This window comes from Scleropages formosus, chromosome 8 (genome assembly GCF_900964775.1).
Source record: "Scleropages formosus chromosome 8, fSclFor1.1, whole genome shotgun sequence".
In the NCBI taxonomy this organism is placed as follows: domain Eukaryota; kingdom Metazoa; phylum Chordata; class Actinopteri; order Osteoglossiformes; family Osteoglossidae; genus Scleropages; species Scleropages formosus.
Genome location: NC_041813.1, coordinates 30,723,096 through 30,782,482, shown reverse-complemented (window position 1 = coordinate 30,782,482; position 59,387 = coordinate 30,723,096). Strand labels below are relative to the sequence as shown.

At 53.4% G+C, this 59,387-nt stretch overlaps 1 protein-coding gene across 4 annotated transcripts; it reads right to left on the bottom strand.

Annotated features, from left to right (window-relative positions):
- Positions 1-5,168: 5,168 nt before the first annotated feature.
- On the bottom strand, positions 5,169-57,903 carry LOC108941600 (rho GTPase-activating protein 23-like). 4 transcript variants are annotated; one of them, XM_029253978.1, is made up of 24 exons: positions 57,415-57,903; positions 32,620-32,802; positions 29,588-29,612; positions 28,952-29,044; positions 27,862-27,940; positions 27,617-27,671; positions 23,789-25,247; positions 18,526-18,681; positions 17,787-17,898; positions 17,607-17,646; positions 17,273-17,410; positions 15,790-16,107; positions 15,136-15,197; positions 13,689-13,807; positions 13,475-13,593; positions 12,961-13,113; positions 12,207-12,285; positions 11,097-11,170; positions 10,855-10,944; positions 10,237-10,362; positions 9,473-9,514; positions 9,250-9,343; positions 7,715-7,746; positions 5,169-7,075 (listed from the first exon to the last, which is right to left on the bottom strand). In XM_029253978.1, the coding sequence occupies exons 1-24, from the start codon at positions 57,421-57,423 to the stop codon at positions 5,822-5,824; spliced, it is 4,911 nt and encodes a 1,636-aa protein (XP_029109811.1). In that variant the 5' UTR covers positions 57,424-57,903; the 3' UTR covers positions 5,169-5,821. The 4 variants fall into 4 exon arrangements, with proteins under 4 accessions (XP_029109811.1, XP_029109810.1, XP_029109812.1 ...); XM_029253977.1 differs by lacking the exon at positions 57,415-57,903 and adding an exon at positions 48,233-48,741; XM_029253979.1 differs by lacking the exon at positions 57,415-57,903 and adding an exon at positions 38,127-38,645.
- Positions 57,904-59,387: the final 1,484 nt, after the last annotated feature.

Below are 59,387 nucleotides of genomic sequence, written 5' to 3'. Positions count from 1 at the left end.
AGTGGTTGTTTCTTTTCAGCCGTCTACAAGTCTGTGAACAACAACAAAACAAAGGTCAGAGGCCATTACAGGTGCAGTAGCGATGAACTAATAACGATGCGAGTCGACCCGCAACGCCAATCCTTTTTCCTGAGCATGTCAGGCACTGTTGCAGAGACATGCAATCCAGCTCGCCTCATCACAGAAAATTCCAGAGTGCTTATTACTGTCACCTCTAACAAGTTAGCATAAGTGATCATAAATGCTTAAGAGGGGGACAGAAACGAGCCCAGGCCTGAGACTCGAAGGATGGCGGGAGAAGCGCGAGAGATCACCAAAACTCCCTGAGCCTTTGTATTACTGACACTCTCAAAAATCCTCTGAAACCTGTGTTCGAAAAAACATCCGTTCATTTTTACTTAGAGTGTGACACTTGTGTGTAAATACCTTGTCAAAGGTGTATTTCATCAGATTATGTTTCTCCCTTTACCTATGAGAAATGAGAGAGCACAGATTTTAACTGTCCCAAGATGTCAGATGGGCGTCTTGACTAACCTCGTTTTCGCACGGAGCCCAAGCAAAAGTGGGAACAAAAAACCAAAGTTCCACATTGTTCACACACGGGTAACACTTTTCTTACCTGTAACGTATAACAATGAGGAAAAATTACCAGATTCTAACCCTTGCAGTTCAGAGCAGGCTAATTATTTTGACCTGTAATAAAAGGCAATGTTTCTTGTTGAGTGGGGAATCGGAGCTGTGCGTTAACAAGAGTTACGAACAGTAACACGCTTGGTAACATTTGTCAAATTTGTGTGTTTAAAAGAAGTGCCTTTAAGTTACAGCACAACGTGAAGACATTATCTTGTGCTGCCGGTCATTACTCAGTTACTCAACTTCCTTAAAAGAAAAAGTGTCATTTTAAGGGGGAATTCCAGGGAATATATGAAAAATTACAAATGTTTGTGGAATTAAAACACTGATGTACAGACAAAAGGAGAACAAGTGAAGTGTGTCTGGTATACATGGCACTCATACCAACATGCAACTATGAAACAAAAATAAAGTCCTTCGCATACTTGGCCTACACCTCACACTGGAAAAAAAAATATCCTCCTTTTGTGAGTATGTTTTTTTGTGTGTGTGTAGATATGGGAACATTAAAAATACTGAGGGGAGTTACCACGTCTGAGTTTTATCAACATTTACCCCTGGAGTACAATACTTTTGTGGGGGTTTACGATACAATAATTTGAGACAAAGGTAAGATGTAAAATATTGCACATATAAAATGGAGGAATAACTAATAAATTTTAAAATTAATTTCTATGTTGTCAACCAGATGGCATTTTACATCTGTACACACAGTGACTTCCCTGCTCAGTGACAGGCTGCTGGGGATCATTTATACCATTATTTTTAAATCCAGACTTCATTATGTATCGTATTTTCCTTTTAATGTTACATATATTTTAACATAAAGTCAAATTTTATTTGAACATGGCTGTAACTCATTATTTTCAGTGCCTGGGTTGAATTTGCTGTGCAGAAACACACGAGGGAAGCTTTGTTTGGTGAGGTAAAACGCTTGTATTCATTTTTATTTTACCGAGGACAAGGTTATTGAAAAGTCGTTTTCTAAAATATGATTGAAATATATGTGAAAAAACGCGACAAAAATGACAAACCTGCAGCGAGGCCTGGACTCGCTCTCGATCATCGGGCTTTCCTGGGCGGCCCACGCCGAGACACACGCACCGGCCGCGGGCCAACCGCTGCACTCAACCCTGCGTGTATACAGTACAAATGAAACGTAAATATATGACAAATGCTGATAAAACTTTCTGAAAAGGGGTTATATCGAGAATTGTGACGCTTTTATTTAAAAAAAAAAAACGACTAAAGCTGCTGTAAGATCTATATCAACGGGAGGGAATTATTAGAAATGGCGGGTTTCATCCACGGGTGGGTTTGGAGAAAATGCATTTTATTTCTCTAAGTAGCAGCTGACAAAGCACATGTTCATTTGATAACTGATTTAATTTGTAAGAAACCGTCACCTTCGTGGTAGCTATTAGCAACACTTTCTCCTAGTTCTGGGTGCCCATTCTTCCCCCTACTCCACTACATATTTCAGATGTTTTATTGCCAAGCAAACTGGGGGAATAACCTTCACTTCGTATCGAACGATCTGAGAGAAACAGACACGATACGATTTCTTTTTATATAAACATACAACTGTTATTTCGAAAGCAGGTTGTATCATGTCTGCTCTTTTAATCAGTTTCAAGCGTCACAAAAAAATTCCAGACTGCGCAGGGGATTGTGGGATATAGAGTCGTAATTTCACAATGTAACTGGGGGCGTTGGCGCTTGCTTTATTCTACATGCAGCGTCCAATAAAAAAGCGAGGATACGCGGAGGATGCTGGGATATGTAGTCCTCGCTGGACTGGGGGCGTCACGTTAATACAATGGTAATTCATGCCAGGATGAAGTTAAACAAAAGTTATTTGTGCCGAGTTGCTTAAAGCCTGTTGTAATCATTACACAAGCCACAGAAGATTCTGAAATTGACATAAAACATTAAATTTCCTTGTCCTGCGTCTGCTGAAATACTACAAGAGGTGATTGTCCATATGGAACATATCTCTGGTAATTATTGTGGTATTTATGTAAGAATGTAAATGACAAGCCTGTTTTGTTGGTGTATTTTTTTTTTTTATTATAATGATCTGACACAATGGATAGCTGTGCGAATGACATTTCGGAGAGAAGAATACAATCACAGGAACATGCTTTACATGGGAGCAATTACAAAACTTGCGTGTTTTTCCATTGCTCCTTTCATCAAAGTCTCCACGGTGTAAAACCAGGCCAGTTAATCTTCCCCATCTGCGCTCCAAACATTTGAGATGTCTGCAAATCATCTGTAATACTTTGCTAGAAGAACAGAAATGGGTAATGCATGTGACATATAAAATTACCTGGCTAATTATCAATCATCGCGAATGATGTGTTTTAAGTGGAAAACACTGCAGCCACCTGGTTAATCAGTTTCTTTTGGTAAAAGAATTAAAGGGACCGGTCTTGTGCATTCAGTTAGGACATTTTAATATTAGTTTATGGTCAACAATGTCCTTCAGCCAATATGTTACATGTTGCAGAGACAATATGTACAAAATTTCAGTTTAACCACAAAGTTTTGCATACACATATGGAACACACAAGTACACACTTTTTTTTTCTGGGATCCTTGGGTTTTGATGCAGGAGCTGCTGGATGTATGAAGCACATTTGGGGAAACCGCTACACTTGGAATGAGCATACAACACATCTCTTCAGAAAAGATCACGTGTGTGTGTTTCACCTTTGGTTTCTCTGCTACATATCAGTACAATTAAGTTATTCATACGGCAAAGTACTGGTGGAAGGATACTAGTAGTAAGAGCTGTTACAAAGCATGAGCTTCTCCTTGTAATAGGCAATAGATGTGTAATAGTTGAGGTTGCATAACAGGGTAGAAAACAAACTGTAGCAATAAACTGCATAGATGTGTTCTGGATCCAAATGTGCTTCTGAAAAACTCACAGTGAGACAAATGTAATTGCAATACTGCCTCTTCTACTCGCCGGGGCCTGAATTTTTTTCGAAAATCCGGCAATCGTGCGCAGCAACCGAGAAGCTGCACTCAGACCGGCGGCACGAAGAGAGAAAAACACTGATGGAAGAATAGGAGAAAAAGGTCACACAGCTGTTGTCACCTCTGCGACCGAAAAGTCTCTTTGAATGGTTCTCCTGGAAAATTGTGTTCCAAGATGAGTAAAACTGGTCTGTGTGTGCGTGTGTGTGTGTGTGTATGACCACGTATCAGTTATGAAGAGTGTGAACAATCCAGAGGCTTAACATGTGAAATCAATACAAAAATCTCTGCACATTTGCATAGGCCCGGTGTTTGTCTCCTTCCCATATCCATAACGTGTGGAGATCGAAGCACGCGCGCGCAGACGCATACAATGCGCGGTGAAGTAGAAGGTGTAACTAGTTGAGTTCACCGCGTTTACCTGAAATTCGCATCCATCCCACTTCCAGGCCACGAGGGCAAAGAAAAAAAAAAAACAAAACAAAAAAGATGCAGAATAAAACGGGGTTCGTGTTGTGCACTGGGACGTTTAATGTGTACTTTCCCATGAAATCTGAGAATGGGACCATCTCTCCTGCAGGGACAGGACACCGCAGTGATGAGATTTGCTCATAAACCGTCAAAAGCCAAAGAGAGGAAACATTGACTTTAGCACCAGAAATGTCTTATAAATGCATATTGTATTTGGCTTTGGATAAAACGAGGGAAATGCTGATATTTTTCAAGAGAAAAAAAATCTTGAGCAATTGTGAAATCTTGACCGTTCCGGAGAGGCGTTTGAGTCCATGCGGGTAACGCACCGTTTCACAAGCGTGACGTTTACTCTGAACGTGGAGCTGATGCAGTGTTTTTGTACCCTGTGCCAAGTGCGCACAGCCGAGCCGCTCAAACACCCCCTCATGTAACACACCAGCTGTGTGTCCATCAGTGTTTGCTCTGAATTATTACCTTCAATCCCAGGACAGCGAGGCGTTGAGCGAACCTGAAGATGTTTCTCAGTGTCAAGAGTTTTTTTTTTTCTTTTTTTTTTTTTTTTGGTCTGATGGTTCTACACCAATTAAATCACATTTGTTTCCTTACCTGGAATTATCAAGGAAACCAGAATTTAACTCAAAAAAAAAAAAACAAGTCTACTCATTGGGTTTAGTCTTTTTTTAGTATTACACAGGAACACCCCGATAATTCAAATCACAAAGAAAGTACTTAATGTTTTCATACAAAATATATATAATATACTGCATATAAAACAAAAAAGGAAATTGAAACAAAAAACATACAAAGGGAAATATTTCAAGTAACAGCTGAAAGGAAATGATTGTGCACCTGGTTGCACTATTGTAAACAATGAAAAAATAAACAAATATTATACTGTAATATATATTATATATATATACACAAGGTTAACTTAGCAAGGCTTTGTACAAATGTTACAAAATGGTTTCACACGCAATGACACACACACACTTTTGCGTAGGGCGCAGGTGTGGATGGACGGGTGGGGAGAGGGGTGGGGGGCACTTAGAGAGGGGGTCTGAGACCCCTCAGGGCACCGGGGACTATGTAATGGGGGGGTTAGACAATAGTTCTAGAATACAGAACGTTCCGGGGTAAAAAACAAAGTTAAAAGTCCATCATACCGCTTTCTGCAGTCGAGTCAATCAAATTTGGAAAGAGAAGGGAATAAAAGGCCATAACTGAAAAACATAAGACTTGGGGGGTCCCTCACACCATGGAAGGATCATAAGAACATAAATACGCCAGTTCCCTCCTTCTGCTCACGCTGTCCATTTCGTGTGTCTGTGTGTGTGTATTGGCAGCCCGTGTTGGCTTCCTTTATGTGGCAATGTACCCTCTCCCCCAGCTGCGTAGATCATCATGGCGACGCAGCGTCAGCTACCGCCAGGAAACCTGGGAACCTGGCATGCCGCTCACCTGGCCGCCCTCGGGGGTGTTTGGTCCAAATGCCGGAGGCTCGCCCACGCACTCTCGGCTCACCTACCGTCAGCACTGCCGCAGCCGGTCTCGGTTTGGTCGGTCCTTACAGTCTTTGGCAACGCTGCCACGCGGGGCTCATCCCAGTGTGGACTGGATGGGAGCAGGTCGGGCCTCCCCCTCACCGGAAGGCGCCGTGTTGCACGAAGTGAGCTCCTTGCTGCCAGCCGCCGCCACCGCCGAGCCTCGTGGCGAGGACACGGGATCACTACAGGTACTGGTGCAACGTAGACGTGGAGGTGTGCCGAGCAGCTGATGCTGCGGGTTCGTGCCGCCCCTGCTCGGCAGGCACCTGGTCCCCGCCGCACACGGCGAGACCGACCACCACGGTGTGCCGGCGCCAGGCCCTTCGGCGGCGCTGCGTCTCCGGGGACGGCGGCTTGCGAAGGCCCACGCCGCGCAGGTCGTCGGCTGAGCCCAGGAGGCGCGCCCGCACCTGGTCAGCAAGCGAGCCCTGCAAAGAGAAGGACGCCGCCTCTGGGGCAGCGAGGGCGGGCGGAGGGGCGTGGCCAAGCCCCCGGTTCTCCTTTCTGCTGCCGACGAGCGCTTCGGACCCGGCGGCCCCCATCGCTTCCGTCGCCGGCCCCTCCGGCGTCCTCTCCTCCTCTGGCAGCGGCTCCGAGCTCGCGGGCCGCGCCTTGTTCTTGTCCGCCTTGAGCTTCTTGCGCGCCAGAGTGTCACACTGGATGAGCTTGTGGGAGTTGAAGGACGGCCCCCTGTGCACTCTTTGAGCGGCGGAGGAGGACGAGTAGGACGACGAAGAAGGCGTGGTGGAGTGCGCCCCGCCATCGCTCTGATCCTCGGGGTCTGGGTTCTGGGGGGGCTCTTTGGGGGCGGGCGCAGCTTCGCTTCGGGCCGGGCCGGCGGCTGGGACGGGGCCCTTGCAGTGCGTGTACAGGAAGCTGTGTCGTGCCTGGGCCGCCTTCTTGGGCCTCTCCTGAGTGAGAGAGCGCGAGGCGAAGCCGCTCTCGTTGTCCGTCTCGCTCACCAGCTCGCTGCGCTCGTCGTCGGCCTCGTCGGCGCGGCCCTCGGAGGCGTGGCCCCGGCCCAAGGTGGACAGCGTCGAGTAACCCGACACGATGGAGCGCGCGTCCTCGGGACCCCGCCACAGAGCCGCTTTCTCCGCCAGGCCGCCGTCCTCTTGCACCAGGGCACCTCTGGGTCTCGACTCCTCCTCCTCCTCCTCCTCCTCCTCCACTTTGTGCCTCTCCTCCTCCGCCGGCTCTTTTCCAACCTCTTCCTCCTCCTCCTCTTCGTCCTCCTCGTCCTCCTCCCCCTCCGCCTTGGGGGCCGTGTCCCCTCCCCCGCGATGGCTCGCCTTGACGGGCTCGTGCTCCGAGTCCTCGTCCGTGCTGCTGCTCCGCAGGCGGGCCTTGGGACGCTTTTTGCGTTTGCGGGTGACGGCGGACACGATGGACATCAAGTCCTTGGCGTTCAGGTCCCGTTTGGAGCCCCAGGAGCCCTGGGACAGAGACGCAGGGACAGCAGTTGACGCACAGCCTCCTCAATGGACACCAAAGTCCTTGTCCAGCCCAGCTAAAGGGGTCCCGGGGGTCTGGTTTTGACCGGCACACCCATATCGTACTCAGCAGAACATAGCAGGAATGACATATATATTTAGGAGCAGCAGGTACTGTAGTGGTTAGTGCTGCTGTGTTTGGACCCAAAGGTCCGAGGTCAAATCCCACCTCCAGCTGCAGTACCCTTGAGCAAGGTACTTATCCTGAAGTCCTCTAGTAAAATTACCCGGCTGTATAAATGGGTAAATAACTGTAAGTAGTTTAACTTTCAAAGTCGCTTTGGAGAATAGCGTCAAATAAGTGAATAAATGTAAATAAATACAGCAGTGTTAAAAAAATTAAAAATAAAAAAAATCAGACGTACATACATACACCAGTGTGAAAAAGTCACATGTAAATTAAGTCCCACAAGCGCATTAAAGACAAAGTGCAGAAAGGACACTGACTGCGCTCACATTCCTTACACAGCATGTCATTAACCGTGGGAAAACGGTGTAATTTTGGGGTATGACGCCGAGACGCAGACCAAGCGACCGCACTTGTCGCGGCTGCGGAGATGCGATGCGGGAGGCAGCACGTACCTTGGATTTAGTCGAGTCACTGTTGGTGGAATCTGCACAAGTAAGAGCGAGAAAGAGAGGCGAGGTAAGAGAGGTAAAAGGAACACGCGTGTGGCAGTGAAGGACGGGCGGCGCTCACAGTCGTCCTTCTCCACTGCTTAAGACGCGTAATGATACACCCTGAGCTCTAATGGCACGAGTGCGGGTAGGAAAAGCGGGTCATGACGCGCATCGGTAGGATTGCCGGTTCGAGTCCCAGGATGAGGGCTCTGCCCTTTCATCAATTCATAAGCGCGCTTGCTAGGGAGGAAAATAAGACATTTTCAGAATAATTGCGGTATCCATGCCAGCATTTTGCCTCTATTCTCTGGAGAGTAGACTGTTTCCGTGAGCTCAGAGGAAATGAAAAGGTCTGGCATGTTTTCAGCCATCAATTGTCACTGAAGGGCTGCACGGTGGCGCAGCGGGTAGCGCTGGCACCTCACAGCTTCTGGGCTGGCGGTTCAGATGTGCGATCGAATCCAGCTCAGTCTGTGTGTGGTGTAGATGTACTCCCATCGACCACATGTGTTTCCTCCAGGTGCTCTGGTTTCCTCCCATAGTCCAAAGACCTGTGTTACAGGTGAATTGGTGACTCCAAAATACCCTCTGTGTGTGTGTGTGTGTGTGTGTGTGTGTGTGTGTGTCTGGGAGTCAATGAGAGTGTGATTGCTGTGATGGATTCGCGTCTTGCATCCTGCCTCTTGCCCTACGCTTCCAGGACACACTGTGGATGACCGTGACCCCGCACTGCGCAAGCGGTCATTGATAAAGGGCCGATGGACGGATTGTCGTTTCAGGTGAAGCTGCAGGAAGACCATGTCACCCAAGAGTCACAGTCACTTGAAAATGACGAGGTCATGAGTCCAGGTCAGGGGTCATTATAGTAAAAGTAACACACAGACGGACAGAAAGTGTAAGGACGAGTCCTTTACGCACACGTACAGCAGCAGGGAAGAGATTTTAATTGTCATTTTGTGATGAGGATCCTTTCGAGGGTCACGTCTGCATGGTGGAAATCAACACACACACACACACACACACACACACACACACACACACACACACACACACACACACACACACACACACACACACACATACGCAGTTAAATACACGCAGAATGGCGCAAAATCACAGGGGGACAAAACAGGTGGCACACACCTGGGGACACACACACACATATTATACGAGGAGAAATCCTGTCCTACCGCAGTGGCTGCTCCACAGGTTCAGCTAGAGGAGGGATGCAGAGAAGTCCAGAGAGAGAAGTAGGAAGTAAGTATGGAAAAGAGAGAGGGAGAGAGATAGAAAAACACAAGAGAACGGCAGTGGAAACATCCGGAAAGAGGTTGCAGCAGTTCTCCATTATTGTGATTTGAGTGTGTCATGTGTGACCAGTGCTGTGACTGACACTGAATTTTTCTCTGTGTGTGTGTGTGTGTGTGTGTGTGTGTGTGTGTGTGTGTGTGTGAGAGAGAGAGAGAGATTGAAACAGGGATGGGGGACATTCTCACCCGAGGCCTCCCCTAGCACTCCCGTCCTCCCGATGTTGGGCAGCAGGTGGTCGATGTTGGGGATTGGCTGGAAATCCTCTTTGTCCACGGGTGTCTGTTGGAGGACACGGGGCAGGGGACACGTATGAGGACAACGCGAGGGTTTCGCCAAGACCAATCGGCCGTGAAGAACGTCTCCCTTCAGCACCGCTGATGAAGGACAGGAAGTCCGCGCTCAACGTACCTTTTCGTCCTTGTCCAGCTCCTCGCTGAAGAACCACGCATACTGGGAAAAAGAGCCAAAGTGGACATCGTTACCACATGAAGCACATCGCGTCATCCCATTACTAAAAAAGGACACTGTGGTCCTCCAGTCCTGGGGCCCTATCCTAACCCTCGTTGAAAACACAAACCAGACCCCCACTTTATTGGAGATCAAAAACGCATCCCGTTTTTTTCGAAGCACACAAGGTCATTGTATCTCCTGGAACCCTGGGACGATGTACCGCATGTTCAAGTTTCAAGTTTATTGTCATAGATACAGTACCATGTACATGTATCATGAAATTCTTCCAGACCATGGACAAGAAGTGTTCCCTTGAGACTGAACACCTTGTCCACAGCGCTGCAATTTTTCCCTTATTATGTCAGACTCGGGGGGGCACGGTGGCACAGCGGATTTGTCCGGGGCCTGCTGCGTGGTGGGTCTGGGGTTCGAGTCCCACTTGGGGTGCCTTGCGGCAGATTGGCGTCCCGTCCTGGGTGTGTGTCCCCGGCCCCCCCAGCCTTACTCCCTGTGTTGCCGGGTTAGGCTCCGGTTCACCACGGGACAAGCAGTTGTAAGCTGTGTGTGTGTGTGTGTGTGTGTGTGTGAGAGAGAGAGATCCCAGACTTGTAGCATGTGTATATTGTTTTCCCTAATAAAAATAAAACCAGCAGGGGGCAGCACAGGCCACAGGAAGACCGAGAGACACAACCGTTCAGAGCGTGATTGAGGGCGGGACTCACGTGTTGGATGAGGGTCTCCACAATCTTGTAGCGGTCGGGCATGTGGGTGACCATGTCGGTCATGTTGTCCTCCGAGGTGCGCACCAACGTGGGCCCGAACACCAGGGCCAGGTTTCGAGGCTCCATCTGCAGGGGAACGGGCGGTGGCGGGCTTTGGTCAGCGAACATCCGCTCCCGTCCCGGTCAGTTCAACAGAATGAGAACCATCTCCGGCTCAAAGAGCTGAGGTGTAATAAAAATCGTGCCATTTTTAAGCACGATGGCAAAACGCACACGTGTAAAGGAAGAGGAGCGCATAGGGGCACAGCGAGTAATGCTGGTATCTCTTAGCTAATATGGTTTCAGCATGGGTTCAAATCTCAGCCTGTAGGGAGTTTGCCTTTTCTTCCCGTGTTCCTCCAGGTGCTCCAGTTCCTTCCCACAGTCCAAAGACCTGTGTTTTGGGCGAACTGGTAGCTTTAAACAGCATGTGTGGGACTCAATGAGTGTGTGTCCTGGCCACTTCACGGACGGGTGTCCCGTCCAGGGTGCACCCCGGCTCAGGTACTACGATTCCAGGATGGGCTCTGGATCGCCGTGGCCCTGCACTGGACGTGTTTTTCAGAGGCCAGACCATACCTTGTTCTTCTCCGAGTGGTCAGCCACGGTCTTCAAGTGGCCCATCAGGAACTTCAAGGTGTGATAGTAATAGTCCGGCAAGTCGTGGACCTGAAGGCGACAGACGGAATGGAGAACCAGCAAAGCCCACAGTTATGACTGACAGACTGACAGACTCGCCCCTCCCACCAGTGTCCCCACACACACACACACACACACACACACACACACACACACACACACACACACACACACACACACACCAGTTTCCGCATGGTTTTCAGGCGGTCTCCGGGGTTCTCCATGCGGTTGGCGTCGATGAAGTCGTTGTACTTGTCTGCAGAGAGAGGAGGGGTTGGACACGTTCATGAAGCAATCAGTGCTTTCTGAAGAAACATTTTGGATATATAAATGTAAATAATGTAAAAGTAAATAGTGAGCTGTTATAATAAACCCCACTGCTGGGCTCCATAACTATATTTCACATTTGAGTAAGACATGGTTGAACATTAAATCAGTCATCTGCTATTTATTGATTTGTGCGATCAATAACTACCTGGGGGGGCAGCCATTGGTACTTGGAGCCCCTGATGTTCATTTTTCTCTGCTTCTTTGCAGCTTGGAGTTTTTTTTGTTTTCCTCTCCTCAGTCACCAAGTCTCTTATGCAGATCGATATTCACTATACGTGGCGTCTTAGAAAAGGTAAATCTGTACTGTACCACTCCTGGGAACTATGTCCTGCGGTAAAAATAAACTGAACTACTACCGAAACAAAGGAGTCCCACCCTCGCCCTGTAGCCTCTCACCACAAGCCGGTCTGCTGCTGACGGACACCGTTCAGTTCTGGTACTGAACATCCTGAGCATTTCCGCCGAGAACCTGCTCAACTTAGAGCGCTTGTTCTCTTCCACAAACAAACAGCTGAAATTGCGGTAAAATGCAGTAAAACATTTACGGCCCCATATCTGTGCTCAACCATTAGAGCTAGTTATGCCCCTAGGCATCCTACTGAATTTCTGCAGACTAAAAAATAGCAGCAAAGATGAGCCTCACAATTTTTCACTATTAATTTGTATTTATTTGATACCTGCCACCTTGTCAGATAAGCAACTTTACGGTGATTTATCACTTTATACAACAGGGTATTCGCACATTTATTATTGGTGATAATAATAAGCAGGAGTAGATTTCAAACCAACAACCTTCAGTTTTTAAGGTGACGGCGCTAGCCACTACGCCACCTGCTGGACCGTATTGTCACAGTTCACATGAATTTCATATTCTGCCATTTACGGTCAAACTGGTGCGTGTGTATCCCCAAACTCGTCTCTAGAGGGAAGTCGGCAGGAATTCGTGATCAGAGTCCACATACCATCGGTGAAGAGGGGCTCCGGCAGCTTCCGGAAGAAGGACTTGAGCAGGCTGCTGACCACGTTGAGGTCCTGCCACTTCTGCGGAGACATTTTTGTGGGGGAGGTGGGGGGGGGGTTGCATTATGCTTTGTGAGTTCCTAAAATATCATAATTCACAGCAATTTTGAGCTGAATATTAACTCTAGTCAGAACTCTAACAGGCAATCGCCCAGGGCTCCGAAATCTGGGGGCATCAATTTTGCAGCTAAATAAAAAAACGAACTGTACTCTCGGAAAAAATAAGAGTAAAAGACTGCTTACGAATCGAGAAACGGTTTCACGGAAAACCGAAGACCCGCCTCCTTACGCATTATTGCAATGTGTTACGAGGCATCACGACCCGGTCATTTTCCGCCGTTAAAGTATAACTTTGTGCAATGTTCACATACATGTTTACTACATTTCTTCATTATTTTTCGTACATAAAAATCGCAATTATGAAAATTTCACTTCCCCTTTCTCATCATCCACACAAGTCTATATCGGCAATAATTATATATCTGCAGTAATTGTTCCTCATATATACAGTATGTGTGCATTCATATGTACCTTTAGCAATTTAGAGATAGAAGAGTAAGAGGAGCCTGGGGGCATCGAAAGTACACACTAGCGGAAGGGGGGGTGGTGTGCGCGTGCGTCTGCAAGACACACGATCCGCACGAACGGCCCGGCGCCCCGGACAGCGAGGTGCCCCGAAACCCAGTTGCTCCTCACCTCCTCGGCCGGGTTGATGTCCATGCCCTTGTTGAGCTGCTCCTGCAGGGTGGACACCAGGGCGTTGTTGCCCGGCACCCTGTAGATGCCCGTGTACTCCAAGCCCATCTGCTCCACCAGGCCGCAGCACATCTCCACCACCAGAGGCACGAACTGGCAGGAGGAGGAGGGGGGGCTTCTGGTTAAACACACTGTCTCTTTGACACGGTTCAACAGCCAGTCCTGTCCAGTTGAACACAGTGCGCTTTAAGGACACAAAAGCAGGTCCAACCCATTGACTGCACACAGCAGGGTCATTTTTACTGCATCGGTTCAGGGTAAGTGCCTTCGAGTGCACTACAGCAAGGAGGGGATTTGAACCGGGTCCTTCGAGTTGAGGGTGGTGTCCATAATCGCTGCGCCACCCGCAGGGCTGCCACACTTAGGCTACCTGCTCCCTGCTGCCACTACGGCAGGTAAAAAGCGAAAGGATGAGACCAGAAGGACACAGAGAGACGCGTGATGCCCCCCACACCTTGCTTTTGGCGGCCGGCTGGCAGTCCTCCAGCCGCACCCCGAACGCTTTTGGCCCCGACTTCTTGGACTTCTTGATGATGTTGATGCCCCATGGCGATTTGGGGGGGCTGCTCTCATCTGCAGGGGGCAGGAGAAGGCAAAGGTCAGAGGAGGTAGGGATGTGTGTGTGTATGTGTGTGTGTTGGGATGATCGCGGTAGGTCGGTAACTCGCCCTTCCCGTCGGGCTTCGGGGAGCGGGGGGCCCCTGTCACATTGTCCATTTTGGCCATAAGGAAGGGCGGTATGATGCGAGGCACCCGGGGGGACGAGTCTGGCTTGCTGCCCGTTGGGCTGAAGGGTCCAAAACAGCGAGGAGGAAACATGAACACACATACTTTGAGCGTGCGGTTACCGACTACAAACACATTAAACAAACAGAACACACACGTTCAAGTAAAGAAAACAACACGCTGATACATAAAACACATTCAAATGTGTTTAATGACTAAAGTGAGCACAGCAGGGGTTGCAGCGGCGTGAGCTGCCATCAAGGCCTCCAAAATCCCGGGTTTGAATCCCACCTCCTGCTGCAGTACCCTTAGGGGAGGAGCTTACCCTGAGGACTGAAATTAATTAATGGGTAAAATTAATGAATGGGTAAATCAGTGTGTCAGTGGCTTAACAGTGTAACCGCGCTTCGAGAAAAGCGTCAGTTAAAGTAAGAAATAAATCGATCTGAAGACCTCGGTGGTGGAAACCTTCACCTTGTTTACAGGAATCTCCAAGACATCTTTGACATAAATCCTTGCTCTTGATCATCCGCTACACCCCGACCAGACTGCTACGCTCTTCCACATCTGCCCGCTTGGTGGTCCAGTGCACAAAAGGTAAAGCACAAAGGTCTCGGTTCTGGCACCGTTGTAGTGGAACGACCTCCCCCTCCCACTCAGAACTGCCGAATCCCTGTCCACATTTAAAAAGGGTTTTAAAACTGACCTCTTCCAGACTGACTTTGCCCATCATCTTTTAAGTTCATGTAAGGTGTAAATGTTCATGCACCACCATAACTTTAAGATGATGCCGGATAAACCTTTATGTGGCTACTGCTGTAATATATGTAAACGTTTATATGCATCTCAAAAAAAAAAAGTATTACTGGGAAGGTGATCAGGAATCGTGGATATTCTGATAGTTTTATGCAGCTGCTCATGTGATGAACGCTGGTTCACATGGTGGAAAGAAACAAACTAACTGCACTTAAAAATCACACGTCTGCTTCTAAATCTCTCTTCCCGCTGCTGTAATGAACACACTGTATTTCCTATGAGATGCTCGTCGTTTTGGAGAAAAGCGTCTGATAAATGAATAAATAAGAATTTAAATTCACCGAGGTGATGCTTTTCTTTTTTATGACGACTTGCATGGCTGTCTACAGTGATTTACCCATTTATAGAGCTGGGTAGTTTTTACCGGAGTAACGCAGGGTAAGCCCCGTGCTGTCCTACAGCAGGAGCCGGGATTCGAACCCGCGAGAGCCAAGTCCAAGAGAAGTCAATGTGACCGCTGTGCTCTCAGCAGCAAAAGGAGAAGCGGGGACAGGTGCGGCAGGAAGGTTCATCGGTTTGATGAGACGCCTACAGGTGGAAACATCCACGTTGCGGAGAGAGGCGCGTTTTCACCTGTGTTTCCTGTAGTCGTTGAGCTTCTTACTGATGAGCGCCTGGCCGGAGAAGCCCAGCTCCTGAGGACGAGAGCACTTTTCGTTAGAGGAGACAAACGTACGTGGGCAGATCGCTGAGCACCTGCAAAAATGTGCTTCTCGCCGCAACTTTTAATGCAGCAGCTACTTTCTGAGCTGCCCGCGTTAATACACCGCTTCCCCGAAATGAAACCGGGCACTTTTTTCAGGAAATAAACTACCAGAGAAGTATTTTTCGGGACCAGTCAAAGCGAAACAGAATTATGTAGTTATTTTCCAGAACTGACCGCCGAATGTGCACTTTTAGAGGGCGATAACCCATACAATACAGCAAGGCTCATTTTCCTTGGCATCTTCTTGTCTGGCATCCAACGTATGTTAAAAAAAGTTCTTAAAAAGTATGATGCAGCTCCATACTACAGTTAAGAGCAGTAGCCAAGCGAAGGTGTGGACTCGCTAGAACGGATCAACATTAAAGCTCATCGAGTAACGCTCGTGGGAAAACCAAGTGATGTCAAACGCGAAATTTTAATTTTGATACAAAGCTGAAGGTCCACCGATCCACCCATGTGTTTCCTCGTGCTGGGGATGATGTGCTCGTCCGTTACGGGACGCGACCCCACCCCTCGCTGACCTCGCTGTCGGTCTTGCTGTTCTCGCGGATGACCCTGATCCAGGCCAGCATGTCCTCGCGGTCCTCGGCCTGCAGCAGGTACTCGCAGAAGTCCTGCGTGGTGAGGCGCAGCGCGTGCTTGCGCTTCGTCTCACTGTAGGCGATGTCCACCAGGCAGCCGCGGATGCTGATGGGCTGCTCGTCCTCGCCGGGGCCCGCCCCGCCCCCCAGCGCCGCCCCGTGCAGCACCGCCTCCCGCTTGTCCTTGTACAGGAAGAGCGAGTGGGATCGCAGCACGGAGAACACGCGCTTCCACGGCCGCATGCCGCTGCCCAGCTTCTGCAACGAGAACGCAGAAAGTCGCAAGAGTCCCACAATCCACTTGACACGGACGCTCACTCTGTCTTTAGCTCTGGTAAAGTAATACACCCTAAGGTACAATACCATATCCCTTACAGCATTTGGATTCTCTCTCTTTTAATAATTACTTTATATATTCACATACTTGACACTTTTCCCCAAAGCAACTTACAGTGCGATGCTCCTTACAGTTATTTATACAGCAGGATCAGTTTTACCACGGTAATTCAGGCTAAGGCTCAGCAGCTCTGACCCCTGTAGCCCTGCTCTTACTTTCACTCATTCAAACCTCACTGCACACTTCCTCCCCACAATTAAGAAACGTTTGTTCCGAACCGTGAGCGGCTCAGTTCTGTTTGAGGAAGGCGCGACGGTAACCAAAGGAACCACGCAAAATGCAACTAAGAAGAAGAATGGCAAATAGCTTATTGGGGAAAAAAAATAAATATATATATATATATTTTGTTTTGTTTCTAGTGCATGTACAGTATACAGTAACTTGTAATACTGGGTACCAACAGGGTTTGATCAATCTCTAATCCTCCATTTCTCCCACACACAAGGAGTCCAAAATCGAAAGTCTGCAGGTTTTGGCCTCAGTTCGGTGGAATGAGCTCCCTCTGTCCCTCAGAGCTGCTGAGTCCCTCCCAGCATTCAAGAAGAGTCTCAAAACACATCTCATTGGACCCACTTCTCCCGTGTTTTCTTGACAGCTCCATACATTCGTCCAACACCATCCGTTACGGTGTATTCACTGTTTGTACTTTGCTTCCGCAGCCAGCGATGTATACCAGCAAAACGGTGGAACGGGACCGACCGGCTGCGCTTCGACAATCACGTGTCTGCACGTAAAGCTTTTAATCTGTTCCGAAATGCACTTTTGTTTACTCTGAGTTGTGCATCACTTTGAAGAAAAATCGCCGCTACATGAATAACTGTAAACCTACAGTTTTAAGAGGTGCCAAAAAGACCAATGAAATGTGAGAGGAAAACAGGTGGAGATGCGGGAAAGAAAAAACGAGATGCGGAGAGAAGCAGAAGAAAAATGAAAAAGACAGAAAGCGAAGAAGGACGGGCCGGAATACCGCTTCCATTGTATTTATCCAGTATGAACGCAGAGCCTGAGTGACCCCAGATGACCCACCTTGCCCTTCTCCGTGAGGATCTGCTTGTAGTGCAGCCACCCTTCCTTGCGCACATCGCTGAAGGTGATGCTGCCCAGCTCGGAGGTAGAGTGGCGTTTGGAGCGGACCTCCTCTGCTGGACCCAGGCTCTCCAAGGACTAACGTGCACGAGGGGTCAAAGGTTACACGTTTATGTCGAGTGCAGCGTACTGCTAGAACCCACGAACCAGTTCAACATAACAGCGAAAACTTTGCAGGCTGAATTACTGATGCTCCCATTAGAGGCAAAGCGTCCAGAACATTTCTCGGTGTAGACGAATGAGAAATCTTAGCACGAATGGCACTGTTACTCACCCCGTCTGTGAAAAAGCTCTTCACCCTTTTCGGCAGTCTCCTGCGGTGAGGAGGGAGGGGCAGAGTTACCGATGCAAAGCGCAGGAGTCGATGGACAGGAAAAAAGGCTCAACTAAAGCACGCCACTTCTCCTTCCCATTTCAGGAACCAAAACTTTGCTCCCCCCGCCCAAGCACTCACGAGAACACACGGCCCTCGTCCCTGAAGGCGTTGAGGCCCTCGTCGCAGGACTTGGAGCGCTCTGTCGTGATGGCCAGCAAGTAGGAGGAGCGCCGGCCTGACTTGATGCTGCCTGCTCAGGGACAAGGAGAGAAAGAGGAACAGGGATAAGGACAAAGTAAGGCAGGACAGGCAAGGCTGGATGCCAGAAGCCTAGCTATGGAGACTGGTGAGGTGGCTGGCTTTGGGGGTGCGGGTATTTTTGTGTTCTTCAGCAGGCAGTGTGACTTTGGTTCCTTTTGCCGCCTCTCTGTAAGGAGACTCCGCCGGCTTCGGTGCGGGCCGAAAATGTTATGCATTGTTTAGTCCAGGCAGTCGGGGGGACAAACAGGACCTCCCAAGAAATTATGCAATTAGGCATGTGACCTTTTATCACAAAGCAAGGATGAAAACAAGAAATGAAGCGTGTGTTCTAGTTTGGACATGGAGGTGAGTGCAGGAGAGTGGGGGCACGTCAGCAGGGTAACGAAGACATGCAAGAGCATGTGAGGGGTGGGGCTATAGATGGTGTTAGGAGTGGGATTAAGGATCTTGGTTATGAGCGGTGTTAGAGCTGGGATTAAGGATCTTGGTTTTGAGTGGTGTTAGAGGTGGGATTAAGGATCTTGGTTTTGAGTGGTGTTACAGGTGGGATTAAGGATCTTGGTTTTCAGTGGTGTTAGGGGCAGGATTAGGGGTGGGGCAACTGGGAGTCACTCACTGCAGTCATGTGAGAAGAGCCTGGTAAGGGGGAAGGTGAAGGTGGGGGAGGTGGGGCTGGTGGTGACGGCAGGGGCGGAGTTCATGGCACTGGACACCACGGAAGAGGCGGGCACGTGGCGGGCACGCAGGTCGGCGCTGGGACTCGTTGGTTCATCTGTGGGATTTTGGGGGGGGCGGGGTCACGGGTGGAAGGGGTTATGGGAGGGGGAGGAGATGCGGGTGGGACAAGAGGAAGAAGTCAGGGAGGTGGGGGGAAAGCAGAGTCAGGAGGCACCAGTTGGCTACCGTCACGAACACACAAAGACATGGGCGCGCGCGCACACACGCACACGCACAACAATGGCTCAGAGTATTGGTCCTTCGTAATTCTTCTTCAAGGCACTTGCAATGCATGTCATTTCAACGTGTTTCTCGAATCTCTGACTTAGCTGTACGTAACCCTGACCTTAAACTGAACATATTGTACAGCAACTCTCATTTTTTCCAAATGTTTCAGTAAAAAATTACTTTGCATTGTGTTTCTACCACACAGTATATCATACACAAATAGTATATAATATATACATGTCCGCATATACTGTATATTCAATGAAGAAGTAGATATGACACAAGCAATAAAGTTCAGAAGTTAAAACAATGAATTTTTCATCTGAAGCAATTACACTAAAACCCAAACTAAAACACAACGAATGACTGATATGCACACGTCAAAAAAGGGGATGTAATCCATCGATGCGCAAATCTGCCGTACGTTTGGCTGAATGTCGTACCGGAATAGCTGAGCGAACGCAGAAAAGAAACCTATCCGGTTATAAAACGTACCGGCAACTGTCTCGGTGAGCAATACATGCGGTTTGTACATCCTCTGGGTATTTGATTTGGGGTATTTAGCGTATTTCCGTTTGAATGTACAGTGTGACATCTGGCTTCTGGAAGTGTCCTCCATACTGTCACCATCACACACCCCGAATTCTCCAGGGTTCGTAGCGGCTTAAGGTGCCGAGCTTAAACGCTTCTCGGACGCACGCTTGCACACCCACAAACAGGCCCTTCGCACACCCCGGTCACACCCTACCCGGCTCGGTACTTACCGCGCATTGGTGGAGGCACTGAGAGTGACGGATACCAGAGTCCCGGCAGAAGGAGTCACGGTGTCGTCAGCGGGACGACGGGAAAGACCATCCGATGGGCTCGGCCGTGCCAAAAATTCGGACCAAACCGCCCCACAACCTGCCAACCTGTGTCCCTCCTCCTCCTGCCGTCGGCAGCGTGTCTAAATGGTCTAGAGATGGAGGGAGCCGGAGGCGACGGGACACACGCGCTACAGTCACCCTTCTCCTTGTCCCTCCCACACAAAAAAGTTCCTTATCGAAGGATGAAAGGGCTCTTATTCCGAAAGAGCGCCGGCTTTCAGTTCTTTATAAATGTACGTGTGTGTGCGCGTTTGTGTGTGTGTATGCGCGTGACGCCCCTGACACCTTCCTCTTCGTCCACTCCGGAGGGCCCGCAAACACAAAAGAACCACTGATATGAAAACAGGAAAAACGGTTGACGGATCATCTTTCAAACTATGAGTTGCCCTGACTCCTGCCACTTTATTGCGCGCAGCCCGACTCGCACACGACTCCGCGGCGAGTTACAGCAGCTGCAGGACCACGTGAGCGCCACCGGGCACCGAAGGGACGCCGGACGCTCGGCCCACGAGGCGCCGAGCCGACCTCATCCGGCAGGGACCGGATGTCTGGGTGCAGCCGTAACGGCGGAAGCGATTCCGAAAGCGGCCGCACGACGCTCACCGACTCGCCCCGCGGCTCTCGGGTCCCATTTCTGACACCGCTCGCAATAGCGGAGATGAGTAGCTGGGGGGCAGCAGTGCGCCTCTGTCAAAGGGCTCTCGCTTAGCCGCCCGTCCCCTCGCTTGCCCCCCCCAAAGTTGGCCCCCCTTCCTTGTCCCGGTCTTTTCTCATCATTATGACCCCCCCCCCCCCGCAGGGCAGCTGCCGATCCCCCCCGTTGAAACAGGGTCGTCATTCAGACGGTGGAGAAGATGACAGCCCAAAACGACTGGAATTCGGCTATTTAGAGGGAGCCCCCGAAATAGCCGCAGAGCCGCGGGTTCTCACAAAGGCCTCCATTAGCCATTCCCAAGCGCTCTGCATGCCTCATGCCATTTTCACAGGCACTTGGGGTGTGGGGTGGGGAGAGGGGGTATTCAACTGCGCATTTCGGGTTGGTGCCGGCGGGGATTCAAACTCCATCTTTTCACTGCATTGCGCTGGCTCTAACCGCTATGCCACCTGCTGGCCCATTACTGCATCGCAGGAAATTTGTTCACGCCACTGCCAGGACCAGGCTGCAGAGCGTGGGTTTGAAGCACGTCACCTTTTCGCTAAGCGCTACCCTGTGCGGTACCTCTACTGTCAAAGTGCACCCGTCTGCAGTGCTCCAGAAAAAGGATTTTAAACAGTACTGAACTTATCCATTTACACAGCTGCGTAATCCAGGGTAAGTGCCCCGATCGAGGATGTTACAAGAGGTGGGATTCGAACCAAGGTCCAGCGCGACAGCAAGCAGGAGCACAGTTAAATAACTAGGAAGTTGCGCTTTTATGTTCGCAGGACAGGAACAGGAGGTCGGATAACGGTTAAGGACCAACGGGTGGCCAGGACACATCCCAGTCGAGATCTCGCTGCTGTACCCTTGAGATTGACACCTACCTACCTTTACTCCAGTAAAAGAGAGTAAAAATGTGCAGTTTGTCGGGGCGAACGCCTCTGTTGACGGAGCGAATGTAGCTTGGAGAGAAATGAGCATCTGAAAGCGGACAAGTGGACTTTCTGTCTGCAGCCAAAGCCCCGCGGCAGGGAGGGAGAAGAGCGCGACGGTGCGGCTTTCGGGAGGGACCGAGGTGTGCTGCGCCGAGCGGGCGGGGGTCCCGAGAGCAGCGTCCTCGTCCCACGTCCACGTCGAATGGGACGCCCCCCCCCCCCAGCTCCTTCTCCAGCACCTGCCAGTGCTAAGCGAGGCTCAGAAGCTCATCCATCTCAGCGTTTGGCTGCAGTCCCGGCGCCTCTCACGGGATTCTTTACAAATGTTTCTCACTTCCTGTCCACACTCCTTTTCAGACCTAAAATATGCAGGCATTATGTGATGGAGTTCACCCCCCCCACTTCCTTCCCCTTCTCTCGTACTGTGGCCGCCACTGGCACGTCCGGCACCCCCGCGCCTGAATCAATCACCCCTAAGACGATCCCTGTCGATCAATTAATCAATGCCTATAAAATATATTTCATATTTTTTTTTTTTTAATTTTAGAGAGATACATGCAGATCACGAAGGGAGAATAACATTTAAATTGATCAATAAAATGCTATTTTCCAGTGCAGTTATGTATAATGAAACGTACGCAAACGTGTTTACGCACACAACACTATTTCATGCGTTAACAGCTGAAAACGGGCTGGACGCTGAACTTATTTTCAAGGCTCGAGTTTATTAAGGGCACGGGTCGATAGACTCCGTTCGCCGCATTTCCCAGGAAATATTACCTACGAAGCGGAAAATGACAAGTGACGCGGCGCAGCGATGCCTCACGCGATGTCGTGTAAACTCGAGCATATACAGTATTAATTACTCGTTCAGCCGAGGCCTTTGTCCAAGCCAACGTTCAGCGTTAGGTTAGCGTACTAATAATTATTTACTTATTTATAACGCAACAGACAAGCAAGTTGTAGGTGAGTCCAAGTGCAGAGTTTATTCACGGTGGGAAAACGCATTGCCGTCTTCAAGCCGGACAGATGTTCGGGCATGACGAGGCAAGGTGCGGAAGCCACGGTGCGGGAGCGGGGGAGGGTTCGGGGTATTCAGGGTACGCTGCACAAGTGACGCCTGGCACGAATTTTGGCAACTCTCGCGGCGCAAGCAAACAAAGAAGTCCGAGCCGTGCGCGTGCCTCCTCCGCCGGCGTCATTTAAAAGCGGTCCTCGTTGGAAACTGCACACTGGGACCACGGGATGCAGCGGAGGCCTCCGAGTTACAGTCGGCGGATCTTTTGATCGCAAAGCGGCGGCTCTAACCGCCACGCCACCTGCCGTGCCCAATAATCACAGCAGCATCTGGGCGATAGGGCATCCACCCGCGGCCGTGGTTTTCCAACATCCTGTGTATGGCGTCACTAAGAGGTGGTGTCACCAGTAACACACGGGTTGCCCGGGAAACCAGCCACGCACTTGAGCCAAGTGAACCGTAAACCATGTCAGCAAACAGGTTACTATAATAGTGCAGGATATGGCTCATAGTCTGCTGCCAGAGGTTGGGGTTTCCAGTGAAGGCAGAGTATGTCAGAGCTCGCGAGCCGTATCCCCACCCAATAAGTGAGCTCATCATCGATTTTGCACATTTTGTTGTCCAAAATAACTCTATGAGGCAATTCTGAGACAAGAGACAAGAGAAGAGCAACGGGAAAGGCGTCAGGGTTAGGGTTAAACGTGTCTCAGCGCGCAACTCCCAAAGCTCACCCGACCGCGGCGGATCGCTGCGTGTTTTCTTTCTGAGGATGCTGGTTTCAAAATGCTGCTCAAGCTGCCTGATCGCAGATCCAAAGCCGTGTCCCGGTAGATGCGCGGTGAAACTGCTGCAGGTCGGGAACGCAGAATTAATGTGGTGAAACGCCCACGGAGGCGTTCGCCGAATCGTTGTGGGCAAAAGCCTCCGCGGGACGACTAATTAATTCCCTTTCTTCGGAGCGTTCGCCGCGAAAAACTGAGGCGAACCGCCTTCAGCAAGATCGCAACCCTAACGTCAGACTCCGAGCGCTTCCGCGGTGCTGCGTTCGAAGCCCGGGAGCTACTGACCGCTTCATTTGTGTTATCGCACAAGTGTAACCGGCGTGAATATGCAAACCACTTCTCGCTTCAACGAAGAGCTGCGCTTCGCTATAGGACTCACAGCTGGTGAGCTGATGAGCAACCTGTAGCACGCATCAAACTCACTGTGTGCTCTGTAGTATCTATACCACATGGTGGCTGGTCTACATGACCCTCAGCAGGGCTATTGAGTTGCAGTCCTCATTCATCGCTTTGACTGAATTCTTTAAACTCCTCCTCAGAGCACCCGGGGGATCGAAGCGGGGCTGAGAGCAGGTGTCTGATGCACCCCGGAGACCAAGATACACGGTGCAGAGCTGGGCGGAAATGTGAACTGGACACCAGTTGGCATTATTGCCAGTAGGGGGACACCAGGTCAAAGGAGGCAATGCTCACCAATGAATGGGATGGACGCGAGGGAATCGTCCTCCAGAGCCAGGGGCGCGAGGCCTCCGTTGGTCCGACGGGGGGCGTCGCCAAGGCGAGGGGCGGAGGCGGCGGCGTTCGAGCCTTCGGCAGGGAAGCCCAGGGCTTCGGCCGCCTCCGCGGACAGGCCGTAGTGGGGGTGGCGCAGCGCGTGGGGTGCGCGCCGACCGGTGGGGGGCTTCTGCCGCAGCACCACCTCCTGGGAGCGGGGTGCTGGCTCCTCTCCCGGCCTCTCGTGGTTGGTGGGCCGGCGTGCCCCGTCCTGGGGGTCGGGCGTGGCCAAGGGGGCCGGGGGAGCAGTGGCCTCCTGGGGGCTGGTCTTGGGAGTGGGGGTCCAGGTAAAGCGGGGACCAGAGTAGGAGGAGTCCCTGAAGGAATGGGCTTGCATGAGGCGGCCCGCCTTGCGATAAAAGGAAGGGCTGTAACTACGGTAACCAACAGGCTGGTCGTCCATGGTCTGTAGGGGCAGTCGTCTCGGTTGAGCCGCCGGCTGCTGCTGCTGTTTCTGCAACTGGCCGCGGCCACCAGCAGGGGGTGCCGTCGTGGCCCCGTGATGGGCCCCTGACCTCTGGTAGCCTTCTGTCCTGGGCGGGACCTGCCGGGGATGTTGCAGCCAGGTGGGCCGTTCAAAACGAGGCGAGACCAGCGCCACCGCCCGGTCCAGCGTCTCCAGTGAGCGCCCGTTGCGGTCGTACTTTGAGGCGAGCAGGTTCTCGGAGCGGGCGCGTCCGGTGGACCGACCGCCCGGAGCGCCCCACCCCCCACCCCAGTAGGGGTCCGCGTGCTGGCCCGGGCCCGACTGCAGGAGTAGGGTGTCCTGCGAAGCGCTGTGGGGCCAACCCATCCAGTGGCGGCTCGGTGTTTGCCCCACCTCTACCCCCAGGCGGTCCTGCGAGATGCTGCGGTACCTGGGGGGCATGGAGCTGCCGCCCCGTTCGGGCACCTGACTGTAGTACCAGTCTGCGAGGGCCTGCTGGCAGCGCTCGCTCCTGCTGTCGCCGGGCTGGGGTGGGCTGCCCCACGGCTGACTGCCCTTGCGGGGCGAAGGCTGGGGAGCCGGCGGGGGGCTGTGGTTAACGTAGTGGGTGTGCAGAGGGCTGGCGTGCGAGGAGGACGACGAGGAGGCCGACGCAGACGAGTGGCCCCGTGCCTGCCCCACCGCCTGCTGGGTTAGGGTCATGTCGTACTGGACCTCCTCCGCCCGGTGGACGGGGCTACAGAGGGCCGGGCTGCCCCTGCCCGACCGGCCGTCCAGCGGGGAGGCGTGGCGAGACGCCACCGTCCAGGAGCTCCGACTCTCCGTCTGGATGGGGCCCGTGGGGGGCGGGACCCTGCCGCGGGGGTAGCAGATGGGCGGCGGGTCGGGAAGATCCTGGGCTCCTCCTGTGAAAGGCTCATTGCCCTTCAGGTAGGCATCCTGGGAGTAAGCCTGCGCCACACGGAGACACAGGGAAGGTGGGCTTAAAACCAAGTACCGCACTCTTTCGTTTTACCATCATTCTCACTACCCTAACCCTAACAGGTCAGCAAAGTGTACTGAGTCTTTAGGCTCTCGTACTGTACTCATCATTCACAGCTTAGCGGTTCGAGCTGCAGGGTACTTACCTTGAACTGCTCCAGTAAAACTTCCCAGCTGTATAAATGGGTAAATCGGTGTAAGGAGTGTAACGTTGTACGTGGCTTTGGAGGAAAGCGTCACATAAATGAATAAAAGTGAAATGAAAAATATTTACCGGAACACCAACCCATCTGCTGTCAATAACTTTTACAATGTAGGGCCCAGTGTCCTGGAGGTACGGGGTACGAGGCAGGGTACACCCTGGGCAGGACGTCACGCCACCGTAGGGCAATCACACACACGCTCAGTCACACACCTCGGGCAATTCAGAGTCACCAGCTCGCCTCCAACACGTCTTCAGACTGTGAGAGGAAACCAGAGCGCTGGGAGGACATCCGCACTTCGCACCGACTGCACTGGAACTGGACTGGAAGTCACAGCCCAAGAACTGTGAGACACCAGCGCTACCCGCTGTGTTACCGTGCTGCCCTTCACTGAAACAATTTGAACCAATCATTTTTTTTATGGATTAAAGGCAAAGTCCTTAACCATTAGGCTTCCTGCGGAACTCAGATCCAACTCTGCATCTCCAACGGCGGCGAGGCGCCAAGGTCCATCACCCAAGCAGAGACGCACTGGCGCCCACACACTCCACGACCCCCAGAGATACCCACGGTTGCGTGCGCGACGCCTCGGGAAGTGCCGCAACCACGGAAACCAAGCAAGTCAACACATGGATGCTGGTGCCCTCCGCATTCAGCCTTTACCTTGAGGTGGATCGGCGGGCTCGCTCACCGAGGGGGGCGGAGGGGTACACGCACACAGGGCAGAGTCTCTCTCACCCTCCGTCTCACTCCGGTTGAGACGCGAAGCTTTTCTTTCTGTCTTTCTTTCTCCTGCTCAACTTCCCTTCTCTGCACCGCACCTCGTTCCCTCTCCGTCTTCTCGCTCTACCTCCCTGCCTTCCTCAGGCTAGCCCTGCCCTCCAAGCCCGATGTGGGAGGGGCTACCTGCACAGTGACATCATCCAGGGGAGGGCCCCTACAAGATGCCATTAAAAGGGGGAGTGTCCCAGGTACGTAGCAACAGAAGAGGACAGCCAGTAGAGGAGGATCATTCTTGTTTTTCACATGTGTCAGCAATCACAGGTTTGGGGTTACCATGGCAACATGCCGTGAGGGTAACACGGGTCAGAGGAGCTTGATGCATTTGTGTGCCACTACTGCAGTGACATCATCTGCTTGTGACCATGCTTATACGTGTGTATCTGTGTTTGTAATGCTCTGTGTGTGTGGGTGTGTGTGTGAGAGAGAGAGAGAGAGAGAGAGAGAGAGAATGACTTGAGTGCACTTTAATAACTGTGCTCTTCTGCATCTGCTTTGCCAATGACGTCACCGCAGATGATCCTAGAAAAGCCATAGAGTCTTGCCTGCTGGACACCAAAAGTATACACACCCCACGGTCAAAGTCTATACACCTCAGGGACCAAAATCTCACCTTTCGTTGGTAAAAGCTTAAACCAAGACAAGTGACATCGGACGCTTTTTAACCTTTAATAAAGCGAACACACGGACACGACCTTCACTATGACTGGTTAAATCCCACCAGCTTGAGCGCCGTTTCATACAGGTGGTGCACACTTATGAAACCCAGCCGCTGAAGGGATTTTATTTCACATAATTTCTCACAAAAGCGGCCCACTAGTTTTTCATTGAAATACTCCGTTACACGATCACATTATAGGTGTGTTGTATTGTGTTGACACATAGTACCACGTGTCTTGACTTCAGCCTTCAGTGACGTTCAAAAAAACTCTGAAATTCCAAGCACGGTGTGTAGACTTTTCCTATCCGCCACGTCTTGCGGCAAAACGCTACAGAATGTTCTAGATGCGCACGAGGGGCGTTTCAGCCAGGGGGGTAGAGCCCAGCTCGCACTGCGCTGCATCCATTACTGCTGAGAGCCGTGAACCGAGCAATTATGAGGAAAAACATTTGTGGGAGGACGAGAGACGTATTGTGGTGGACGTTGCTGAATTACGTGCTTCTTTGCGGTTGCGTGCGAGTGAGTGGAAGGATGGAGGGGGATCATAAAGCAGTCTTGCACAAATTTACAGTCAGAGGAAATGATAAGGGGGTGGGTGTGCGAATGTGTGTGTGTGTGTGTGTGTGTGTGTGTGTGTGTGTGTGTGTGTGTGTGTGTGTGGGGCGGTTAGACGGCACGCTCATGCTCCCGCTTACCAGCTGCAGGATGTCTTCATCTCTGGGCATGATGGAGAGCTCCAGGACACTCTCGCTATGGGGGGGACAGGGGGACAGGCATTGACACATACACACAATGAATGACAGGGTCACACACTCATATGTCTTTTAAACGCAGAACAAGTGTCCAAAAACAGCTGAGCTAATTTCAGATTGGCTGGCCGTAGAAGCCCCGCCCTCTCGTGCGTTAGCCGAGAGCGGTGTGTGTGTGTGTGTCATCTCACCAGTTCTGGATGAGGGCGATCACCTGCGAGTAGGTCTTCCCCAGCACGCTCTCGCCATTAACTTTCACCAGCCGGTCTCCTGCAACACACAAACGCACGTCCTGATTGGTCCGCTACTCGTGACCACGCCCCTTTGGCAAGTACTCCGACCCGCCGGCCTTGACCCTAGGAGCTGTCCTTCGTAGCCTGTGGCGGACACACCGGACCCCGAACCAACGTTGGACCAAATGACATCGTCCGGGTGTTCTGTTGGAGTTTCAAACCCCACGCTCCAAACCTCTCACGCCGGACGATGAGACCACCCCCGTGAGATAGGCTCCGCCCCTCTTCTGCCACCTCTCCTCCCACAGGGATTCTTCATTAAACAAAACGTGGAGGAATCCTGAAAAGCAAATGTCCCCAAACCCCTGAGGATACAGCTGTGGGCCAAACCAGAGGGTATAGACCCGACAACATGCCTGGAGGGGGGGAAGGATCTGTCGCTGAGCTCATAGGCCAACGGCACAAGACGGAGACGGTGGCTCAGGTCTGACGGGGCGACAAGCGAGGACAGGTGCCCGGGTCAGCCGGGTTGTGCCGGCGAGTCACAACAGGAAGCCGAGGAGGGCTGTGATACAGGGAGGGGGATGGGTTCCTGTCCCGGCACGTCGATACCGTGCCTCATTGCGAGCGGTGGAATTCTCCCCAAGCCGACTAGCAGTAATGAGCAAAATGTGTGCAGACCCCCAGCGGACACACAGATGGGGGCCCCGTGTGACCTGCACACACTTGCCAATTTTTATCCTTTCATTCGTGCGCTGCTGTGTTTTGTTATGTCTACAGCCACATGCGTGTGAGTGTTTACATTCACACTAGTGCGCCTGAAAGAAATTGCAGGAAAAGGTTCAAAAGGTGAGCGTGTATGTGTCTGTGTGATGTCTGACTGCACCCTGCACTGAATCATTTTCCCCGCGGCGACATCGTCAGCTCGCACCCTGCGCGCAAGTGTTTTCCACGCTATCAACAGGCTTCCCGTCCAAGGCTCAGACGTACACCGGCTGGCGGACACCAGCGACAGGGGAAGAGCCACGGTGGCGGCCCTCGAACCCACCTGTACACAAACCAGCCAGATGGGCGGGTCCTTTCTCTCTCACATTCTTGACGAAGATGGTGTCCATGGGCTCCAGATTTCCACGCTGGCATCCTACATGAACAAAAACAATTCATTTACATATATTCATTTATAGAAATAAAACTCTTTCTAACTCTTTGTAAGTGGTTAAACAGAATCCTGAACACATATTTAACTAAACAGACCGAGAAAACTTGCAGAGGGACATGATTGGGATGACGGGTAGAGACAGACACACACACACACACACATTTCCAGAACCGCTTGTCCCATACGGGGTCACGGGGAACCGGAGCCCAACCCGGCAACTCAGGGCGTAAGGCCGGAGGGGGAGGGGACACACCCAGGACGGGACGCCAGTCCGTCGCAAGGCACCCCAAGCGGGACTCGAACCCCAGACCCACCGGAGAGCAGGACTGTGGTCCAACCCACTGCGCCACCGCACCCCCTGGTAGAGACAGACATCAAGGTAATATAGTGCAGCCGTTACGTCCATGTTCCGCCAGCAGGTGGTGCTGCACGACATATTAACACAAGGTTGGCCATCTTTAAAAGGCCACAGGCAGCGGCGGCCACCCCAGCGGTGTGTTAGCGAGGACGCTCGAGGACGCTCACCCGTTCCGTTCCCGTTCTCTTCATCCTGCAGAAACAGAAAGACACAACACGCCCTTAACCGCCAGCGAGCATCTGGATTCCCGTCCCCTGTAGCGAGGGTTCAGGGAACGAGGGGCACCGCTCGAGTGTGGAACTTAACCTGTCTTGCTTCACTGCAACACTCAGCTGCGCACATTCGCACAAGTATAAATTGCATCAACTCAGCAAACGTGTACTGTAATGCAAGTGAAGGCCAGCAGGTGGCGCAGCGGTTACAGGCATCACCTTGCAGCCTGAAGGTTCTTGGGTTGAAGCCCATCTGCGGCTGTAGTAACCCCGATCAAGTTCCTCACGGAGGATCGATGCAGTGAGAAAAGCCTGCTGTAAAAGTCTTCAGATCACTGTAAAGTTGCTGATCTAACACGGTAAACCGCCTTGGACGAAGGAGCCCCCTACACACGGGATAATTGCGATGGCAATGTGTCTGTACTCCCTGGACACTTTCGCTCCGAAATGTGAGAAAAGGGGGGTACAAGTCGACTGAGTTACAGTGATTTACATGAAAGAAACTTTCTTGGAAAGTTAAACGGCTGGAAATTCTGGAATTATGTCTTGTAAAATGTTTTAAAATGTCTTAAACTGTTACGTTTAAAATTTTAAACTCTCAGCATTTATGTGGATTTAATTTTTTCCGGCACTGGGTATGAGTACGTTCGGGAGACAGATTATTAATGATTATCACCCCCCCCCCCACACACCCCACAGGGGACTATTCCATAAGATGCTTTTTGTCCTCATAATTACGACTGACTGGTTTGTCACAGAGCACTGATACCGATTTCATTCGTGTGAACCTTTACGATCCCCCAGTGCTTCGGGAGGATGATTAGAGCTGGACTTGGGTATAAAATATTAAAATATGTTTCAGTCACGTATTCTGTGCTCTTACTAGAAAAGGTGATGAGAGTCCGTGTGAACACTGGAGGCGCGAGGAGTTGTCACGAGATTCGAAGGCAGTGACGCACACTTGTTTACGCCGAGTTCGGGGGGCGCGCTGGTCTCGGGATCGAGGGAGTCGGCGGAGCGGCGGCACCTCAGAGGAGGAGCAGAACAAGAGGCCCATTACATCGGCGGCGAAGAGCAAACACGAGATTTTAACCTAATAAAGCGGTACAGACGCAGGGCTTTCCGAAACGTCGCCGTCGGTGAACGAAATCAAGGCCCTTGTGGCGCGTCGGCGTGCCGAACCCTTCGCCGCCTCGCCCGGGGGGGGCCGAGACCACGGATTTAGCGAAGCTGGACCACGGCACCGGGCCCTTTCAGCGCTACGCTCGTAGGTACGACGCAGCGCATAAAGTGCCGGAACAGCACAAGATACAGGAAGGCTGGGGCGATTCTGCTGTCGGTGCACTCGGGCTCCCTGGGGCAAGGGGCACAGCCACGGAGGCGTTAGGGCCATCCGGTCGGGGTTTCGGGGGGTGTGGGAGCGGAGGTCGTCGATGCGCGCGCGCGCACACACGCACGCACACACACACAGCTGACTGGACAGTTTGGACCGAGCGGCAGGTCCATCCGCCCGCTGACAGGGCTCATTCCTGGCGCCGCTCACAATGGCCAGGGCTTTAGTGAGAGAGAAAGGCGAGCTGGAGGCACAGGGATAACAGCCAGCGGCTCTCTGCCCCTTGGTGGGGGGGTGGGGTGGAGCTGTCGGGTATGAGGGGATACTTCCCTTCCTGTTTAGGCCAAAAAGTAACCATTATTATTATTATTTCATTTATCTGATGCTTTTCTCCAACGTGATTTACAATGTAAGGTCTGTATAAGATATTTACCCCAATTTACCCATTTATACAGCAGGGCATTCTTACTCTTATCAATTCAGGGTAAGTACCTCGATCAGGGGTACGACAGCAAGAGTAAGATTTCGACCGGGGTTTTTTTAAGCTGACATAAAAACACTTATGACATCATTTTCTAGGAATACTACGGTATTTTGCAGTTATCACACTATCGATAATGTTACATCCATAATGACTGTATCACACTAACAGCCCGAAACTGACTTGTCATACCAATATCATGTTTCAGACATTATGAGCGAGACGGATATGCTATTTCTAAATTCCTGAAATGTACTGTTTTTGCTTGATTAACAGATTAGTCTGCTTCTGTTGGGGGGGCTATGGGCTGATGTGAAGGCAGAAGGCGGCAGCACTGCGGTCAGGGAGGTGCAGGTTCGAGATGCGCGCCGTCTGCTTTCTTCGTTAAGGTTCAACCTAAGCACGGAGAGGACAGAGAGATGGTGGTGTGTTCTACACCCCCCCCATTGCGAGGGGGTGCGCTGAGCGTGCTGCGGTGCCGGCTCCCTTGTGGCTGGTACCACCCGGCTCTTGCGAGTTCGCTCCGTACTGATCGGTCACAATAGGAATCCTGTTCACCCGCTCTCGCTGGTCCCGAGAACGGAGGTCCTGTTTCTGAACACAACCCCCCGCCCCCCCACTTTCACATCTGGAACCTGTTCTCACCCCTTCCAACCAAAATTGGAACGCACCCACTGAAATCCTGCTTGACTGAGACCATTTGAAACCCCCCCCCCCCCGTAACCGCACTTTGGAACAATCCCAAAGGATCTTCTCCAGTGGTGGAATAATCCATTTCGTTGCCTGCAGGGAGGTCCTAAGAGACCCCTTGACTACTTTTACAATAACTGGCACAGGAGTATGTATGGAGATTCAGTATTATTATTATTATAGTAATTACTACATTTATTTTATATTTATTTATTAATTCATAAATATTACTTCTCCAATGGTTTCTCTCCTATTTTCACTTTCCATTTATACAGCTGCATAATTTTAACTGCGTTCAATTTTCACATCATTTCCTTGTAGTACCTTCATCAAGGGTACTAGAGCAGGAGAAGGGGTTCAAACCCAGATCTTTTAATTGCAAGGCGACGCCTCTAACTATCACGATATTTAGCGTTGAACATTTTGACCCTCAGCTCCCGGTGCCGTGCGGATGGAGCCGTTAAGCGGGTCCGGGGCGCTCACCTTGGGGCCGATGTGCAAGGCGGACTCTGGCGGGTACACAATGAAGTGGCGCAGCGTGAAGCCAAAGCCCTGCGCGTTCTTGCGGAGGACGATGGTACGCGGACCCCTCCAGGCCACGCCCTCCCCCATGGCCGGCCGAACGTTCTCATTGGAAAACGGGACGCCATCTCGCCGCCCTTGGGCCTGAAACAGAGAGGCGGAGACCTGTGAACATCACCGCACCGTGACGATCCTTCTCCTGGCAGGGGTCTGCGATTGGTCAGTTCTGCAGGTCACCTAAACACTTTCACAATATTGCAGTTAAAATGACGGCCAAAAAGTTGCCAAAACGTTGGCGGTAAAAGATGTTTCCTGGAAAAAATATTTATAAGCGCCGCTGTTCTTCGCAAAAATATGTAAAATTGCACGAGCTTTTACAACAGCGCAGCGACAAGAGGGATCGACAACGGTGCGGCCGGGGCCGACGTGACGGTTTACCGCGAAGCTCCGCCTTCGGTTCCCTGACGAATATTAGTTTCGAAAGAGGCGGCTCCATTCGCACTTTTCCGCACTCAGCCGTTTCCATTTCCCCCTTCGCAGAAACGTCGATGAAAATATTCAGCTGCTCTGTTACTCCGGTGCGTTTAACGATCGAGGATGTCGACAGGTGGGGACAGTTAGGACCGGTAGGGGAACACCAGGCAGGGACCGGGATTGTGTTGGTGAGCAGTGTCCCCCCCCTCCCCTCCGCTCCGCTCCGCTCCACCCAACCTGCTCCGCGCTGCCTCGTAGATCTGTTCCCACCGGGGTGGGATAATAACCGCCGACTGGTCAGCACTGCATTTCAGAGCCAACGACCTTCCGGTGTCGTTGACAGAGGCCCAGCTAGCAGACGCACGTGACAAATGGCACGGAGACACTGTGACACCGTGACGAAAACATACGTCGATTTTTTGAGTTTATGTTAAATTTTTGGTGATGCCAAACCTACCTAATGCTCTACGCTGCCAGGATGGGCTCTGGACCACGAGGACCCTGCACCGGAGCAGTGGTCCATGGATGGACAGACTGTTTACTGATCCCTGCAGTGTAGTTTGTTGTATTTTAGCCCTGGGGGGGGGGGAGAACGTGGGGAACAAAGACGAGGGTTTGAACGCAACACCACAGCAGCAGATCGGAGGTGGTGACCCTCCGTGGGGGGGGGGTCACACAACTGGCTGTTCAGATCAGAGACAACACCTCCACCCAAGAAAAAGAAAGAAAGCCTCGCAACACCTCCTGTTCCCCACCATGTCCTGCCCCCCCTCCCCATCCCCATTCGCTGACCTTGCAGCCTAACCATACAACAACAGGAAGTGGAGGGCTCAAGGCAGGAAGTGTGGTGCTGGGAGGGGCAGTGGCGGGTGTCACCATCCAGAGAGCGACGTGCCTCTAAAAATAGCCGGCTGAATTTCGGAAAAGTGAGGTGGAGGTGGCGGGGGCGGGGGGGAGGTCCTCTTTCCACACCCCCACAATGCAACGGTTGTGCACCTCCATCATCACCTACCACCGAGCTCCACCCACCCCCCCGCCTTCCTTCCACTCTACCTTGCTACCTTGAGGCACAGGGTCTCCCTGCCATGGTATCGCTGGACAGCCTTCTGGTTCTCCACCACCTCCTGTCCCACCCCCACCCCCACCCCCACCCCCCAGCATGACCCCCCCCCCCAACCCCCACTCACCCAGCTCCGAGTGGCATCGACACCCGTGCAGCTCCGTGCCACCTGATAAATGGAGCTGTGAAGTGAAAATAAGCCTGAGTGACAGAGCGGAAGCTGCGGAGCTGGGGCTGAGGTGGGGGGTACAAAGGATTCTGGGAGTTCTGTCAGCCGGGGACGTTTTGGACACCCGCTCTGGGGGGTCCGATCGAGGGGCAGAGTGAGGGCGAGCTCCAGCCTGACACTATCACACGACATACCCCTTTTGACCCGGTCACGGCTGCTCGGCCGCAGGGCCCCGAACGCCCCGCTGCCCCCCGCTGTCCCCTCCACACACACACACACACACACACACACACCTTGGTGTCCATCACTCTTCTCTCTACGCCTGGCTGCACCTCTGTACTCCGAACGCCGTCCTTCCTGACAGAGGAGACTGAGGCCCGGCATCCCTCAGGGTGAACAGAGGACCCATCACTTTGGTACCATCTCAAGAAAACGTCCAACGTTTTTCACCAGGAGAGAGAACCAACAACCCGAACAGAGGCGGAACAGAGGTTCTAGACTCTGATCATTGGGCGAACAATGCAGGTTATATTTATGGGCTAAACATAAGAGAGAACAGTCGCGCGGCGTACACAAAAGGCGAGTTCCCTCTCTCCCTCAGAACTGCTGAATCCCTTTCCCTGCGCTTCTCACGATCGCATGTGAGCATCTGAAGCTCCTCGCCTGTGAGAGAGACGCACTTTTGTTTTGAGTGAAAAAAGTAACTGTACTTACAGAAGGGAGTAAACAGGCTGTTGCGCGTCGTCGATGAATCCCACAACCCTACATTCATGTTCATTCATTCCGTTACAATGTTTACCTGCCTAGTATTTTTTACTGCACCAGTTTTGAGTAAGTACCTTACCTGCAACCTTTGGACCCACTATCCTGGCAGGTGACCAAATTACCAAGTGCTGGTCATCAGATCGCTGATCACGGTTCCGCCGTACTGCTCCCATCTGGGGGTGACCAGTTGGGGGCCACGTGGAAGGGAATGAAGTGACCCAGTCCCAAGTTTGGGTTACACTGGTATTCCACCTCCCTTACACTGGTATCGCAGCTATGCTTCCTGTTCCGGTGTGTATTCGGACCCACAACCCAAAATCTCACTCCCGCCGAACACGGCGGAGCCCCCTCCCCCCTCCTCCAGCGGGTGACCCCGACCGTGTGGGGCTGTGTTCCGGACCTGGGATGACCCGACATGGGCAAACGCGCAGAGCAAAGTGCCCCTGACAGACCGTACAGTGAAAAAGCACTGCGTTGAACCGCCTTCCTCTCTGCCAGACCCGGAGCGTCTCGCAGGACCGTTACGCAAGAGCGCTCCTGTGACCCCCAGCAAAGAGATGAGAGAGCTCTCATCAGAGCGACCGGGCGACCCCCTCAATTCCAACTCCATCCCAACCCCGGATACAGTATTGCGATTCAATTGCCGTCCCACTGATCCTTTCCATCAAGCCGCTCACACAGGAACCGAAAAAACTTGACCGGGACACACGGTCACGGTCACGGAGGCCAAACCATTCAGATCTCAACCTGAAAGTACCGGGATTCTGCTACGGTACCGCTGAGTTAGGCTGAGTAAGCGGAGCTGCTCCAGAAAAGATGCCGCTGTGTTAAACTGGGTGAAGCCGAGGACATGAGAGACAACGGCTGTGCCGGAACTTGCCCCGCGTAACCGTCATGGACAGAGGGGTCAGGTCTTACCAGGGGGAAGCGGTCGGTCCTGGGCATCCCGCCACGGGACGGTATCATAGGCACCCTGGTGGAAACCCCTCGCAACACCGCCAACCATATGCACCGCGGCTCAGGAGCGCTGCAATCCACGCCCACCGGGCTCTCGTATGACCACTCCGTGCCAGCCGGTGCCGGATACGGGGGCACGGCGGCCGCGGACCGGCCCGTCGCCCACATGGCCGTTGACCCGACCCGACCCGAAGCCAAAGTCGTCCCTCCGGCCGCTCCTAGGCAGAGAGATTCCAAGCTGAGGTCATGGCGCCCCTCCGAACGCAAAGCGGGACATGAGCCGGGTCAAAGGGCCGAAACGGGACGCGCTCCGAATGGGGGTCCGAGCGAGCGCCCAATGACCAGCAGTCTTCACCGCTGGCCTTTCCCCCCCGCTCGCCGTCCTTCTCGCAAAACTCCTCTCCACGCGTCCGATCTCATCGCCGCACGTTCCGCACCCGGTCCGTGCAGGCCTGCAGGCGGTTGGCGCCCCGGTGGCGGTTCAGGGCAGCCTCTCCCCGGGGGGCTCAGCCGGGGCGGAGCGCGGAGGCTGAGGGCGGACGAGGCGGTCGGGCTGCACTCCCCCGTTCAGCCCCTCAGTGAGGGAACGAGCCCGGCGCCGGCATCCAGGCAGGGATTTGCACACAATGTTGGCCGGTCAAGTCCTCCCAAACGTGGTGAGGACCGCATGGGGCTTTGATCGTCCGCCCCTCCCTCTCTCTCTCTCTCCCTCTCTCTCTCTCCACTTCCCTATTCCTCTGGGCCGTCCACTCAGCCAGCAGTGCACTGACCTGCATTTCGCTTGAACCAGCTCATCCGAAGCCCTCCCCGCCGTTTGTCACCGCACCGTCCCCGAGAAGCCCCTCCCACCTCTTTCGAGTCCCATCACTGCACTGCTCACAATGGCACTTCTCCAGATGGGCCCAGAGTCCCAGTGCCGCTGATCTCCAAATAACAGGTGTCACCTGGACCACTTCTTGACTATTAGGGGATCATCGGAGGGGGGTGGAATCTGCTGCTCAAATTCTCAAATAAACTGTGTTCTCAGAAAAAAAAATATTTCAAAAAGCTTTGATTAATAAGAAGAAACCATGAGTTAAATATTAAGTAAACATAGTACGAGGTGTCGCCGGCGGTTCACGTAGTAAAAAAACAGTAAACAAACAGAACATATCTATATGCTCCAGCACTATCCAGGGGTGGGGGCAAAATGGGGGGGAGCAGGAAGAGGAAGATGAAGATGAGGAGGTGTGCTTCGCCAGGAAGGATGGAGACGCCACGGATTGCCACGGCAACGTCGCCCCCGAGGGACCCAGCCGAACCGGTGACATCATCACCCAGCACCGGGTACCTCGGTTATGTGACCAAGAGGTTCTCTGTCCAAAATCGGCTACTTCACCGTACCCATGTACGCACGCACACGCTGCTTATTGCCTGCTGCTGCGAACGGACACACGCTGACGAACACCAAGCATTCTGTGACCGCACAGATCAGTTACTCCAAGGATAAGTCTTGGACCGCAGGTAGGTAAATAAATTAAAATAGATAAATGGCAGGGAAACAACCCCATCCTGACTCGGGACTTGGACATCCATTCTTTTGGGGAAAAGCATAAAGCCACCCGTGAAAAAGAGCCATTCTGGGAAACCACACACGGGGTCCACACAAGGTTCTAGTCCAAGTTACGTCTCTGATTAGCCTTCGAGGACTGGTCTGACACCCCCCAGTCCCCCCAACCAAACACTCCCCATCGCGTCCCGGCCTCATCTCCTCAACTCCCTGGTCTTTTTGGACGGAGCGCAACTCCTGGGGCTTAATACCCTTGAAGAAGTGGAATCAGAGAGCGCCTGCGGCACATAATCCCCGACCGGACGGCGTGCCGCCACCCGCCCCCCCGCGCCCCCCCACCCCCAGGGCCAAGAGCAGCTCCGCCGCAAACAGACAGATTAGCTCTCCGATACGTCCTAATCCCCTTTATACTCCTGCCGACACCCAGGCAGAGCAGATTAACGTGGGCAGATATAGATCCCGTCAACTCCCCCCACCCGCCCACCCCCCCTCACCATCTCTCACCCACGTTTCTTCCCCACTATGAAGAGCAAAACAAGTAAAACAAGTCTTTTTCATGACAGGAAGGAGCGGGTAGCTCCCTGCTTCACAGAGTCGTCTGGTCCGTTCGCGTTGTTCTGCCCGCTCTCATGTTAACCCCCGCCGGCACTGCGTCGGCTGTCAGTCATCTTCGACAGGTCCGCAAGCGTGTGCGTGTGTGTGTGGCACACTTCATCCCACTGTGTCACACACTGTAGTCAAGGCACGAAATGCGCGTGTATCCCGAGGTGAACGCATCAACTGGTTGAAGAGAGCGACGTGCTGGATTTGTAGACAAGACGGAATGAGAGATGGATGGGAGGAGAGGCCCGTCACGCGGCGTTGCGCGGGGGGCGGGGGTGCTGGCGGAAAAGACCGCTCTGTTGTTCGGTGGGCCGAGATGCCGATGGCAGCGGAACACAGAGGGGCTGTAGAAGCGTCACTCCCGAGGGACAATGGAGTCACTGGCACTGGGGGACAATGGGACACGTGGGCTGGACCAGCATAGCTGGGGTGGGCTGGGCGGCCAGAGGCAGGGAGCGGTGCTCACGGACACATACGATATAAGATAAATAAAAAATATAAGTCATTTGTTCCTAATAATAATAACAACAATAATAATAGCAACAACAACAATGCCAGTACTCGTGAAAGATGGGCAATTTAGTCTCAAAAACAACACCTGTACAGCAAGTTCGCCATTGCGAATTTATCAGAGAAGTGACTCGATGGCAGGGGAAACGCACCACAAATGGAGTTACAGTGGGCGAGAAAGGCGCAAATATTACCGCATTACGGGTAAAAAGCACCGTTCCTGTAACCGCGCTCCAGGGCGGGACGCGGCTGAGCGGTCGAGGTGCGAAACGGGAGAAACGGGAACCCGGGTGGATCCGGGCTCTCGAGGACAGGGTGCCCCGCCGGGTCGGGACTCGCCGAACTCTACGCCACCAGTCGCGGACAAGAGGGCCCGCTGCGAACAAAGAGTCCGGCGTCATGCAGGATTCCCGCTCCGAGCCACGTTGCTCAGACCCTCTGCATGCGGAGGGCCCAGGAGAGACACACAGCGACAGTCCAGGGGGTATTAGCTAGCCAAGTGAGAGCGCCGTCTAGACGTCCCCCAGCAGGGCAGCTCACGAGAGCAGCGGAGCGCACGGAGGAAGCACAGGCTCCTCACACACGGTCATTTTAACCTTAATCCCCCCGTAAGGCTCGTGACCCGCGAGCGGTCGACTCGACCCCGCAGCCGCCCCGCCGCCGCCCCGCCGCCATCCCGCTTCGTCGGCCTCCCACCGCTAGAGGGCAGCGCTCCGCAAGCTCAGCACCCTCTTCGACCGCATCCGCTCGCCTTCGTGCCCTCCATCGCCGGACTGGATGGGACCGCAGGCACACTGCACGGCAGCGGCGCCCCCAGCGGACGGCGGAAGCGCGTCAGAACCAGGGGAAGCATCGCGCTCCGGCTCCCTCTAGCAGCTCCCCGGCGGGAGGCCGGATCGCGATCCCGTAGCGGCGGACCGCGCGGCAGAGCCGTTCCGCTCCGTCGGGGCCGTTTTCACGCGTGAGCCGCTCGGGGGGCCGTGCGGGAGCGCGTGCTTTTCCCATGTTGGTACTAAGTTTTTTTTTTTTTTTTTTACACTGATTTACTTATTCTTCTCTTAGACTCATCTAAATGGTTATTATTTTACACCTGGCTACTCCGGGGGGGGGGGCGGGGGGTGTGCAGTAACTTCTAGACTAACAGTTTGGACTGAGTGAAAACCAGTACCGGGTACAAGGGGGTAGAAGAGGAGGACGGAAGGGAAGGGAGGGCAAGGGGGAGGCAAGGCAGAGTACAAGAGGAGCTGGAGAGAGGTGGTAAACGGAGAAAGAGCGGTGTAAAAAATGAGGGCGGTGGGACATAAAGTACGCAGGAAGGAGCAGGCAGATGGTTTACACCCCCCCCCCCGGTGTCACTTTTACGTTTAGCCCTTAAAATATGGTCTCAGTTCTTTCTCTGGCTGCAGCAAACACCCACATGGCTCTGGTGGAGTGTGAGAGAGAGAGAGAGAGAGAGAGAGAGAGAATGTGTGTGTTTGTGTGTAAACGGGGTTCTCCAGCCGATGGAAACCCCTGTTACACCAACAGAAAGCTGTCCCCAAGGAAACAGCGATTGCCAGGAAAGGATCTCTCTCTCTCTCTCTCTCTCTCTCTCTCTCTCTCTCTCTCTCTCAAATCGACCGCTCGGTGTTCACCGCACGCGAACGCGCATCTGTGCTTCCAGTTTGGAGTGACGCCGCGAGCAATGACCACATTTCAAGGTACGTTACTAGAGTTCACCATTTGCTCCAGCGCTCCTCTCCGAGGTCAGTGAGAGCGTTCGCCTCACACGCCGAGATGTCCCTTTACAGAGCGCTGTAATTTTTACTGCATTAAATGAGGGCGAGTCCCTCGATCAAGAGTACTGGAGCAGCATTTTCACCCCGGTTCATTGATCACAGGGCCCTAACCGCTACGCCACTTGCTGTCCCCCGAAGGAAGTGACGGAGCTGAGCTGAGCCCTGGGTACGAATCAGAACCGCTCATCCAAATTCAGGGCCTTCAGAAGCATCTCATTGACCCACTTCTGGCCAACTGTGAAATTACCGTGCTCCATAAATAGCTTGCGTGATGTCGAACCCCTTCCTGCCCTCCCTTTTGGCTTGTGTCCCTTCAGAAAGGCTGTTCCAGATCAAGGCCAAGGGCGCCGTTGCCGTGGAGACCGTACATATACAACACACGCACGTCCTTCAACGCAGCATCCTTCCGCTGCCCCATCTTAGTCAAGAGGATGGATGGTACTGTAGCATTTAGAGCTGCTGCCCTTGGACCCAGAGGTCGCAGGTTCAAATCCCACCTTCAGCTGTAGTAAAGCTGATCTCGGTGATAGAAGAGTCCCGCAGAAAAAAAATCTTTCTTCCTGCTAGGTAGAGGGCTCTCGCCGACCTTCGGAACCTGGGTACGAAGGGTGTTCTCCCTTTCACTTCCTCTGCCTGGAAGCATGAATGGCACAAACTGGAACCACAACTGCTCTAGAACTCCACACACAGACTGTAAACACTGTGAACGCCAGTTCGATCGAAGTGGTCCCGCACCCTAGAGAGTGTGTGTGTGTGTGTGTGTGTGTGTGTGTGTGTGTCTGCACTTTACTGCCATCTAGTGGCTCGGAGAGTAAATACAGGTTGTGGTAAAGTGCATTTTCTAAGGGGCGAAAATGGTTTTCTGAACAGCACAAGTGTTAAATGAACTTAACATGGAAAGAGCATCCTTTCACTAAGGAACAAGCCTGTCTGCACGGCTCTACCCAACAGCCGGGGATGTGACGAGGGCTCGGGTCAAGTGTGTGGAAAGTGACCGTTTACACGCGAAGGGCCCCGAACATCCAATTAAAGAGGACAGCATGCTCAGGAGGGGAGTTGCCACCAGGCTGGAGGAGCTGAGCGGGGGGAGGAGTCATGCAAATGAGGCGGGGTGATGGTGGACAGGGGAACGAGACATGTGGCACAGGAGCGGCTGACATCATGGCTCTGGGTGGTTCCGGTTGAACGCTGCAGACGTACATGGGTGGATCCCGTTCCCGGATCACCATCCCCCCACCCACTTCGCCCCGCCCCCCACCCCACGAGCACATGAAAGCAGGGGCTGTGCTCTCCCCCCCAACTCTGTGACACAGTGCTGGAATTGCACACCTCTCTCTGCATCTTTTTAGAACTCGCAGCACGGCCTGGGTGACCGCAGCCCCCCCTGCCCCCTGCCCCCCTCCTGGGTGGGGTCCCACGCTGCCGTGGCTGTGGCTGCCCGCCGGGTATATATAGCCACTCTCCCGCTCCTGTGTAATTACCACATGGAAATTACATGTTGGACCAGCGGGTGACGTTTTGCGCGACGGTCTCGTGGACCGCCTGAAACCCGAGCGCGTTTGGACCGAACCCTGGGCCGAAAAGGGGTGGGGGGGTGGCTCTTTGCAGGTTAGCAGAACCCTACGTCACCCCTCCGCTTTATTCCGCTCGCACATTCACCCCTCACCGGGGAAGGAGTCCATCTGCATGAGGTTCGAGTTAAAGCTCTTGTCCTTTTGGCTGGCGTGCACGGGTTTGACCGCACGGCCCCCACCCCCATCCAAATTGCCACGTGACCCACAGCTGCTTTGGTGGCGCCAACGTCTTTACAGCTGCAGAAGAAGAAAAAGAAGGGAGAGGGAGGGGAGAGAATGGGAATGAAGGAGAGGAAGGACAGGAAGGAGACGAACGGGAAAGTACGGCTCAAAGCAACGAGGGAGAGGAGGAACACATGGGGGGTCTGGGCAACATCATCTCTGGAAATCACTGCGGAAGAGCTGGGAGGACATGGCATCTCATTCCCTGATCACACATATTGATCGAATGCCCCGGGAACTTGACCCAGTCTCCAGCAGGTGTACTCAAACTTTTGACCGGCCATGACCGCTTCTTGTGTGGGGTTCTGGCTGAAGACGTTACCAACAGGAAACACGCTTGTTCCCTCAGATAGGTAATGCACCACGTCCTGAGGCACTGAGGGAGGGAAACACACACACACACACACACACACACACACACACTGCTCTGCCTTTTCAAGCGGCGGCCGAATCGGGACATTTCTGACATTTTTTCCCCCCTTCAAACGTCCCGGTGGTTTCGGTCCTCGATGACCAAATAAGGAGCGAGGCGTCCATCTGGAGCGCCCGCCGAGCTCACGCTTCTCGCTCTTCGCTCTTGACCTCGAGCCGCTTGAGCGCCGACACAGAGTGGCCTACGGAACATGCCGGAACATAAACACGGGGCAGAGCTGGCAGAAACAGAGCAGACAACCTAAAAATACAGGTTAAAAACATGGTATCTGTACAGGGTACTTCTTGTAAACAGCACACAAATCACGCAAGAGTTCACTAGTCTGTTTATAATCGTTTACCACTTGTTCGATCCCGGGTCGCGGTCTTCCAGAGTCTATCCGGAAGCACGTGATACATCCTAGACGGGATGCCAGTCCATCACAGGGCAATCTCACACATACACGCACACGCACTATGAGCACCTTGGAATCACCGATCCACTTGAAACACTTTGTTGGAATGTGGGAGGAAACCAGAGCACCCAGAGAAACTCATGCAAACAAGGAGAGAACATGTAAACTCCACAAAGGGTGAACTACACTTGAACCCACGTCCCAAACCCCCCCAAGACTCGAACCCACATCCAAACCCAACCCAAGTCTAACGAGCCACACCGTCCAACGGTGGACGTCGAGGGATGAGGACCCAGCAAACACAGGCGACAAGAACAACAAGGGACACACAAGTGCGCATGATATTTAGACCCTTGGAAGCAACCGGCCAGGAGGTCTTTGGTTCAACATCTCTGTCCCTCGAGCCAAAATGAGGTTTGGTACGAGGTGAACAAGACCACCCAAGCAGGTCTGCTCATCACGTGTTGACGTGTGCGAGCCCCTGCCTGTATGGTCAAGCACACGTATGCGTTAGCAGTCGTTGGTTCGAACCTCTGAGCTTACGGGTCGTTTTCGGCGTCCGGGGGGATTGGCATGCGGTGGCACTGATGCGCGGGGGGGGACGGGGACGTGGGCAACAAAGATGGGACCACATCTATGGGCCATTGTCCTGGAACAGAGGAACCGCTGTGCGGCAGAGGGACACGGAGGGAGGGAGAGAACCGGGGGCAGCGATTGGGACCGAAATCCACAACTGTTGGACAGAAGGACACTGCACTCAACTTCTCTCATAGGCAAGATAGACCCTGGATGGGACACTGGTCCACCAAAAGGTGGGACAGTCCATGAGGAGCAAAGTAATATTCAAAGCAACTAAGTAAACAGCTTGACTGCTCAACATACAGACGTAGCGTCAAGGTTGTCGGTTCAAGTCCCAGCAGGGGCCCTGCTGTCGTACCCTTAAGGTGTACAAAGAAATAATGAAACGTAACTAACAGAAACTGTCGCCTGGGACATCGGGGCGGTCCAGGAGTTCTGTGGGCGGATCACAGGCCAAGGAAGCCAAATAGCAACCAGATGCAGAGAATACCGCGGTAAACCTGGGGAGAAAAATGCAACTCGCTCACAAATCTCTACAAAGTCCAGCTCAGGGGAAGGGGCCGTAAAACACCAGTTTGCCATCAGTCTCCTGCAGTCCAGCTGATCCGTCAAACGGTCTGACGGGAGGACAAGGACACGTCAGTCCTCCTCGGCATGTGGAGGGATCCATACCCCCCGAGAGAGAGCTCCCTCTGCCCTCGGAGCTGCTGAATCCCTCAGGGCATTCGCAGGGGTAACAAAACACAGACCTTTCAGACCCCTTTCGCTCCTGATCTCAAGACAGCTTCATAAATTTTGTCTCTCACGATCATCTTGTCCCACTGGACTCTCATTTCCACGGGCATTTAACTCGGTCATATGCACCGGTGCAAGAGGCGTTATGCGGCAAAGCGACCGTGAAGGAACGCGTGTGAACGCAAACATCCGAGACACGAACCCAGATCGGCTCCGGCAACTGTACGACAGCTGGGAAAAGGTGCTGAGGAGCGGCAACTCGGGAATACGGAGTTACGGAAATGTGGAAATACGGGCGTACAAGAATACGTTACTATGGAAATAGGTAAATATGAAAATGCAGAAATGTGGGAATTTGCTGATATGGAAATACGAGAATATGGGGAAACTGAAATAAGGGAATACGTAAAAATGGAAATATGGGAACTCGTGAGCATGGAAACGCGGGAATGCAAGAAGATGGGAAAACTGAAATACAAAATATAGAAGTATGGAAAAATCCAAATGAGAATCATTTGAAAATCATATGAATCATTTGGAATCATATGAAAATGCAGGAGTGTGAAAATATGTAAATAGGGAACTAAGAGAATATGGCAAACTGAAATACGGGAATATGCAAATATGGGACTTCGTAAATAGGGAAATGGGTATGTGGGAACATGGAAATGCCAAAATATAGGAATCTGAGAATATGGGAAAATAAATCAATAAAAAAATTAATAGATACAACAGGTGCAGGAACTGCTTCCTTCAGACACCTGTGTGGTGGAGGAGCTGGAAGACCTTCAGAGGCAGGAGAGGTGGTGTGAGAAGGGATGAGATGAAAGTGGACGGGGCAGCAGGGGGCAGCAGCGGGGCAGCAGCAGGGCAGCAGCAGGGCAGCAGCAGGGCAGCAGCAGGGCAACTGCTGGTCTTCCGGAAGGTGAAGTCACCCCCCCTTCCATCCGCACCCCGACGCTCAAAATGAGCCCAAGAGCTCTTGAAGCACACCTGGGGGACCACCCATCATCCCATCTGTACCCCACATGAGAAGAGTGGAGACCAGCGGAGGAGCAGGACATGAGGAATCAAAGCCCCCCCCCAACTGGAAGGACAGCCCCCCCCATGTCTAAACCACTTTGGGACAGAGGACGCCATTCACCGCACTCCTCCTCGCGACTCGTGTGGGCCTAGCCCTTCGAAAGACACACACATTCCTTTGTTCGATCCCTCCGACCCAAACACACACACACACACACACACACACAATGCACCCAGACTGCCTTTACTTTTCTGTTGCGGTCCATCTGACAAACGGACACAACGGCCCAATACGGACACTGCAACGGCATTATATGTTCCGGTACAAGTCGTCGTGCCCTCATTTCCCCACACACACACACACACACACACACACACACACCTTAACTAAAGGACAAACTCAGCTGGGTTTACCATGGTAAAAAAAATAATCCCCCCACCTACACCTCAGAGTCCTTGAACCAGTGCTCACAGTGTCAGACTGAGTGAGGTAAGGAGGGTACAAACAGGGACTGGAGAACATTTCACCACGCAATCCAAGCGCTGGTGCCTCACAGCTGCTGAAGCCCGTGTCTCACTGCAGAGGTCTGGAAAGGTGCGCCGACCATGATTTACCCGCTCATACAGCTAGGTCCTTTTTACTACAGTAAGAGGTGGGATTTGAACCTACAACCCCCAAGTCCAAAAGCAGCAGCAGCTCTAACCACTATGCCACTAATACCCTTTATTGTTATTATCATTATTACTACTACTACTACTACAGGGAAATTAAATGTGTTGAGAAAAACCCCCAAAAAAAGCAAGAACAGTTGTCGTTCCCGTTGTTTGCCAAAGCGTAGGACTATACTGACAAGTTAACCAGAACAGGGTAAGTGAAAGTAAACACAGGTACCTGTGGACCCCTGGAAGCAACACGTTAATAATTGAGGGCCTCTGTGTGTGTGTGTGTTTGTTCGCGTTCGCTCAGCTGACAGATCAAGGTCGACACCCGTGGGGAAAGCCGCATCGGCCTGCCACCAAAACAAGCAGCGCGTTACCCTTGTTTTACCGCGGTTCTCTCGTGTGCGTGAAACCCCACCGTGCCGCACGCGTCCAGGTGCCGAAGCGGAGCGATTGTTTTCCCCGCACCGGGGTCTCCTGGGAAGCTTCCTGCCGCACGCGGGGCTGACTGGCGTCCGCTTGAGTCAGAGGTTCACAACTGGCCGCCTGCATCCAGTTATCTGGGGTCCAAGCAGGAAGTGGGTGTCGTGTCGAGTCGGCTCGGCCCACGTGGAAAGTGGCGCCCCTCCCCCGCAAGGGCAACACAGAGCATGCGGGTTGGGGGAGGTGCAAATGAACCCATCGGTACATCTGCAAACCACGTGGAGGTAAATCCCCGCATTGTAACCCCCCCCCCCAACAACACCAAGGCCTAAACAGGGTAACAGTGAGAAGGTTCTGGAAGGTTCTCAACACAAAGTGCTTCGGTGCATCCATGGTAAAACTGCAAGAGCTCCATCCATCATCCATCATCCATCCCTCATCAAGGCCAACTTGTCCAGCACAGGGTCGCAATGATCCAGAGTCTATCCTGGAGGCATAGGGTGTGAGGCAGGGTCCAACACAGGGCAAACACACATACATCACTCCTCCGCTCTCCCTCTCTCTCTCTCTCTCTCTCTCTCTCACACACACGAGAACATGGACATTCCACGCAGAGCACGAGAATTCAAACCCGCAACGGGGAAACGCGTGAAGGCCCTGACGAGGCACATCGCTACACACCTTATTAATATGAATATGAAGACCTGAGAGTCCAGCACATGTGAAGGGATTCCGGTCCCACCCCAAGACGAGTCCACTTAACGCGAACGAGTACGGCGGATGCGCGGAATGCTGGGAAACTGCCCTATTCGCGTCGCCTTACGATAAGTAACATTAAGTGCTGAAATAACTGTACACATCAACAGCACTTGGGCAAACTTTGTCAGAAATAGGTGAAAAACATTAACATCTTTTCCTTTGAGAAGGGAAAGATGTTAATGTTTTAAAGGTGGAAAGAAATGAACTCACAAGGGATTTTCATATAGACTTAAAATTATAACAATCATAATAATAATAATAATGTACAGGGCGCAGCTCTATCGAAGAGGCAGTGATGTGACGTCACGGCCGAACTGCGGTGCACGTGAAGCCCAGCGGACAGGAAGGTAAACGAGCACCTGCGAGGGGCGTGGCCTCGGGGGACACATCTGGAGGGGGGGCGGAGGGGGGGGATTCAGTACGTCGAACCAAGCGGTAGTTTCCCATGGAGGACAGTGAGTGTGTGTGAGAAAGCCCATCCAAAGCGAGACTAAACCACAAGGTTACCACAGCAGACCGCTGTATATGGATGAGTGTAAACGATGACTGCTGACGACGGACATCCCCACATGTGGGAGAACAGCTGTGACACATCTGGACCGCCCCACGCCCACGCTCACGCTCGCCGCCCCCCCAGAGTCACATCTAATTGACCAGAAGGGGACAAGCAAAGTGTCCCAAACTTGTTTCTCCGTGTGTGTAAGAGTGTGTGTGTGTGTGTGTGTGTGTGTGTAATCCTCTTAGGGAATCCCGTCTCTGCTGTATTTACGTGGCAGGACAGCGCAGCACAGACAATAAGGTCGAACAGACGCTCTTTCCACGAGCGCGCGCTCGCGCGCGCACGCCAGCACACACACGTATGTATGGTATACACACACTCACTGCATACACACACACACACACTTACGTCTGACTCGCGGTGCGGCGGAATTCCAACCAGGCAAAAAGCCACTCCATTCATTGGAGAGGGAGCGCGCGCCGGTCCGCGGGAGGAAGAGGGTGAGAGCGCGGTGTGTGCGTGCGCGCGCGCTCGCCCGCCCGCGCCGAACTCCTCTTCAGATTCAGAGACTAGCGCAGAGTGAGGGGCGCGAGGACGCTGACTCTTCTTCTTCCCGCCGGGTCGCTCCTCCTCCAATCCGGCTCCGTTATCGGCGCCTTTGAAGCGCTTTTTTTTCCTCGGCGGGCGAAGGAAAAGAAAGATAAAAAGCAGAGGGGAAAACCCTCCGTCCTGTTGCTTGTCCTCCTCCGCTCCGGTCCTCAGCCCGTCTCCCTCTACATGGTGGACGTGTTCACGGTTCCCGCTCGCGCCTCCAGCCCGCCCGGCCCGCTGCCGTGGAGGATCACGACGGTACCCGCCCCTTCGCGGTTGACCACGCCCCCTCCTCGATCAAGCTCCGCCCCTTTCCCAAACCCCCCAGCCGGGCGAAAGTGGCGGGTGGGGTGCAGGAAGTGACAAAACAACAACGGATGATATTTGATATATTAGATATTATTACTATATTAAGCCGAGAAATCGCTTCTGAATAAAATATTCACATGGTGCGGAACGGCCGCGGCGCGGAAAGAGTTAATCCTGAGTATGAGTACGGAACATATACCTTACTTTTACCTTTGCAGTGTCAAAACCTGTGGTATTTTAATCAGTGTACCGCAGTACTGCTGTAAACACTGGAACTGGCTGACTGACTACTGTGAATCCACTGACCGAAAACAGCAGGGAAAAGTCACCAACAACTGTTGCGAAGATATATTTAGTGCTGTTAGCTGCAGTCCCAGTGTTTAAAGGTCGCTCAAACATTTTGGGTTCTCAGAATCCCCGAATCAAGAGAAAAACACAACAGGAAAATCAGCCTCATAGATTTTATCTGTCCAACGAAAGCTTCCAAGATGTGTGGAGTTTGATGCCAACATCTCTAGTCCTGAAGAAAATGCTTTTATGAGGAGTTGTTTTGCTTCACACACAAAGGTTTAGAAGTCTTTCTTTCACACACACACTTGTCCCAAACAGGGGTCGCGGCAAACCGGAGCCTAACCCAGCAACACAGGGCGTAAGACTGGAGGGAGAGGGGACGCACCCAGGACGGGACGCTAGTCCATCACAAGGCACCCCAAGCAGGACTTGAACCCCAGATCCACCAGAGAGCAGGTCCTGGCCAAACCTGCTGCACCACTGCGTCCTCCACTTTGAAAGTCTTTGGTTGTATTCGCTAATAACATAATAACAACATTAGAAATTGATTATTCAAAGCAAATTGTTTTAAAATAAAAAAAAAAACTTGTGATTTACATATTTTAATTACATATTTGCATAAATTTGCATGCTAAGGTTGATGACACCTTGCTGTCCGTCACTGAGGACTGGAGCCACGCCCCCCCATCCGCAGGACTGTGCTGTTACTCCCCTTTCTCAAAGCATCAACCACACTGCTGTCCAGCACTGGTCCAGTTGTGTTCAAATCATGGACCAAATGTGCAACCATTATGTTCTTCACATGTCCACCCACGGCGGGCTGGGAACCACCCGCAGAACTCAGGAACAAGAAGCCGCAGCCTGACAAATGGAGGCGGTGCTAATATTATGGCACAAAGTGTGCGAGAATATGGAACGCAAGGGGCTTATGGGTGAGGTCAAGGGGCACAACTAGGAGAACCAGTCACAGCGGTCCATCACAGTCCCCTGCTGAAAAATCAGACACCATCATACCCTGGCACCTCTCTGTGGGAGTACTCGGTAGCACCAAGAAGAGGGCGGACTCTCTTAAGGAATTTTCAGCGCCGAACATCTCGGTTAACCGTCTGGCTCTCCCTGATTCTCCGATCGGACAGAAGTCAAGTGAGACGCGGAGCAAAATGGCGGCTGAATTATTGATGACGGGAGTTAGCGAGACCGAGGGCCCCCTGAGCCTCGTCGTCTTCCCGGAATACGCTCGTGCAGCAGTGTGGTTCTGGGCGCTGCCAGCGCCTTCGGGAAGGGTGGTCTTCTACTGCCCCCAAGAGCAAAACTGTGTCCCTGTGGTGGGCGGAGCCCCGCTAACCCGACACTTTTTATTTTTTAAAAAAACAAAAAAGATTGCAATTCTTAAAAAGGTTTCTGCTCTTCTGCTGCTCGGCGCGCCATTTACGACAATTTCGCTGCATGTCAGTACCGCTTGTCGGATTGATGAGACCCCCCCACCCCCTGCAGCAAAGAACAAGTACCAGAGAAGCCAGCGCATCACATCTACTTAGTGAATTAGGCTGGATATCCACAGACGCATGTGCTTTCAAGTCCATCCTCAGAGTGCCGGTCGTCCACCCGTCCCCTTTAATTCCATTCCCGCTTCCTTTATCTCACTCCCAGGCTTTCAAGCGCGCTCCCCATCTCCTGATTCACTTGAGGCAACCGAGCCCGGGCCCACCATCCTGCCTCGCTTCCAGTATCCCCTTCACCCTGAAACGGGCTCCCCGTGCTCCGATTCCACTACTGCCTATGGGGGGTTTCTCCAGGTGCTCGGGTTTCTTCCCACAGTCAGCATAGTTTATGCGAACTGGTGACTGCGAATTGTACTCTGTGCATGTGTGTGCATTCAAGTGAATCTGATTGTCCTGTGGTGGACTGGTCTCCTGTCCAAGGTGTACCCTGCCTCATGAACTATACCCTTGCAGGAGAGGCTCTGGACCACCCGCACCCTGAATTGGACACGTGACTATTGATAGCGGGGTGGATCGATGAACCACACCACCTATGTTTCATACTGATGTAACGACACTGCCCGTCACTTCTAAGGGGCTAAAAATTAGGATTGGGTGGTGTCACTGGACACGCCACGGTCCACCTTGGCCACCTTTACTCATGCAGCGGTCAGTCTTCTTTCTGCTAACAGGACAGCCAGCACTGCTGAGCGCCTTTGAAGCCCAGAATCTGCCAAAGTCCCAGCGGCAACAAGAGCGGTTTAGCAAAGCTGGCTTGTCATTACTGGCCGGTTACTGTGTCATTACCGCAGTCTGTCCTCAGCTCTTCAAAGACCAGCAATGACCGTGACAAGCACCTGGGCTTGTGGCTTCCACAGGAGGAAAGGTTCGAGTGAAACCTCAGAGGAAATCAGTTTTTTCTTCATTACGTTGTTCTTTTCCGAATGCCGGACACACATCCATACCTTCCTCCATATGGAATCATAAACTGTTATACATTTCTAGTGGAACCGATACACAGTCGGGCAAAGAGCAGCAACAACACGGCTTCACAGCGTCGAGGACGTGGTGTCCTTAAAAGTCCATCTGGTCACACGTGAATGACTCAAGTTTGTTCTCTTAGCGCTCGGACACTTTGAACACACCGCGCTACGCTGTACGCCTGCCTAAGGTGTATATAGACATAGCTGGAGATGCATACATACTGTATAGAGACTGGACGACGAGCCTTGAAATTAAGCTTCACTTTTGTTTCCCGAGGAGAGTCGCAAAACACACATTTTGCCATAATCTCCCTTGGTCCAAAAAAGACAACGACATCACCAAGACATCATTGCTGAGAAGCGCCTGACACATTGCTGCAGACCCCAAGCGTTGCGTGTCCGGCGCCTGCCGTGCGCGTACCGCTGTCTCATCGCATCCCGACCTGTAACCCTGGCGATCAGATATGAGCGGATGTGGGCGCTGCCACAGTCTGATGTACTGTGCGCACATCTGGGAGACGGTGGGAAGAGCGGGGGGGCAGGGAGCTCATCTGACACCTAAGGGGTGAAAGAGAAGTAAATTCCCTTCTAAGCTTCCCAACGGAAAGACAAGCTGGGATTCTCTCTGCCCGCAGTACCAAACACCACCTGTAGAGGCCAGAAGAGCGAACGTGAGCGGCACCGTGGCTCCTTCGAAAAGGTTCGAAATCGGAATATGAGAGGCCTTCCAGTGACTAACTCGTTAGGCATTTGCCGTAAATTCCCCATGTTTTCCTCTCTCCCTGCACAGAAAATATCGTCACGGGCGCTGGCGGACCCTCTTCCCATCCGCGAGCCCTTGCGGCGCACCGGTGCCAGGGACACACTTCCTCTCCTCACACGTTTGCTCGCATCTCTGGCACCCCCATTCCATCAGACAGGACTTCCCGTGGTGACGGGAGCCGGAAAGCTCTGTCCGTGCGAGGCCAGCTTCCCGCCCCTCCCTGCCAGCTGCCCATTGTGTGTGAGACGGCGTCTGCTCCGGAGCTGTGACACAGCACCTCTTTGCCCGAAGGAGCGCCGCCCTCCGCCGTCACGCCACGGCTTTGCGCACCACGAGGACCCGTCATGCCCGTTTCCCCTGTGGGGGGTCGCTCTGCCCCACCCACGCCAGCACATATCCCTCCGATGACAGGAAGCGTGACAGGAAGTGTTTCCAGTGACCTGGATTTTTGAACGCTGGCTGAGATACCTCCCAGCTGCACACAAGAAGCAAATAAAAGAACAGAAGGGTAAATGACAGGTTATTAATACGTCACTGACACTTCTCGCATGGGCAGCGTACTGCCGCGCCGCGCCCTTCGTTTGAGCTACGCAGCCGTCCAGGTACGGAGAAGAGTGGCCTAGCGCCGCGCCAAAGTGGAGACGCTCGGTTTAACACGAACGGCACGGTCTCGCTTGGTTTGAACTTAATTTTCACTCACATCACCCTGTTCCCCACCCAGAGCCCACTTCCTGAGACGGCTCCCGATGAAGATCACGTGGAGCTGAGCGACGAGACTCTGTGGCTCACAGACAATCGCAGCAACCTTCTAATTCTGTCCTTGTTGAAAATCTCTGTTGCAGAAACATGACAACATGCCCACCGCGGTCCTACACAGCCCTGTCTTATAAACATGGTAAAGCCTACATGGACCCGAGTAGAGAGACACACATCTGGTTGGGGTGAGGGTGGGGTCACTTTAACCCGAAGCCTCTCTTCCCTCCTCGGGACGGACCCGACACGCTGCTCCCATGCTGCCTGACCCCTGACCCCTCCCCCTCCCCCACAACTCACAGCTGTGCTTCTCGTTACACGGATTAATTCCAGCATGATGTTGCAGGGGTGGTGCTGGCTGCAGGAGGAAGAGCTACTAGGCTGTGAATGAATGGCGCTAATTAGCATTCGCATTGTAATTTTTACAAAAATTCTGCCATAAATCTGCTTGGCTGAGCACAGACAGCACCGTGTGTGTGTGCGTGTGTATGCACACGCTGTAAAGATGTCAATAAACAAGCAGCGCCAACAAGTGTGGTGTTTAACAGTGTCCACTAGAGGGCGACAGAATCAAACCTGGGCTCAGCTGTGGTGGCTCATGACTCCCGGGTCACGGAACCAAGGGGCGCCAAAGGTGTCGTTCTGTCGATGTCGCGCAGGGACAGGAAGGCGGCGCGAGGCAGAAAGGTGGCGTCACGTCAGCAGCGGGACGGAGACGGGAAAGGCCGGCCGCGTCCTCGGCGCAGGCGAGGTCCGGCCTCGGCGAGCGAGAGAGGTGCCGATGCGCGCGGTCCGCCCCGGAGCGCCGATGACTCGACTTGGGGGAGATTTAATGAAAGTGGACAGTTGCTGTTCGCACCGTGGCTATATCATCAGGCCTGAGGCAGGGTGGGCTTGTGGGGCTGGGGGGTCATGCCCGCTGCGGGCATCTTGAAGTACCTTGTTATCGCGGTAAAACCTCAGGCCCCCCGCAATGCAGCAGAGATCGCATTTGTCATTCGTCATATCGCGTTTCAGACGGCGCGTGGACTTCCTGCGTGAGCCCCGTCCCTCGACCTGCTTCTCAAATGGCCTCCCCCGCAGGGCCGTGCTGGCGGACAGTGCCTCCGGCGCCCCGCGGTGCTGGGAGAGGGGGCTGTTTCACGGGTCTCCTCTTCCCCCGACAAAGGCTCCGTCCGCAAGTTCTCCCAGAATGCCTTGGGAGACCGTTTGCTGACGGAGGGTGTTGCTGTGCCGCATCCTGCCATTGTGGGTCCAGAGAGCGCCAACGAAACGTGCGAAACAGAGCGCGAGGCCCGTCACGGGACACGCGCGAAAGCGCGGCGAGGCCTCGGCCGCAACCGGTCCGATTGTACCGCGGGAAACTTTTTTTTGGCGGGATCTTTCATTTGATAACTGATGTTGTAGGTGTGTACAGCATGGGGTGTGTGTGTGTGTGTGCGCTAAATCCAAGCCCCGCAGAACACACACTGTGTGACGAATGAGTCCTGCATGCTCACATTACCAGCCCCCCCCCACGTGGTGCCGCCCGGGAAAGGTCAGCGATGCCATGTGCCGACAGGAGCTGTTTACTTCCTCGAGATGCTCGTCCCGCTCCGGCAGGACAATCTGCCCATTGTCTCCCCTCACCAGAGCCCCGCTGGACCCATTGGACATGGAGCGGCGGAGAATCCTAAACGGCTCAGCTCTGGTGCCTCGTCGTCGTCCAGCGCGCGCGCACACACACACACACACACACGGAGATACTCACACAAGGAGACACACGCACGCACTCAGCCGTATTTACACGCAGCAGCGTTTGCGCGGGCCGCTCTCCATCGTAACCCATTACCATCGATTCACCGGCTTAGTGCTCCGCTGCAGTTGTGGGTTCGAGTCCTTACCGGCCCCTACGAGAGGCCATTACGGACCTCAGATTGTTGCGCTGCGGTTGGTGAGCTCATTCACGATCTTCCGAGGAACGGATGCACTGTTCCGGGGCGTTTACACCGACCAGTACGGACAACAGGGGTGGAGAAAACATACACGGTGGAAGGGTTCGGAACGTACAGCGGAATCATGGGAAATGGGACTGGAGCCAATGACAGCCGCCAATCACATTGCCACGAGATAATTCGGAGTTCGGGGCAGTTCGGGACCCCCGGAGCTCGGACTGTCCCACCGGGGCGAAAGCCACGTAAACTGTCACTCTCGGACTTGCATCATCGTCACCCTAAGGGTGTGGGTTCGAATCCACACCGGTGAACTGCTGAGGCGTGACTGAGGCTTCCGTCGGTGTCCCGAGTAAGTCTGGTAAAAATGGAGGTGAACTAACTTTTTAAACTGTGACGCATCAAACCTTCTTAAACATACTTGGCAATAAAGCTCGTTCCGATTCTGATTCTGATTCTCCTTCCGCTGAGATCATAAGAAAGGAGTTCACGCGTCGAGGTCCAGAGCTCACGTCCCAGCGTGGACAGCAGCTGCAACCCAAGGGGCGGACACCGATTCAAGGCCGCCGACCTGTCGAAAGCGATGAGCCACACGCCCGAGTACACCCCGGTCGTCGAGACCCCCTCCTCCGCCCCGGAGTCCACGCGTCCGCGTGTCCGCCCGCTAAACAGGGACACCGGCGCTTGGGTTGTCGAGTCGGTGCAAACACACTCTGCCCTCCGCAAGTGTGAAATCAGAAGCAGGTTGCACGGGGTGGCGTCGCTTGGGGAGGGGGGGTGCAGATTAAAGCACCTGTTCCTGGGTTTAGCGCAGAGGTGCAGCCCCTCCCCCGACCGCTCTCCTGGGAACGGGGCAGCAGGGGGCACGAGCAGTAACAACAGCGCGTCTGTGTGTGTGTGTGTGTGAGACAGTGGGGGATGTGCCACACCCATGAGCCCATCACACCCCACCACGAGAGCACCCTGTGCATGGATAGTTAGCCGCCATTAGCGTCTGCTGCCCTCCCATTGTAGACCCCCACCCCTTCCACCCTCACACACACACACACACACACACACACAGAGCCAGCTGTTGCTGCAAAAAAGCCTCCTTCCCCCATCAAAGAGATAGATGCGCACATGCGCTCGTACAGTCGGAGCCCAGCTGGCCATCGGACCCCCCGGGGCCACAGAGCCGAAGAGGAGAGCTGAGAAGCAGGTCACGTTATTTCCATTAAATTTTCCGTTTTATTTCTGTTTTCGTCACGACTGTATAGGAAACATTTCATTTGCGGACTTCGAGTGTCGTGTTGCGTTTTGCTCTCGGCCCGGGAAGAGACGGCCGACGCTCGCCGAGCTCCGCGAATCAGAGCTCCCGTGTCGAAAGCTCTGACCGAGGGGCGCGGGGCTCGAACCCGAGGCCGACGTGAACCGAGGCTCGGCAAACGTGTCCCTCGGCGCCGCGCGGGCCTCCGGCGCGAGAGCGGCGGCGTTCCCGCGCCGCGTCGCCGCACCTCCGTGATCGATACGCACGCAGAGTGCGATTCAAATCTGTGTGTCCTGTAGCGTGAGCCAGCAGCACGGGGGAGGTGCGCAATGGAGGGCGAAGCGCCGTGTCATTGGACCGGTGGCGGGAAAAACAGATGGATCTCTCTCTATCTCCCTCACACACACACACAGATCTGAGGCAGGAAAACCAGCGCGATGTTTCCTTCCAGCACAGCTCCCAGTGACACGGTGTGAAACACTCATCTGGGAGCTGAAGAATGGTCATCTTCTCCTTCCTCTATCTGTACACACCTAGAGATCTGGCAGAAACACTCCTCTGAGCGTCGCTTGGGCCTCCGGCCAAACTCACGCTGACACACACATGTACAAAAACTGCGACAAAGACGCGGTACCATTTTAACCGCTGCCCGTCTGTCCTGGTCCCTCTTGTGGCCCCTCAAGACCCCTAATAATTCTTCATGGCCCCTTACAGCTCCTCACATTCCCATCATAACCCACAACAGCCCATGGTCCCCCGTGGTCCCCCGTGGTCCCCCGTGGTCCCCCGCAGCCCCTCGTGGTCCCTCATGGTCCCTAATAGTCCCGCACAGTTCCTCGTGGTCCCTCACGGACTCTTATGACCCCTCGAGACCCCCAAGAAGCATCTTGGCCCCCCACGGCCCCTCATGGCCCCCCACGGCCCCTCGTGGCCCCTCAACCAGCTGATGAACTCAGAACATCAGCGACTCGTGTTTAACTGCTACTAAACCCAAACTTGCAGGAGCTGCCGAAAACGGCGGCGGGACGGAAGCCCGCGACCCGTTCGCCGTCGGTCTTCGGTGTCGCACCCGAGCCGCGTGGCCCCCCCAGACAAACCCGCATCCGTGACAAACCCCTCCCCGGCGAATGAGCTAGGAGTGCCGGAGCGCCGGCGGCGGCACAGCCGCACGGCGCTGTGGCCCCTCCCCTTCCTGCTCCGCCCCCACACCCAGCTACCCGCCCTTTCACGCTCCATCCTCACCTGGTCCATGTCTCCGGCGCGGCTCCGACGGGCTCCTAATCACGGGCGCGGCGCGCAGGAATCCCAGGCGCCCCCGCCGTGCCGCCGTACCGCCAGGCAGCCAAGGAGCGCACGGCGGCGCCTCCCTCCGCTAGCATGGCCCCCCTCCCGCGCCGGCGCTCGCCCCTGCCCTTCCCTCTCGCTCTCGCTGCCTCCGACAGCGGCCCCCGGTTGCGTGTCCCTGGTCCGCTCTTGTCCTCTTGCCGCCGCTGCCGTTCGAACCCTCGGGGGGAAGGAACAGGCATGAATCCTCTGTGCTTCAGCGGCGCGTGAGGGAGCGAGGAGCGCGCGCACTCACTCACACACGCTCACACACGGGCACACACGCTCCCCGATTCTCCCCGTGCTCCTTGCTCTCAGTCATTCGCCGTGATCTGGCCCACTGGCTCCCCTCTCCGTTTCTGTCTCTCTCTCTCTTTCTCTCTCTCTCTCTCTCTCGCTCTCTCTCACTCACACACACACACGCGCACACGCACACACACACACACACACACACACACACACACACACACACACCCCTACACCCGGCCCTTCTCCCCTCCCTCACACCCACCCTCCCTCCACCCCTTCCCCCTCCCCCCTCCCCCCTCCCCCCTCCGCGCTGTGGACGCAGAGCGTTGGATCCAGCAGGCCGCGAGAGGCAGGAGAAGGGGAAGGGGAAGCGGGGGTTGGTCAGGAAGGGGTCACGTGACTCCCGTCGGCGGTCCGCAGGATCCTCCGACAGCTGTCCTGGCTCGTACCTCGGTTGCCATTGACAACCGCTGCTGTTGGCCAGCTGGCCACATGTCTCCTCGTTCGATGTCATTGGCTGGCAGAAATGAATATATTTTCCTCCCGCAGAGAGCATGCTGGGAGTTGTAGTCTAATATTCTTACATCTGCAAATGACCGTTACAGATAAAAAGGGAAGAAAAAATACCACGCTGCCGGGTCCCGCCAGGGTCGGCTCCGCGTTACCGAACGCCTCCAGGTCCACCGTGCTTCTCGGCTATTTTCAGGGAAGGCATCGGTCATCGCTGACACTTTGCTGCTATTCTGGGAGGGCAAGATCACACTGTGTGCTGACAAATGCGCACAGAATGTAGATACATACACACACTGGGCAGAGGCGATGCACACGGTCACACGCTTGATTTGCGGACACCCGAGCTAGAGGAGCTCACAGACACGCAGCGCAGCCGGGGCAAGTCTGCCGAAATACTTGTGGATGCCTCCCCTGGGATGCGAACCAGCAACCTTGAGGTTACCACCGTGAGTCCTCAACCACCTGGGACTGCATTGTGTTTCAAGTGGGAAGGCCGGGTTCGGCGCTCTGGACGCTGGCATAGGAACAACAGACCCAGGGGCCGTACAATGTATTGTGATTGTCTGTAAGGGTGCTTATGGAGGAGAAACTGATGATAATAATAATAATAATAACACACACATACATACATTTTCAGAACCGCTTGTCCCATACGGGGTTGCGGGGAACCGGAGCCTACCCGGCAACACAGGGCGTAAGGCCGGAGGGGGAGGGGACACACCCAGGACGGGACGCCAGTCCGCCGCAAGGCACCCCAAGCGAGACTCGAACCCCAGACCCACCGGAGAGCAGGACCCGGTCCAACCCACTGCGCCACCGCACCCCCAATAATAATAATAATAATAATAATAATAATAATCATCATATTCATCATCATCATCATCATCATCATCATCATAATCGCAGCAGTGCCCTGGTCACTCATTATGGTATCTTCTACACCATATCCAAATCCAAGGCCTGTCAGCTTCAATTTGCACACATGAAATGCATGTTGGGACTTTGCTGGGAGCTGAAAAATGGGCCTTTTATATGCAAACACAGTGAACGGCGCCGCCGTGACGTGTCATTGTCGCTGTGTCTGTTACAGAGGAGAGCCCCAGTCGCCCTGCCACCGTCGTCCCTTCTTC

Bases quoted from the DNA above. Each gene is read 5' to 3' on its own strand.
- LOC108941600 (XM_029253976.1), bottom strand. From the start codon at position 36,251: ATGTGGGCGACGGGCCGGTCCGCGGCCGCCGTGCCCCCGTATCCGGCA. The intron at 27,941-28,951 runs GTGGGTTCGAGG...TGTGTGTTGCAG, and splicing joins TCTGGCTGGTTTGTGTACAG to GAGACCGGCTGGTGAAAGTT. The intron at 17,647-17,786 runs GTGAGTGCTTGG...TCCTCACCGCAG, and splicing joins GACGAGGGCCGTGTGTTCTC to GAGACTGCCGAAAAGGGTGA.